We start from the raw sequence: 72089 nt of genomic DNA on the forward strand, positions 1-72089 counted from the left end.
TGACATCACTGATGACATCTCAAATGACATCACTGATGACATCACTGATGACATCTTCCACTGAATGTGGTTTAGTTTGAAATTTAAATATGTATGATATATATATATACCAATCTGTATTGAAGATTGAGTGGATATATAACTGTCTGGATGGAGGATTTAGTAGCTGTCTGACTGTCTTTTTAAGCGAGTAATTAAAAGTGTCTCACTTAATACATGGATTAGTAACTAAACTATGTGAATGTGTGCAGCACTGTCTCTGTTGTTGTATAACATGCTGCATCAGTTGGTCACTAACTACATGAGTGTGTATATTAGTTATTGATTAGTTGGGTGAGTATTTGTATGGGACACTGAGTTTGTGTGTGGTTGGATGGGGTGTGTGTAACTCTATGCATATATGTGCAAATGGTTGATTGACTAGGTGTATGGGTTTAAGAGTGCTTGTGGAAACAGTTGTTTGGGTGACTGAGTGTATTTATTTGTGTGTTGGTGAGCAAATATATGTTTTAGTTGTACATCGAAAAACAAAGTAAAAAAATAAAAGGCATTGTATGTTTGAGTTGGTGTATATAAATAAGTATGTGTAAGAGTCAGTGATTGTGAGAGTAACTATATGAATGAGTGTATAATTGTAATGGTGCTTTTTTAACATATTAACGATGAGTTACTATGTGTTTGAATAAATGAGGTGGTGTTGGATAATTGTGTAAGTGAGAACATTTAAGTGCGATACATTTTTTTCATGAGTGAGTAGGATGACTGCATAACCAACTAAGATGACTGCTGATGTGTCAATGTCTATATATGTGTATAAGTGCATTTGATAGTGTTCTATTAATTAATGACTGCATGTATAGATGATTCTGTTGTTGAATGGGTAGTTGTGTGTGTAGACTTAGGAATCAGTGAGTGGGTATGTAGTAACTGGTATTGGTGTGTCAATGGTTTCAAATATGGTACTCTGTATTTTACAGTGAGTGATGAAAGGTTATACTAGTGTATGATGAGGTGTATCAGATTGTCAAGTGGATGATGTCATCAGTGATGTCATTTGAGATGTCATCAGCGATGTCATCAGTGATGTCACTGACCATGTCATGAATGATGCAATATGTGACATCATCAGCAGTGCATTGCTGGCGCGTGAGTTATAGTTAGCAGAACTAACTATAACGGAGGAATTTCTATGGTTTTGTATGAGTGAAATGGGCAGCTAACTATAACACCCCTGAAACCTATGTTTTTTTTTGTGAATTTCTAAGGTTTTTTAAATGCTAATTTCTAACTATAACATCTCTGAAACCTATGTTTTTTTCAGTGAATTTCAAAGGTTTTTTAAATGCTAACTTTTAAGTGTGATAGTAGTTATATCTATTTTTTTGTACTGATTTTCTACAGTTTTTAACTGTTTATTTATAAACATTTTATTCATTAAATAACATTATATATTTTTCAGCAAAATGAAACAACATTTTTTTTTTAATTAAAACTGAAATATTGATACATTTTCTTGTTATCATTTTTTATTTTAATATGTTTATATTATTTTCTTTAAAAAAATCCAATTTTTTTCGGAGTCGCGCACTAACGGTGGGTTCGCGCATTCTAGCTGCCATTTCAGAAAAGTCATGAAGGATCCGCGTATGGTGTGCAACGGGTGCGTGTTTTTCAGTTACGTCATATACATTTAATATCACGTGATATGCGCGATTGGTATGCGACCAGTCTGCGACTCCTGCTCCCGCGCATTCGCGACACATGCACATTACGGTATGAGATGTTTGCGCGGTTGCGGGTCCCGCGTGACATCATATACGTGCTGGGGCGTGCTGGGTGCACAACTCCCGCAAAAAAAAATTATGTTCCAAAATGATATGTATGTGTCTTTAATATACATATTAAGGCAAGAGATTATATAAGATATTCATCAAAATAATATATTTGTACTTATAATAAACATATTATTTTTGAATATATTTTCGGAAAATCGGGTGCGTGCATCGTGAGTGGAGAAAACCAGGTCAGCAGAGCTGCTGTAGATCCAGAGAACCAGGTCAGCAGAGCTGCTCTATAGCCATAGATCCAGGTCAGCAGAGCTGCTTTAGAGCCAGAGAACCAGGTCAGTAGAGCTGCTCTAGAGCCTAGGAACCAGGTCAACAGAGCTGCTCTAGAGTCAGAGAGCCAGGTCTGCAGAGCTGCTGCAGAGCCAGAGAAACCAGGTCAGTAGAGCTGCTTTAGAGGGAGAGAACCAGGTCAGTAGAGCTGCTCTAGAGCCAGAGAACCATGTCAGCAGAACTGCTTCAGAGCCATAGAACTGGGTCAGCGGAGCTGCTTTAGAGCCAGAGAACCAGGTCAGCAGAGCTGTTGTAGAGCCAGAGAACTAGATCAGCAGAGCTGCTCTGGTGCATAAGAACTAGGTCAGTAGAGCTGCTCTAGAGCCAGAGAACCAGGTCAGCAGACCTGCTGTAGAGCCAGGGAAACCAGGTCAGCAGAGCTGCTTTAGAGAGAGAGAACCAGGTCAGCAGAGCTGCTTTAGAGCCAGAGAACCAGGTCAGCAGAGCTGCTCTAGCTGACACTGACTGACTGACACTGACTGACTGACACTGACTGATTGACACTGACTGACACAGATTGACTGACACTGACTGACACTTATTGACTGACACTGACTGACTGACACTGAATGACTGACTGACACTGACTGACACTGATTGACACTGACTGACACTGATTGACTGACACTGACTGACTGACACTGATTGACTGACACTGACTGACACTGATTGAGTGACACTGACTGACTGACTGACACTGACTGACACTGACTAACACTGACTGACTACTCTCTACTACTCTACTACGGACTCTCTACCACTCTCTACTACTCTCTCTCAACTACTCACTCTCTACTACTCACTCTCTACTACTCTTCACTACTCACTCTCTACTACTCTACTACTCTCTACTACTCACTCTCAACTACTCACTCTCTACTACTCTACTACTCACTCTCTACTACTCACTCACTACTACTCTCTACTACTCACTCTCTACTACTCACTCTCTACTACTCACGCTCTACTACTCTCTACTACTCACTGTCTACTACTCCTCTCTCTACTACTCACTCTCTACTACTCTCTACTATTCACTCTCTACTACTCACTCTCTACTACTCACTCTACTACTTTCTACTACTCTCTACCACTCACTCTCTACTACTCTACTACTCACTCTCTACTACTCTCTACTATTCACTCGCTACTACTCTCTACTACTCACTTTCTACTACACTCTCTACTACTCTCTCTCTCTACTACTCTCTACTACTACTCTCTACTATTCAATCTCTACTACTCACTCTCTACTACTCTCTACTACTCACTCTACTACTCTATGCTGCTCTCTACCACTCACTCTCTACTACTCTACTACTCTCTCTCTACTACTCACTCTCTACTACTCTCTCTCTAGTACTCCCTACTACTCAATCTCTACTACTCACTCTACTGCTCCCTACCACTCACTCTCTACTACTCTCTCTCTACTACTCACTCTCTACTATTCACTCTCTACTAATCACTCTCTACTACTCGCTCTCTACTACTCACTCTCCACTACTCACTCTCTACTACTCACTCTCTACTAATCTCTACTACTCACTCTCTGCTTCTCACTTTATACTACTCACTCTCTACTACTCTACTACTCTCTACTACTCGCTCTACTGTACACTCTCTACTATTCTCTACTACTCACTCTACTACTACTCTACTACTCACTCTCTACTATTCTCTCTCTACTACTCACTCTCTACTACTCACTCTACTACTCTCTACTACTCACTCTCTACTACTCTCTACTACTCACTCTGTACTACTCACTCTCTACTACTCACTCTTAACTACTCTCTACTTCTCACTCTCCACTTCTCATTCTCTACTACTCGCTCTCAACTACTCTCTACTACTCACTCTACTACTCACTCTCTACTACTCTACTACTCTCTCTTCTTCTCACTCTCTACTACTCTCTCTCTACTTCTCACTCTCTACTACTCTCTACTACTCACTCTCTACTACACAATCGCTACTACTTGCTTGCTGCTACTCGCTCTCTACTACTCTCTAATACTCACTCTACTACTCACTCTCTACTACTCTCTACTACTCACTCTCTACTACTCCACTACTCTCTACTACTCACTCTCTACTACTCACTCTATACTACTCTACTACTCTCTTTCTACTACTCTCTCTCTACTACTCACTCTCTACTACTCACTCTCTACTACTCCCTACTCCTCACTCTCTACTACCCTCTACTACTCACTCTCTACTACTCTCTCTCTGCTACTCTCTACTACTCACTCTCTACTACTCTCTACTACTCACTATCTACTACTCTCTCTCTACTACTCTCTACTACTCACTCTGCTACTCACTCTCTACTACTCTCTACTACTCTCTCTCTGCTACTCACTCTCTACTACTCTCTACTACTCACTCTCTACTACTCACTCTCTACTACTCTCTACTGCTTACTCTACTACTCACTCTCTACTACTCACTCTCTACTACTCACTTTCTAATTCTCACTCTCTACTATTCACTCTCTACTACTCACTCTACTACTCTCTGCTACTCACTCTCTGATACTTTCTCTACTGCTCTCTACTACTCTCTACTACTCACTCTCTACTCTCTATTACTCGCTCTCTACTCTCTACCTCTCTCTACCTCTCTCTCTACTACTCTCTACCTCCCTACCTCTACCTCTCTACCTCTACACCTCTACCTATACACGTCTACCTCTCTACCTCTCTGTACATGCACACATATGCACATATATATATGCATATATATGCATCTGCATTTATATATATATATGTGTATCTATATATATACATATATAAACATATAAATATAATCTGCATATCTATATAAATATAAATGCATGCATACATATACATATATGCATACATATGCATGGTATGTACATGAAAGTTTGAAAAACTCTAATACAAGCAAAGCTAAAAAGCCACCTAATTACAAACAGAATTGCTTTAACTTAAACGAGGGCGAGACCTATTGCATTTTCAATGCTTGTTTACTTTGATTCCATCAAGAAGGCATTCAGATGTGCCACACATTTTCCATAAATTCTGAATGGTAGCACTCTAGTTGCTCATTAGATCACTGTAGTAAAGCTACTGCTCACCAGGGAAGTCTGCTGCTGGTATTCAAAGTGCATGTTTCAGTCTACATGTCAGAATTTTTTAATGAAATGGAAGAGGATTTAAGAAGTCAAAATGTGCCCTAATCTTTCTTTCTGCAGCACTAATCATAATTTCTATGGCAAAATGAACCCCCTCATTTTGTTCCTTTGCAAATTAAATGTTTTAAGTGTTACCACTTTATTCCAATCAAGATGGTATCAGGTGTGCCATTCTTTTGCCATAAGTAAGACTGTTAGCACTCTAGTTGTTCTTTAAAACACTCTGGGACATTCTGTCATTGGGCTATACTTGGGCTACATCTCGGTGATATTTGTGATACATTTGGGCTCTTTTGTCTCTGGTGGCCATCTTGGGAGACATATTTGTTTTGAAGTTTCCTAATTTCCTCATTTACAACAGTCTCCTCAGTAGGAAATACTTTCAGGTTTTTTACTTTCATTCCATCGAGAAGGCATTCAGATGTGTCACACATTTGCCATAAATTCGGAATGTTAGCACTCTAGTTGCTTATTAGATCACTGTAGTAAAGCTACTGCTCACCAGGGAAGTCTGCTGCTGGTATTGAAAGTGCTACTCACTCTACTACTCTCTACTACTCTCTACCACTCACTCTCTACTACTCTACTACTCACTCTCTACTACTCTCTACTACTCACTCTCAACTACTCTCTACTACTCTCTCTTTACTACTCACTCTCTACTACTCACTCTACTACTCTCTACTACTCTCTCTCTACTACTCACTCTCTACTACTCACTCTCTACTACTCTACTACTCACTCTCCACCACTCACTCTCTACTACTCGCTTTCTACTACTCACTCTCTACTACTCTACTACTCTCTACTACTCTCTCTGCTACTCACTCTCTACTACTCTCTATTACTCACTCTCTACTACTCACTCTCTACTACTGTCTACTACTCTCTCTACTACTCACTCACTACTGCTCACTCTCTACTACTCTCTCTCTACTACAAACTCTCTACTACTTGCTCTCTACTACTCACTCTACTACTCACTCTACTACTCACTCTCTCCTATTCTCTACTACTGACTCTACTACTCTCTTCTACTCACTACCACTCACTCTCTACTACTCTACTACTCACTCTCTACTACTCTCTCTCTACTACTCACTCTCTACTACTCACTCTACTACTCTCTACTACTCACTCTCTACTACTCTCTACTACTCACTCTGTACTACTCACTCTCTACTACTCACTCTCTAATACTCGCTCTCTACTACTCTCTACTACTCACTCTACTACTCACTCTCTCCTATTCTCTACTACTGACTCTACTACTCTCTTCTACTCTCTACCACTCACACTCTACTACTCTACTACTCACTCTCTACTACTCTCTCTCTATTACTCACTCTCTACTACTCACTCTCTACTACTGTCTACTACTCTCTCTACTACTCACTCACTACTGCTCACTCTCTACTACTCTCTCTCTACTACAAACTCTCTACTACTTGCTCTCTACTACTGACTCTACTACTGACTCTACTACTCACTCTCTCCTATTCTCTACTACTGACTCTACTACTCTCTTCTACTCACTACCACTCACTCTCTTCTACTCTACTACTCACTCTCTACTACTCTCTCTCTACTACTCACTCTCTACTACTCACTCTACTACTCTCTACTACTCACTCTGTACTACTCTCTACTACTCACTCTGTACTACTCACTCTCTACTACTCACTCTCTAATACTCGCTCTCTACTACTCTCTACTACTCACTCTACTACTCACTCTCTCCTATTCTCTACTACTGACTCTACTACTCTCTTCTACTCTCTACCACTCACACTCTACTACTCTACTACTCACTCTCTACTACTCTCTCTCTACTACTCACTCTCTACTACTCACTCTACTACTCTCTACTACTCACTCTGTACTACTCCCTACTACTCACTCTGTACTACTCACTCTCTACTACTAACTCTCTACTACTCACTCTGTACTACTCTGTACTACTCACTCTGTACTACTCACTCTCCACTACTGATTCTCTACTACTCGTTCTCAACTACTCTCTACTACTCACTCTACTACTCACTCTCTACTACTCTACTACTCTCTCTACTTCTCACTCTCTACTACTCTCTCTACTACTCACTCTCTACTACTCACTCTCTACTACACACTCTCTACTACTTGCTCTCTGCTACTCGCTCTCTACTACTCTCTAGTACTCACTCTAATACTCACTCTCTACTACTCTCTACTACTCACTCTCTACTACTCCACTACTCTCTACTACTCACTCTCTACTACTCACGCTCTACTACTCTACTACTCTCTACTACTCACTCTGTACTGCTCACTCTGTACTACTCTCTACTACTCACTCTCTACTACTCTCTACTACTCACTCTCTACTACTCTCTCTACCACTCTCTACTACTCACTCTCTACTACTCTCTACTACTCACTCTCTACTACTCTCTCTCTACTACTCTCTACTACTCACTCTGCTACTCACTCTCTACTACTCTCTACTACTCAGTCTCTACTACTCACTCTCTACTACTCTCTACTACTCACTCTGCTACTCACTCTCTACTACTCTCTACTACTTACTCTCTACTACTCACTCTCTACTACTCTCTACTACTCACTCTCTACTACTCTATACTACTTTCTACTACTCACTCTGCTACTCACTCTCTACTACTCTCTACTACTCACTCTCTAATATTCACTCTCTACTACTCACTCTACTACTCTCTACTACTCACTCTCTGATACTTTCTCTACTACTCTCTACTACTCACTCTCTACTCTCTATTACTCTCTCTCTACTCTCTACCTCTCTACCTCTCTCTCTACTACTCTCCATGAAAGTTTGAAAAACTCTAATACAAGCAAAGCTAAAAAGCCACCTAATTACAAACAGAACTACTCTCTACTACTCACTCTCTACTACTCCACTACTCTCTACTACTCACTCTCTACTACTCACGCTCTACTACTCTACTACTCTCTACTACTCACTCTGTACTACTCACTCTCTACTACTCTCTACTACTCACTCTCTACTACTCTCTACTACTCACTCTCTACCACTCTCTCTACCACTCTCTACTACTCACTCTCTACTACTCTCTACTACTCACTCTCTACTACTCTCTCTCTACTACTCTCTACTACTCACTCTGCTACTCACTCTCTACTACTCTCTACTACTCACTCTCTACTACTCACTCTCTACTACTCTCTACTACTCACTCTCTACTACTCTATACTACTTTCTACTACTCACTCTGCTACTCACTCTCTACTACTCTCTACTACTCACTCTCTAATATTCACTCTCTACTACTCACTCTACTACTCTCTACTACTCACTCTCTGATACTTTCTCTACTACTCTCTACTACTCACTCTCTACTCTCTATTACTCGCTCTCTACTCTCTACCTCTCTACCTCTCTCTCTCCTACTCTCCATGAAAGTTTGAAAAACTTGAATACAAGCAAAGCTAAAAAGCCACCTAATTACAAACAGAATTGCTTTAACTTAAATGTGGGTGAGACCTATTGCATTTTCAATGCTTGTTTACTTTGATTCCATCAAGAAGGCATTCAGATGTGTCACACATTTCCATAAATTCTGAATGGTAGCACTCTAGTTGCTCAATAGATCACTGTAGTAAAGCTACTGCTCACCAGGGAAGACTGCTGCTGGTATTCAAAGTGCATGTTTCAGTCTGCATGTCAGAATTTTTTAATGAAATAGAAGAGGATTTGAGAAGTCACTCAAAATGTGCCCTAATTTTTCTTTTTTCCTCACTAATCATAATTTCTATGGCAAAATGAACCTCCTCATTGTGTTCCTTTTAAATTAAACTACTCACTCTCTACTACTCACTCGCTACTACTTTCTACTACTCACTCTCTACTAGTCACTTTCTACTACTCTCTACTACTCTACTACTACTCTCTACTACTCACTCTCTACTACTCACTCTCTACTAGTCTCTACTACTCTCTACCAATCACTCTATACTACTCTACTACTCACTCTCTACTATTCTCTACTACTCTCTCTCTACTACTCTCTCTCTACTACTCCCTCTCTACTACTCACTCTACTACTCTCTACTACTCACTCTCTACTACTCACTCTCTACTACTCTCTACTACTCACTCTACTACTCACTCTACCACTCACTCTCTACTACTCTCTCTCTCTCTCTACTACTCACTCCCTACTACTCACTCTACTACTCTCTACTACTCTCTCTGCTACTCACTCTCTACTACTCTCTACTACTCACTCTCTACTACTCACTCTCTACTACTCTACTACTCTCTACTACTCTCTCTACTACTCACTCTCTACTACTCACTCTCTACTACTCTCTACTACTCTCTCTACTACACACTCTCTACTACTTGCTCTCTACTACTCACTCTACTACTCACTCTACTACTCACGCTCTACTACTCCCTACTACTCACTCTACTACTCACTCTCTACTACTCTATACTACTCACTCTCTACTACTCTCTACTACTCACTCTCTACTACTCTCTCTACTACTCTCTACCACTCACTCTACTACTCATTCTCTACTACTCATTCTCTACTACTCTCTCTCTGCTACTCAGTCTCCACTACTCACTCTCTACTACTCTCTACTACTCACTCTCTACTATTCACTCTCTACTACTTCCTCTACTACTCACTCTCTACTACTCTCTACTACTCTCTACTTCTCACTCTCTACTACTCTCTACTACTCACTCTCTACTACTCACTCTACTATCTCTCCTACTCACTCTTTGCTACTCTCTCTACTACTCTTTACTACTCTCTCTCTACTCTCTACTCTCTATTACTCATCCTCTACTCTCTACCTCTCTCTACCTCTCTCTACACGCACACATATGCACATATATGCATATGCATTTATATATGTATGTGTATATATATATATATACATACATATATAAACATATATATAATCTGCATATCTATATAAATACAAATATAAATGCATGCATACATATACATATATGCATGTTATGTACATGAAATTTTGAAAAACACTAATAAAAGCAAAGCTAAAAAGCCACCTAATTACAAACAGAATTGCTTTAACTTAATTGAGGGCGAGACCTATTGCATTTTCAATGCTTGTTTACTTTGGTTCCATCAAGAAGGCATTCAGATGTGACACATTTGCCATAAATTCTGAATGGTAGCACTCTAGTTCCTCATTAGATCACTGTAGTAAAGCTACTGCTCACCAGGGAAGTCTGCTGCTGGTATTCAAAGTGCATGTTTCAGTCTGCATGTCAGAACTTTTTAATAAAATTGAAGAGGATTTGAGAAGTCAAAATATGCACTAATTTTTCTTTCTGCAGCACTAATCATAATTTCTATGGCAAAATGAACCCCCTCATTTTGTTCCTTTGCAAATTAAATGTTTTAAGTGTTACCACTTTATTCCAATCAAGATGGCTTCAGGTGTGCCATACTTTTGTCATAAGTAAGACTGTTAGCGCTCTAGTTGTTCTTTAAAACACTCTGGGATTTCTGTCATTGGGCTATACATGGGCTTCATCTCGGTGATATTTGTGCTACATTCGGGCTCTTTTGTCTCTGGTGGCCATCTTGGGAGACTTGTTATGAAGTTTCCTAATTTCCTCATTTACTACAGTCTCCTCAGTAGGCATACTGTCAGTATTTTACTTTGATTCAATGAAGAAGGCATTCAGATGTGTCACACATTTGCCATAAATTCAGAATGTTAGCACTCTAGTTGCTCATTAGATCACTGTAGTAAATCTACTGCTCACCACGGAAGTCTGCTGCTGGTATTGAAAGTGCAAGTTTCAGTCTGCATGTCAGAATTCTTTAATGAAATAGAAGAGGATTTGAGAAGTCACTCAAAATGTGCCCTAATTTTTCTTTCTGCAGCACTAATCATACATTCTATGGCAAAATGAACCCTCTCATTTTGTTCCTTTTTAAATTAAATGTTTTAAGAGTTACCACTTTATTCCAATCAAGATGGCTTCAGGTGTGCCATACGTTTATCATAAGTAGGAGTGGTAGCGCTCTAGTTGTTCTTTGGAACACTCTGGGAAGCTGCAGTAGAACACAAAGGAATCAACTGACAGTCTCTGCCCTTGTTGGATGTACATGTTTTACTGAGAATGTCAGACTTCATTCTCATATGACTGAGAAAGATAATGTGAATTTACAGAAAATATGCTCTCAGTTTAGCTTATAGATCACCTTCCAAACCTCTGTGGAAAAAGCATGTGAAAATAGTTTTCTCTCAAACATGATTCATGATATGCCAGCAGAAGGCTTTTTCACATGGTAAAATCACCTTAGAACATACAACAATTCCTAAAATGAGTATGGTACCATCAACAAATGATGTATAATGTAACTAAAGTCTTAAAACCTTCTATTAACTGCAATGCTTTTTAATGAGGTGCTATCATGTATATTGGTCCCAAGATGGCTGCCAACACTTCTTGGATGAAGTGCTGACAGCCAATCAGATCTCACAATGAGATGTGTGGTTAGGCTCCGCCCAGATATATATGTAATGTAATGTAATGTAATGTAAAAGAAACTTGTAAAGCGCGACGTTCACCATGCGGTTTCTTGGCGCTAGGGTAAGCAGCTACCTGGGGAGGAAGGGGTGGGAGAAAAAGAAGGGGGAGAAGTTAGTTATAAGCGAAACGGAAGAAGTGAGTCTTGAGAAGAGATCTAAAGTGGGGATAAGATGGGGCCAATCTTATATCCAAGGGGAGAATGTTCCAAAAAGACGGGGCGAGAAACGAAAATCTAAGACCGCCCCATTTCTTGCGCTTAATTCTGGGAACTTTGAGGAGGGCCAGATGGGCCGAGCGCAGATTGCGAGTAGGAACATAGGGGTGGATGAGAGAAGAAATAAACACAGGGCTGAGACCAGCCAAGGATTTGAAGATGAGGCACCCCAGCTTGAATTTGCAACGTTCTGAGACAGGGAGCCAATGCAAGGATTTTAACAAAGGGCGAGTGTGACAGTGCCTAGGTTGATGGAAAATGAGGCGGGCTGCCTGATTCTGGACGAGTTGCAAGCGCTTTTGCTGATAGTCAGGGATGCCTACATATAGGGAATTGGCGTAGTCGATTCTGGAAATCACTAGAGCTAAGAGGGCCAGAGTGAGGGCTTCCGTAGTAAGAAAGCGAGCAATTTTGCGGATTTTACGCAGCTGAAAAAAACAGGCAGAGACAGTGGCGTTAATCTGAGGTTTCATTGAGAGGTCATTACTGATGATGACTCCCAGACTTTTTGCCGAGGTGGAAGGACGGGGAGGCGAACCCAGACTGATGGGCCAGAAGTTAGAGTTCCAAGGATTGGAAGGGCCTCCGACAAGAACCAGTTCGGTCTTGTCGGGATTCAGTTTCAAATGGTTAGCCCCCATCCAGTTTCTGATGTGACAGAGGGTGGTTTGAAAATCGGTAATTGACTGGTCCGAGGAGTCGATATTGAAAACTAATTGAATGTCGTCTGCATAATTAAATGCAGATACATTTTTGTCTCGGAGAGAGCTGATCAGGGGAGTGAGGTAAAGATTGAAAAGTAGAGGGGACAAGGAGGATCCCTGAGGCACACCACAGGTCAAATCGACCTTGTCTGCGGAGAACTGTGACAGACGAACCGCTTGTTGGCGGCGGGAGAGAAACGAGCGAACCCAATCAAGGGCAGTACCCTCGATCCCGGCCTGTCTGACACGGTCGACCAAGATCGCATGGTCGACCGTGTCAAAGGCGGCCGACAAGTCCAGGAGAACCAGGGCCTGGCAGATGTTAGAGTCGGCTCCTCTTCGTAGTTCTTCCATAACGGAGAGTATGACCATCTCGGTGGAGTGAGCAGGCCTAAATCCGGCTTGTTGGGGGTCAAGAAAATGGGAACGCTCGACATGGGAGCTCAGAATGTTAGTGACGTGGGTCTCGAGAACCTTTCCAAGATAGGGGAGGAGGGAGATGGGGCGAAAATTACTCATAACTGTTGGGTCCGCAGTCGGTTTTTTCAAAATAGGTACCACTTCTGCTGTCTTGAAGATGCAGGGAACTTGGCCAGAGGTGAGGGAGGAATTCAGGAGAGCCAAAGGGGGAGCGGGGCAGGCCAAGAAGGCCTTGCATAAGATCTTGGGGGGGCAGCAGTCAGTGGGGGATCCAGAGGAGACTTTGCTGAGGAGGGCAGGAAACTCCAATTCCGTGATGACAGGGATCCGTGAAAGGTGCGGAGAAAGAGAGGGGTCTACACAGGGGGGAGCTGGAGACAGGCAGGGGAACGGGATGGGCGGTGCCTGGATACCGTTTTTAATTTTTGCAACCTTCTCAATGAAGAAGTGGTTGAGGGAATCGCAGAGCGTCTGGGAAGGGAAGGGTTTAATGGACACTCTGTCAGGATGGGATAGTTCCTCGACGATCGCAAAGATGTTTTTAGCTTTATTGGCTGACTCCATGATTTTATTGGAGAAGTGTGAAGTTTTTGCGGACGCAATGGCGGCTTTATAGCCTTTAAGAAGGGACAAGAACTCTGCCCTTGCTACGGGGGAGTAATTTTTACGCCACTGGCGCTCGGCTTGCCTAAGGCCGAGTTTTAGGGCTTTTAGGTCCTCAGAGAACCATTTTTGTGCGTCGTGGAGACGTCTAAGTTTGATCCGTTTGAGGGGAGCGACCACGTCACTGGCCGACTCGAGCCAGAGGTTTAGGTTCTGAGCATGGGTGTCCACAGAGTCGGATTCCAAGGGGATGGAGGTCCTAAGTAAATGAAAGAAGTGGTCGATGTCCGCTTTGTTCCAGTTACGGGCTGAGTGGTTAGAATCAAGGGAATTACTAGGGGGAGAAAGGATTTTGAGGGAAAAAACAATAGAGAAATGGTCGGACCAGGCACATGGCGAGATGAGAAGGGCCGATATCACAAGATTGGAGGACCAGACCTGGTCAAGGATATGTCCACTGGTATGAGTGGCAGCATTAACATGTTGGCAGCAATTAAGGCTGTGCAATAGCTCAGAGAAGGCTGCCGAACAGGCGCTTTCCTTCTCGTCCAGGGGCCAATAGTTGAAGTCCCCGAGGACAAGAATTTTGGAGTTATTAATAGTTATCTGGGAGAGAAGATCTCCAAACAGGGATGGAAAGTCTGGCATAGGTTGTGGGGGACGGTAAACTAAGACGCAAATGAGGGGGGGTGCAGAAGAATCTAGTCTAACGACAAGACAGTCAACCTGGGGGATGCAAGAGGTGGTAATGACAGAAAACCTGAGAGGATGTTTAATGATGGCAGCTACGCCACCTCCAGGTTTGCCGGAGGCCCGATTGCTTTGAATGATATAGTAGCCAAGAGGGATGGCGGCCAGAACGTCAGGGGAGGAGCCGTCATGCAACCAGGTTTCGGTGAGAAATAAAATGTCGGGGCTGTCGGTGTCGAGAAGGTGGAAAATTTCAATCTGATGCTTTGCTAATGAGCGAGTATTGAGGTAACATACTTTGAGTTCCAGATTACGAAGCGGACGCCGGGAGGGAGGGTGAGGAGAGATAGAAGGGACGATGGCGTGTGAACGAGCAGCTAACTCGGGAAAGGAGCGACGAGTACAAGCTAACCCCAAGAGGTTGAGCTGTGAACATGTAGCGGGGGCCAGCGGCCAGGCGGCGTGCAGTTTGAGAATATCCGCAGAGGAATATTGAGTTGCAAGGATAGGAAGGGCAGAGTGACTAGCCCCGAGCCCCAGTCGGACGCGGACGGGCGCAGACGGGCTTGCCTTAGGCGCGCCTTTGGCGCGCCATCGGCGCGCCCGCTGCGCTCGTCCGCTGCGCGTCCGCTGGAGGCACATTGTTTATAGGCAGAAGGAGGAAGGGAGAGGGCGTGCCCAGCGCTCGTGGGTGTGTCCTGGGGAGTTCCCGGGGAGTTCCAGGAAGTGATGTCAGGAGCGAATGCAGACCCGAGGCAGCGATGGAGACGCTGTGCGGGAACTGCAGGTAGGCCCAGAGGGGGAGAGAGGTTCAGGCAAGCTCGAAACAAACAAACAATTTTTAAAATGATTCTAGATAAAACTCCCGGCTTTCCGCCTCAGGAGGTTGCTGCTATATGTGATTTTACTTTTGATTTTCTCAGGAACTACTGAACGGATTTACACCATATATGCAAAAGGCACATGCCTGACCTGAGGACTACCGCTTTGCCAAATTTCAAGTAATTCTGTTCAGCCGTTCGGGCTGTACCTTCGACTAAAGGTCCTATGGGAAAATGCATGGGGAAAACGTGTTTTGGGACCCCCCTTTTTTCTCAGCCCCTGCTTGACGAATCACCCCGAGACTTTCAGGGTAGGAGCTGAGGGGAGCGCCCCATTAGTTTAGAAAATTTCACGAAGATAAGTCAACTGGCGCTAAAGTTATTCAAAATAGAATTTTCAGATTTCCTATGGGAACTCGGTCCTGACTATAACTATCTACTGGCGACCGCCAGTAGATAATATATATAGACAAACTTATTGACTGAAAAAAACACAGTTGGCTGACATTTCACTCGTACAAAACCAGAGATATTCAGCCGTTATAGTTAGCTGAGCTAACGGTAACTCCCGCCCCCGCAATGCACTGTTGATGACTTCACATATTACACACTTAAGACATTGTCAGTGACATCACTGATGACATCACTGATGACATCTCAAATGACATCACTGATGGCATCACCAATGACATCATCTACTTAATATCTGATGCATCTCCTCACACCCTCATATGACCTTTCATACACCCACTCTAAAATACAGACTATCACTATAATAAAGACTGTGTATTTACATATATATATCTTTTAAGGATAAATATGGAGTTGCGTAGCGGACACGAATCCCTGTACATTGCCGAGCATTACTTCCGGATCTGCATACGGGACGCGGCTCCAGCGTGATTTTTCACTTATATATCTTTCATATATATAGACAATAATAACATTAGGTTTAAGATGAGAAGTTTGTTAAGATAGTTACTAAACATGTATGTTGATGAATGAAAGTTATGAAAATATTTTTTCATAGTAATTTCAGGAATCGTGGTACGTCCACGTAGATCGCAACTTCCGGATTCGCATATGGTATGTGAATCTAACGTTTTAACAAAAATAAAATTAGATATAAATATAGATTTATTTTCTGTTATTTAAATGAGGAGGTACAGTTATTTGTAATCAAAACATTATAACACAACCAAATATTGTTGAAATGCAAAATAAAAAAAATAAAAAATAATTTAGTCCGGTATGCCGTGGCACCGCGTAGGAGTCGCATACCCCATGTGAGACAAAAAAAAGATATTTGATTTGTTAAAGATTCTGTCATCTTTATGTTTGCTATATCCCACCCTCTTTCTTCTTATTTTGGGTGTGGTTGTCAACAGCCATACTTTTTGAGGAACTTTCAATTTTGGAGCTTTTTAGGTGTTTTGGAGGTTTTACTTACAAATTGAAAATGGCCACTGCACAGGCTCTGCAGGAGGAAGAAGACATCCTTCAGGAGGAAGAAAACACACGCCACAAAAGAAAGTAGAGTGTGGTATACAAATTATTTTCCATACCTGAAGGACAAAAGAAGGTAAATGCTCAAAAAGTTACGTGCAACATCTGCAAATAGGTGCTATCCCGAGGATCAGACAAAAAATCCTCTTGTGGTACATCGTCAATGTACAAACATCTCTGAACAATGCATGAGAAGAGGTTTGCAAGAGCTGAACTTAGAAGAGCAAATGAAGGCAGCCAAGATCTTCAACATTCTACTTCTCAAGTTGGTGACAGGTTGCAGTCCATACCACTGACTCTTCCTGATTTTGCAAAGGCAGGACTTTTTTGAACAAAGAGCATTATTGTGCTGAGCATTGGGGATCAGGTTGTCCAAACAATGTTGGACACAAATAACAGCAATATTTCTTGAGGAGCTTTCAATTTTGGAGTTTTTTGGGTGTTTTGGAGGTTTTACTTACAAATTGAAAATGGCCACTGCACAGGCTCTGCAGGAGGAGGAAGAGATCCTTCAGGAGGAAGGAGACACACGCCACAAAAGAAAGTAGAGTGTGGTATAAGAATTATTTTCCATACCTGAAGGACAATGGAAGGTTAATGCACAAAAAGTTACGTGCAACATCTGCAAAAAGGTGCTGTCCCGAGGATCAGATAAAAAATACTCTTGTGGTACATCATCAATGTACAAACATCTCAGAACAATGCATGAGAAGAGGCTTGCAAGAGCTGAACTTACAAGAGCAAATGAAGGCATCCAACATCTTCAACATTCTACTTCTCAAGTTGGTGACAGGTTGCAGTCCATACCACTGACTCTTCCTTATTTTGCAGGACTTGTTTGAACACAGAGCATTACTGTGCTGAGCATTGGGGTTCAGGTTGCCCAAACAATGTTGGACACAAATAACAATCACTGTTGTTTATTACCCCCATTTATGCACGCTATGTCCTTGTTTTGTTTTTTTACATTTTTCTTGATGAAATCTTTAAAACACTAAAAAAACACAAAATTGTTAAAACATATATAAGTATATATTTATAAAATATTTTTTTTAAAGAAGAAGAAAATGGTTCATACGAAACCATCTATTCTGGTTTAAAAAAGAAAAGCTATATGTTGTATGCCTACATGAGTCAATGGCTAGTGTCTGTGTGATTGCATGAGAGCATATGTAGTTTCTCAGTGATTGGATGAGTAAATGAGTAGAGTTTCAGTGAATGGTTGAGTGCAAGAGTAGTGCCTGGGTGATTGCATGAATGCATGGGTAGTGCCTGAGTGATTGCATAAGTGCTGGGGTACTGCCTGGGTGATTGAATGAGTGCATTGGTAGTGCCTGGGTATATGGATGAGTGCATGGATAATGCCTAAGTGAATGGACGAGTGCATGGGTAGTGCCTGAGTTAATGGTTGAGTGCAAGAGTAGTGCCTGGGTGAATGGTTGAGTGCAAGAGTAGTATCTGAATGATTGCATAAGTACATGGGTAGTGCCTCAGTGATTGCATGAGTGCAGGGGTCATGCCTTGGCTATTGTATGAGTCCATGGAACTATCTGAGTGAAAGTATGAGTGCAAAACTAATGCCTGAGTCATTGGATGAGTGCATGGGTAGTCCTTGAGGGAATGTCTAAGTGCATGGGCAGTGCCTGTTTGAATGGCTGTGTGCAATTGTAGTGCCTGAGTGATTGCATGACTGCATGGGTAGTGCCTGGGTGATTGGATGAGTGCAGGGGTAGTGCCTAAGTGAATGGATGAGTACATGGATAGTGCCTGAGTGAATGGTTGAATGCAAGAGTAGTGCCTGAGTGATTGCATGAGTGCAGGGGTAGTGCCTAAGTTTATTGCATGAGTACATGGGAAGTTAATTGATGAAAATATGAGTGCAAAGCTAATGCCTGGGCCATTGGATGAGTGCAAGGGTAGTCCTTGAGGGAATGGATGAGTGCATGGGTAGTGCTTGAGTGAGTGGTTGAGTTTAAGACTAGTGCCTAATGTGAGAAGTTGGCCTGGTGTATGCTGTCCACTAATTAAAGTGGGCACCTTGCAGCAGTCCAAATTACCCTTATGATGTATGTGGTCAAAGATAATCTTTAGAAAGCTATCCTAGTGGTAGCTGTAGAGAGCAGCCTTCAGCCTTAATCTTGAAGGAATGTAAAGCAGGTTGTTTTACCAGAATATCACCTCCTGAATGACTAAATGAAGGAGAACCACACAGTAGTTATATAAAAAATATGTATTTATTAATATATCACTCTCTAGTATCCTCAACATGAGGATAGAACACAAGGCACACAATACGAGATCAATAAAATAGTTGTAAGTAGCACAATACACAGTGGGTCCTGGGGGAGACCAAACCATATACCAAAATAGTGGTATAACAGTCACATCTTGAGTCAAGACACAGTCTAGAACACGTAGAATCGCTGGGAACCCAAGGAACCACCCAAGGGACCTCTCTAGGGACTCCACGGAGAAAGGTGCAGTGTGCTAACATGACCGCGGGCTCCGTACAATTCTATGGGAAAGTCGCGGTTACAGTTTTAAAGGTTAAGGACCTTTCTAGGAGGACTTCGAGCAAACCCTTTGGAACTTAAGAGGCTGGAGAGCAACCCCACTGGTGGATATGGTAGTACCCGAGTTATGTATCCCAAAGGTGCTGGGTGCAAAGGTCTGGAGTGGTGTTGGAAACCGCCATCATTCTCAATGGAGGGTTGTGAAGAAGTACTGCTGCCGTGAAGGTGAAGAAGGTCCAGAGGAATCCAAGCCTGGATTCTAGAAGGAAGCAGCCTGAAAGCAGAGGGGACAGAGTCTGGGTCACTTCAGAGTGACCAGGGGCTCGGTACACGAATGCCCACCAATGTCAGGTGCTTCTGGTGCTGACAAGGGTTGCTTCACGCTGCAGCCATGAGGACCAGGAGATGTTGAGGATGACCAGGAGCTGGAGGGTAGCTGTCCCACAAAGGATTTCGAGTGCTGAGGGGGTCGGTATCCAGCGGGAACACCAACAAGCCTTGGCAAAAGCAACCCACGAACGAAGGTCAAGCAGGTTACAGTGTGGACCAGCAAGGTCCAGGAGACGCACTAAACAGTAGGGAGTCAGGGCATGTCTGTAGAAATCAGGAAAGCCCAACAGAAATCAAGATGGCCCTCAGAGGGACCCACAGGCCAGAGGACCAGGAGTCATGAGGGGACCTCGAGGAAGATTGCAAAGTACCAGCCCATGGAGCACTCGGTAGGAGGAGGTCAGAGTTCTTAGGTGCAAATACTGCTCTGGGTCAGGACTACGTGGAGTTCAATGCCCAAGCTCTGGAATTGTCAACAAGCATATGCACTTGGAAATGGATGTGGTGCACAGGGGTTCGGGTTCTGCTGTCCCCACGAGGGATATTGTCCTCAAACTTGGTGAGAGGACAGATCAACCTCAGGGACCCTCGGAAACCCACCTCCTATGTTGCTGAGTCCACAGGAGCCCAGGAGCAGGAGACCAGTCAGTTGTGTTGCGGTGCCTGCAGTTGCAGGGAAGTGACTCCTTCACTCCAAGGGAGATTCTTCAGTTTTCCTTAGTGCACCCCAGGTCCTGCACAGAGCCTGTATGGAGCACAGGCACAGACAAAGCTTGGGACGGAGAGGGAGATGAAGTGGGGTCCTGAGAAGTCCAGAGTGTCCGGACGGTCGAAGGTCAGTGGTTTCTTCTTGTAGAATCTTGTCCACGGAAAATGTAAAGTCTTACAGACATGCAGTCATTTTTGAGATAGCATTTACCGCGAGGTTATAATGCACCTCTACCTATATGTCCGGCTGAGTCACAGATAACCCGGGAGAATGGTCTCTGAAGAATGCAGAGGGGCTCTGCTCATGCAGAGGCACCCTCTCACTAAAAGCTCAGCACCTTGCCTTCAGGATTGATAAGGCCTGCTATAGGAGTGACTTATAAGTTTTAAGTGTAGTGACCTATAGATATTGTCGGAGAGTAGGATCTGCTTCACAGGCTTACCCCCACTTTTTGCTGGTGTTTCACTATTTTTCAACTTTAGTTTGGCTGGGACCCTGCTAATTAGGGCCCCAGCCTAGCTGCTTCCTCTCTAAAATGATTCCATGTACTTTAGGTACATTACAGATTGGATCTGAGGTGCCCTTATAAGTCCCTAGTAAATGGTATACTATGTACCCGGGCATAGGTACCCCAGAGGCCTACCAGGGGCTGAAGCATGTATTATGCCACCCCTGGAAAGCCACCCAAAATGCCACCACAGGTCTGCTACTGCAGCCTGGGTAAGGTGGTGCATGCACCCCTTACTGAGATATAGGTTCACTATATCTCACCATACATACACACATATAAACCTATAAGTCACTCCTATTGCAGACCTTATCCATCCTGAAGGCAGAGTGCTTGGTTATTATGTGAGAGGGTGCCCCTGCATGAGCATAGCCCCTCTGCAGCATTCGGAGACCCTTCTCTGATGCTGTTTGTAGTGCAGCCTGACCATATACTCTTAAGTGCATTATAACCAAACGGTAAATGCTAATTTTGGACTGGCTGCACAGAAACATGTTGTGTTTGGTGTCAAACACCTTGGAATCATAGCCCCACTCCAGTAACTAGTGTGGGAGTATGATCCCACCCTTCTAGAGGGAGAGACATGACAGCACTGGTATACCCGGTGGAAACTTAATAGAGCCCTGGCATCACAAAATGGATGCTGCAGCCACAGACATGGGTCTGGCCTCCTGCTGCTGACCGAAACTCCGGCAGGGGAGGCCTGGACAATAGGTTTCCTGTCACAGAGAGGTGTAACCACCTCCCAGACAGGCTTATGTGTATTGGGGCTGGGTGGGAGCACTCTCTGAGTGCTTTGAAGTCTGGCACTGGGGGCTCATTTGGTGCCCCTGTGCATAGTCCAGCTCAAACCAGTTCAGGGGCTTCCAGCCCCTGCTCTGTCACAAAACTGGACAAAGGAAATGGGAGTACCCACCCCTCTTTCCAAACCCTCCCATAGGTGGGTCCCCAGAGTATGTCCAACCCCTTACCTTAGTATAAGTATGGGACCCCTGTCCTTAGGACCTTAGATCACCCTGGACAAAACTCTTATGCTGAATCCTGGACATTCGACACTCTGCTCAAGACCATAGGACTGAAGAAATCTCCCTTGCGGTCAAGGAGTGACTCCCCTGCTTGGCAGGCACCAACAAAGCAATTTGCCAGTCTGCATCATCGAAGCTCCCGCCAGACTCCAAAGTATTTGCAGCACAGGAAGAGGATTTCCAGACCTCTCAGAGGCCGACCCGAGTCCCCAGCAAAGCTGAGACCCGCAGCCCTCATGAGTAGCGTGGAACCAGAACTGGTGACCGTATATTTCTGCAAGTGCATTGACTTTTCGATGTTTCTTGAAGTTGTGCTTGGGCTGACTTGTAGCCCCCACCTCAAGCACTGAATCCACCGAAGATTGTTGGCCTGGTCATTCCAAGTGACCCGTGGGCCGCCATTTTGTGTTTCATCTTGAGGTCCCTTCGTAATTCCCAGGTCCGTTGACTGGTGGGTCCCTGAGGGGGTAACTTTGCATTTCCTTGGGCTTTCCTGGTTGCTCCAGACGAGCCCTGACTCCCAACCAAGTGGTGAGTCCCACAGACTTTGCTGGTCTGCACCGAAGCATCTTTCTCGTTTCTGCTTGGGTTGCTGTTGCCAAGGCTTGTTGTGTCCAATCCGGGCACCGACGCTGCAACACTCGACATTCTTTCTGGGACAGATCGAATCCAGCTCCTGTTTGTCCTCGGCGCCTCCTGGTCCTCGTGGCTGAATAGTCAAGCTTCACCTCCTTCACCTGAAATCACCCAACATCGGTGGGCATCTGCTCATCGCCTTCCTGTTCACTGGCAAGTGACCCAGACTCTGTCCCCTCTGCTTTCAGGTTCTTCTCATCTTCGATCCAGGCTTGGATCTCTTCGGACACTTCGCATCTTCACGGCAGCTGCATTTCTTCGCCAGCTCCCATTGAAATTGACGACGCGACCCAACACCAAAGGACACCTATGCACCCGGCTTGCCTGGGTGAGGTAACACGAGTACTCCAGGGCTCCCATGGGTGCTAGCCCTAGAACTTCCTAAGTCTAAAAGGGTTTGGTCCTGACTCATTTCTATGTGTCCCTAATCTTTAAAAATTTAACCACGACTTTCACCATAGAAGCTAACGGGAGCTCGCGGCTGTGTTCACACACTGCACACGGCCCCAGTGGGTCCCCTGTGTCACTACCTTGGGTGGTTCTTTGGGGTCCCAGCGATTCTACAGGCTCTAGGCCTTGTGTCTAGTTAAGTCGTGGTTCTTATACCACTATTTTAGTATATGGTTTGGCTCGCCCCTAGAGCCTGACGTGTATTTGTGCTAATGTACTGTGATTATTGAAGTGTAACTTATGTGTTTTGACCTCTAGTCACATAAAGAGACTAGGAGGGTGTGTTTAGTAATAAATACATATATTTTATATATATACCTGGTGTGGATATCTTTCATTTGGTGACTCAAGAGATTATAGACTGGTAAAACAAGCTGCTTTACATTCCTTCAAGAATTAGCCTGAAGGTTGCTCTCCATAGCTACCACTAGGATAGCTTTCAATAAAGGTTGTCTTTAGCCTATAACCAATAAGGGGTTGTTTGGACTGATACAAGGTGCCCACTAGAACTAGTGGACAGCATATATCAGGCCAACTTCTCACAGATATAGTGAATCTATATCTAAATAAGTGGTGCAAGCACCAACTTACACAGGTTGCAGTTGCAGACCTGTAGTACCATTTTGCATGGCCTCTCATGGGTGGCATAACATATGCTTCAGCCCATGTGAGGCCTCTGGGGTACCTATGCCCTGGGTACATGGGTACCGTATACTATGGGCTTATAAGGGTGCCCCAGTATACAAATCTGGAGTGTACCAAATTACATGCATGACAATTCAAGGGAGAAAGCAGAAATACTGGGGTTCTGGTTAGCAGGATCCCAGCCAGACTAGTCAAAAACAGTGAGACAGTGGGAGTAACCATAAGAAGCAGATCCCACTTTCCCACACCTAAGTGATTGCATGAGTGTATTGGTAGTGTCTGGGTGATTGCATGAGTGCAGGGGTAGTGCCTGGCTGATAGGATGAGTGTATGGGTAGTGCCTCAGTGGAAGGATGGGTGCAAGAGTATTGCCTAGGTCCTTGGATGAGTGCATAGGTACTGTCTGAGTGAATGGATGAATGCATGGGTAGTGCCTGAGTGAATAGTTGAGTACCAGAGTAGTGCCTGAATGATTGCTTGAGTACATCAGTAGTGCTGGGTGATTGCATGAGTGCACGGCTAATGCCTGAGTCATTGGATGAGTGCATGGGTTGTCCTTTAGGAAATTGCTGAGTGCAGAGGCAGTGCCTGAGTGAACAGGTGAGTACATAATTAGTGCCTGAGTGATTGCATGACTGCATGGGTAGTGCCTGTGTGCTTGTATGAGTGCCTGGGTGATTGCATGTGTGCAGCAGTTGTGCCTGCTTGATTGGATGAGTGTATGGGTAGTGCTTCAGTGGAAGCATAGGTCCAAAGGTAATGCCAGGGTCAATGATTGAGTGCATACGTAGTGCCAGAGTGAATGGATGAGTGCACGAGTAGTGCCTGAGTGAATGCTTGAGTGAAAGAATAGTGCCTGAGTGATTGCATAACTGCAGGGGTACTGCCTGGGTACTTTGATCAGTGCTTAGGTAGTGCCTGAGTAATAGAATGACTGCAAGAGTAATGCTTAAGTCATTAGATGAATGCATGGGTTGTCCTTGAGGGAATTTCTGAGTGCACGGGTAGTGCCTGAGTGAATGGTTAAGTGCAAGAATAGTGCCTGAGTGATTGCATGAGTGCATGTGCAATGCCTGGGTGATTACATAAGTGCAGGGGTACTGTCTGGGTGATTGGATGAGTGCATGGGTAGTGCCTGAGTGCAAGGGTGATGAATGGGTGCTTAGATCAGTGCAAGGGTAGTGTCTGAGTAAAATAATGACTGCAAGAGTAATCCCTGGGTCATTGGATGACTGCATGGGTAGTGCCTGAGTGATTGCATACATGTAGGGGTAGTGCCTGGGTGATTGCGTGAATGCATGGGTAGTGCCTAGGTGAATGCATGAGTGCAGCGGTAGTGCCTGCATGATTGGATGAGTGTATGGGTAGTGCTTCAGTGGAAGCATGGGTCCAAAGGTAATGCCTGGGTCATTGGATGAGTGCATAGGTAGTGCCTGAGTGAATAGATGAGTGAATGCTTTACTGCAACAGTAGTGCCTGAGTGATTGCATGAGTGCATGCACAGTGAAAGGGTGATTGGATAAGTGCAAGGGGTACTGACTGGGTGATTGGATGAGTGCATATGTAGTGCCTGAGTGACTTTATGAGTGCAATGGTAATGACTGGGTGCTTAGATCCATGCATGGGTAGTGCCTGAGTAAAAGGGTGACTGCAAGAGTAATGCCTGGTTCATTGGATAAGTGCTGGGGAAGTGCCTGCGTCATTGGATGAGTGCATGGGTAGTCCTTGAGGGAGTGGGTGAGTGCACAGGTAGTACCTGAGCGAATGGTTGAGTGCAAGAGTAGTGCCTAAGTGATTGTATGAGTGAATGTGCAGTGCCTGGGTGATTACATAAGTGCAAGGGGTACTGGCTGCATGATTGGATAAGTGCATGGGTAGTGCCTGAGTGACTTCATGAGTGCAAGAGTAATGTCTGGGTGCTTAGATCAGTGCATGGGTAATGCCTGAGTAAAAGGATGACTGCAAGAGTAATGCGTGGGTCATTGGATGAGTGCATGGGTAGTACCTGAGAGAATGTATGAGTGCATGGGTAGTACCTGAGTGAATGGTTGAGTGCAAGAGTAGTGCCTGAGTGATCGTATGAGTACATGGGTAGTGCATGGGTTATTGCATGAGCGCAGGGGTAGTGCCTTAGTGATTGCATGAGTACATAGCTTGTGCCTGTGTGAAAGGAAAAATGCAAGGATAATGCCTGAGTTATCCTATTTGTGGAAGAGTTGTGCTAGAAAGAATAGATGAGACCATGGGTAGTGTTTGAGAGAAAGGATGACTGCCTAGCTGATTACATCAGCAACATGATGATAGTTTTCAAATAGTGTAAGGGATCAACATTATTTATATTGGAAAGAAATAACATTTAAATAAACTTTAAACTTTTTTTATGTTATCATGCATATTATATTATGTTTTCTTACCTTTCAAGTAATTTAGATACATTACTCAGCAGACGTATTTTAGAGTAGTAGTGTCCTAAACAGTATTAAAACTCTTTTCAAACTTCACCAGTAGCTACTATCAAGAAGAAGAAAAACTGTTATATAATATAATATAGTACAGAAATTATAATATTATATTTTTAAGAACACAACATGAATTTAGAATTATATAACATTTTCAGTTTCTCTTTTTTGCTGTCCTCAGATTCCACTTAACTTCACCATACACCGTGATTTTAATGTAGTATCATCATTGAACAGAGGGGTAAAAAACAATCAACTTGATTGTAGAAAAAAAAAATCAGCGTAGAGCATCATTTTCAATAAGTGTAGCTATCTGTTTTCGTATCTACATTTTGTTAATTACTTCCTTCATCTACATTAACTCTATTATTTATCTCAAATACATATGCCAATATGTAGACTCTCATTTACATCTGGTACAATATAGACAACAAATATATAAACTATTTCCTTGAAACACAATTTTCCAAATGCAATATCAATTAGCGCAAATAATATTCAAAACACTAATTATGAATACTAATAGTTTGCACCCCTGTCTACATTCTGTTCACATCTTCCCAATAGACTGAATGATAAACTCAAAACTTTGGCTGCAGAAATAGCAAATATGAATTCGGTAATCATAAGGCAATCCATGTTTGAATTCCAAGTGGGCATCATTGCAATGAGTCCATCATTTATTACACTTTAAATGCACAGTATAGTGTGCAGATGTTGTAGTATGTCCACATTGGAAAATAATAGCCACTGCTATAAAAGTTCTACCTGAAATAGATATTTGACTTGTAATAGCATTTTTAATTTTGGTTTCCAATCTTCTTCCATTTGCTCTACTGCATTGTAGCATTGAAATCAGGTATTTTCCAAATCTTTCCATATGTAATGTAGGCAACATCACTGATCTACAATTCAAACATTTCTTATCCTGATTGGCTATTTTTACCAATTTGTTAAAATGTACTGATTTGCAGTCTTGTATCGTCAAGTATATGAATCGTTCTGTTTGTATTTCAGAAGTAGAATTAAATGAACACTCTTCACATTTATGATCCCATCTGTAGCTTAGTCCAAATACATTTTCAATCTGTATTCCTTCATGTTCTAATACTCCAAGCATAAGGATTAGAAATTATTGTGCATCTTCTTGTATATTAAAAGTAAATGTCATAGAACCAGTACATATATCCAAAAGATGCCGAATGCCAGAAGCAGTACGGATTTTACTTCTGTCAGTTCCCAACTGTTGAAATACATGAGGTAATAAAGAACTAAATCGTTTTTCATGATTTCCCATGATTTCATGATGAAGCTCTTCTAGATAAAAGAAGACATTCAAAATCACATTAGCATAACAATTGATTTCTGAACTATTTTCTAACCGGTATCCTACAATCTCATCAACGGGTTCAATTTTCTTTTTCTTTACACCTTCCAGTTTCTCTCCATTTGTTTTCTCTTTTTGAACCTCAATTGAATGTTTGACATATTTCTGTTTTGGACACACTAAACGTTTCTCATATATGGGATATTCACCTAAATGAGGAGAATAAAGTCTTCTTAAACGATTATACTCTTTTACACAATTTGTATCAGCACTAAACTTTTTCTCATCAAAATCAATCAAATACAAACCAGATAATGTTCTTACTCAAGACAATGCAATGCATGCTATTCCCTCTTTGAACACTGTACTTCCAATATTTACCAAAGCACTATCTACTTTGATTTTTAGATTTATGAATAGTTACTGCATATGCTACAGACAAAGGAAACTGTTTTCTGCGAACATACAAGTCTTTACTAGCAAAAAACGTACAACATAATGCCCAATCTGTCTTACCTCTTTAATATGATCAAATTTTATTTCAAAAATTCTATTCCATCTCTGTTCTGAAAATTTACAAAATCAACACCTTTTCCCATTGCTCCAAATACTAACCTTCTTCTACATTCAGATTACATCGTACATATACCCAACAGTTTCTACATACATTTTCAGTTTTTTCTAGGTCTGCAGTCTTAGATACAGACTTTTCAAAAGAATCCAATTTTGACTGTAGTTTGTCTGAGAGAAGAATAGTCACTCCTTGATGTTCAATTTTATTAATAGCTTCAATTTCCACTAATTGTGTTGTTTACAGTTGTAGAAGTTCTTCATTAAATGTAGAACACTCTTGCAGTGTAGGCATTAGGCAAACTATAGATTTATTTTCTTCAAGGTTATTGTAAATTGTTTCAGCCGCTGTATTTCCAGTTGTAAATAAGTTCCTTATCAGCCAACTTTCTAAAGCTTGTTTACCATGTTTTGGCTATACACCAATTCTTATATATTGAAGAATATTTCCATAATGCTCATCACTTGCTTGTCGTATATTGTTAATAAGTTCTTTAAATTCAAAATGTGACCAAAGGTTCACATTTCCAAAACTTCTCAAAGATTTTCCAGTATCTTCATGGACAAGTGTTTTTAAAACAGGTTGCCCTTTTACAGGAGTAAGTTGTAGTAGATCACCGAATACAATGACATGTTTTCCCCCAAATAGAACATCGTAATCTGTTTTTAAAATCTGCTGCATTCTCAAGTGTACAAAGGCAAGCATTAAGTTTGAGACCATGCTCACCTCATCAATGATGAGAAGTTTCACTTAACAAGCTTCTCCAGATAGCTTGTGATATTCCAATTTATTTTCATGTTCAACTGGTAGCATAAGTAATCGATGTAAAGTAATCCCTTTAATGCTGTGTGATTGTGTAGTTTTGTATAGGTACTTGTCAAAACTTTAATTAGGAAACTTTTTCCTGTTCCAGCTTGGCCACTGATGTACATTAAAAGAGGTTTAAATGATGAACATTGGCATTCTTTTTTTGTGCAGCCAACCTTGTTGTATCTATTGTGTCACTTGTTGATATATTTATTTTTGTTTGATGTTTAGTTGTTCTTCTAAATTTTTGAACTGAATAATATCGTGTTGTGCTTGTTGCATTGCAGTTTCTACTTCATTCATGGCAATTGTTGCTTCTTTTTTGATAATTTGTTGTCCTAGTGGATCTTGGCTTAGTGCAGCCGAACTTTGACTATCTTGATTATTGTCTCTGGCTGTTTCACCTGCAATAAACATTTCTTGTTCAATCTCATCATTTCACATTTGTTGATAAATTGGGAAAATTGTGCATTGAATGCTATCTTTACACGTATGAAAGAATCTTCATAGCAGTCAAAATCTCCAAGTAATTCTGTTTCACTATGCCAAGGCTTAAACAGTTTCACAAGTGCTAAATAGAAAAATTCCCTCATATCTGGGCTTTCACAACTGAATTTTCTGTGGTTAATAAGATTTCCTTTGCCATGTTTTACCAAACATCTGTGGCATCCAATTACTGCATATTTTTATATTTTCTGTAACATTTCTTTTAAAGCTGGAATGTTGAAGTATTTCATAGAGACATAGGTTTTCCAGATGTGGACCTTTTGGGATAGTACGTATCCAACATATTAGTTTTGACAATATCTGTACTTTCTGGATCATTCAATACTAAGTATTAAATTTCTTGTAGAGATTACAATACTTTATTTCTCGTGGCAGCAAGACCTAGAATTACCCAAATGATTCCTCTTGACTTTGAATATAAAGTGGCAGAGGTCACCTGAACCGAACATTTATACGATCCAATCTCTCGGTGGGAAAGCATTTTCAAGCTAAAGCTGTACAACTTCTTGCTAAGACTCTTTTCCTATGAAATTCTTACCCACATTTCTTTCAACTCTGTCTTTTCAGATTTGGTTGTATATGACGTAACATAGTGCGCAACAGCAATTGAATTATCAGCAATATATTGAATATCCATGTTTGAATTCCACATTGTCGAAATCACTGTATTGTAGTCATTATTATACTGTGAATCTTTTTTTTTAAGTTGTATGTATTCTTCGGAGAATTCCGAGTTATTTTATGCTTTACTGCTGGCATAAAACAATTTACTTTTCCTTTAGAAATTATTGGACATGGAAATCCAAAACGACGTTTTGTATAAAACTTTTCCTTTTGACAATATTTTACACATCGATGACTTTGAAACCGTAAAACTTGTTGTCTCAAGCTGTTTTCTCCTCCTTCTTTTGGAATGGCACAGGTAACATACTCTTTGATGAAAGACAAAGCACTTTCATCAGTATCAGTTCCACATTTTCGTGCATTCTTGATCCATAATAGCATGTGTATATGAGGAGCACCTCTGGCTTGGCACTCCTTTCTCCAAAAGGAATCAGTAACTTCTTCAAGAGGTGGTTTATTTTTATTGCAGATAAAAGATATCATAGCTTGAAACCTATGATTAAAATTTCTGCACACATTTACAGGATCCCAGGAACAGTCCTCCAGCTGTCTTCAATTCAATATTTTTTACATTTGAATTTACTTCTCGTAGAAATTCAAGTAAATTGTCCCATGAATAGTCAGCACAGCTAAGTGTTACAAACTATGTAGGGGTACCTACATTTTTTAACATACATTTAAGTTCTCTATGATGATGATACCAATACTCATTGGTACCACGTTGACACACCATCAAATTAATTAACTGAATTTCTAAATGATCATCTCTTTGTTGAACTATGTCCATGAATTCTTTTGCAGAAACATGTGTAAGATGAACTCCTGTTTTTAATATATGGTTCACTGCATATGGAATTGCAGACAAGTCACTTTCAAACAGAAGATTAAATATATATGGAATGCACTGTCAAAATCTAGGATCTACTGAGTACAATCTTGTAGTGCGGTATTCTGAAGCTGAAATCTGTACTGCTCATTCATCATATCATCCTCCTTCTCCAGTGGGGAACAGCTGTGGAAAACAACAAGTTTCTAAACTTTTTTCCTATACACTCATGGGAGTTCCCTTTGCTTTCTTCATTTGAAATAATTCAATACTGTTTCCTATCACTTCTTTTGAATGTAGGGGATGTATACTGTAATGTTCATAAATCTCTTCACTCCTGGACTTGTCCACTTTTTCAATTTGTCCACTTTGAATTTCTGTTTCATCTTCTAAACATAATTCCTGTTCGTCCACTTTTACAGTACTATAATAAATATTGTTCTGTACAAGATATAATGTAGCCTTTTGAAGTTTGGTAACATCTACCGACTCTTGCCATATTTTTCGAATCTTTGTTAGTACACCATTAACTAGAATAACTACAGGCTCACGTTCCTCTCTCTCTATACCAACAGTTTCAATATTTTTTCTAAAATCTAAAGAGAAGTACACAGCTCTGCCTTTCAGACCTCTTTGTAAATCTGTTGGAGGAAGCTTACCTGTTTTGGGCTCCATACGAATAATGGCCTTAAACGGGTGCACAGATTGAATAAGAATAGACTCATATACATATAAATCTGCCAGTCCCGGAGGTATAGCTACCAACTCTAAGTTGTTATGTACAGCTGTAGCTGGCATTTTTTCTCTTCTAACTTGTAGTAACAATATTTAAAATTATGTTGATCAATACCCAACTCAAAATGACCTTCGCCAACAAATAAGCACCAAATTGCTGCCACATATCATTGTTTTCCTTTTCACTTTTTAAATATACATCAACATTCCTAGTTTGACTTCTATAGTGAGTACGTCGACAACAAACACAAACATAGTTTAGTTTTTCAGATGAAACTATCTTAAACTTTGTAATTTCTTCTGCAAACGTGTCAGTACTCATATCTCCCACCTGTTCTTCAACACCTACACTTATCAAGCTGTCACTTTCTATAAACTCTTCCTGTGAACCAAAGAAACGAAACTCCATATTATCACAAACTTTTTTTACATCCAATACTGACCCATGCAAAAGAGCTGCCTTCATTTCTCTTAAACATAATGCAGGACTTTTTACATAGTACAATCTCCTTACTAACTTCCGCATTTCTGAGTGGTGTACTGCTAACATTCTTAAATGATGAAATGTACTTTGCCACGCTTTTCTAGAAAGACAAGCCAGAGAATGACCCTGAAACTTAGGGTCTTTAATTACATGGATCTAGTCCTTGCAACATCTTAATCTTCTGTTTGACAGTTTTTTTTGGCATATTCTCGTAAGAACACTTGTAGTATATCAATGGATTCCTGTTGAATACTAGAAATACTACTACAATCCCACTTATACACTGGAGGTTGTGTATGGCTTAATTTGAACTTCTTCAGCTATTACTTCATCCACATTTCTTGGAGCCATCTTTTCCTTTTGCAATTGGACAACCATTTTTCCTTTCATTACATCGACCACTGCTATCAAATGCATGAACTAATGTATTTTGTTGAAAATAGCTTTCTTCATTAAAAAAGGGCTCAGTACTAGAAGTGTGCTTCCATTCACTAGAAAAAGTTTTGCAAAAGTTACTCTGTTAACTAGTCTTTTTCTTTTTTCTCCTTCATAAAGTGCATTGTTTTATTCAATGTTTTCATACTCTTCTATACCAATATAAATATTTTTTCTTTCAATTCAAAAGCAGTATCTACTACACTTTCAATCTGTTGCTTCTTCTTATATGCTGCTGATCATTTTTTATACTTTTTACAATAATTTAATACATTTTGAATTACTCTGTTACGAAACATACTTACTTTGAATTATTTCCTTCTTCGTGTGTCATGTGTTTTCCATTGTATCTCTTTATTTGCTTGTGCTTTGTTGTAAAAGTGCTTTTTCCCTTGATTATGATTTTGTTTGATTAATCTCTCCACAACTTTTTAAATACATTGTTTAGTTCTCTTACCAGAAGGCACATTATCCTCAGCAACCATTTGGTGTTTTTCTACTCCACTCTTTTTTAGTTTATATTAAGTACTTCTGTTTCCTTTGCTCTCTTCTCTTTTGATGTTTTCTTGCCATCTTTTATTTATAATCCAATCAAAATATCTTTCTAAAAACAAATGATAGTTTGATTAGTTTGTTACATCAATTTAAATTTTAAAATTATTAACATTTCAATTTTGAAAATAAGAACCAAGCACAAAATTACAATGAAATTCCTATTGCATTTGTAACACATTAAAAGAGGAAAGTGTAAAAACAAGTAAAAGAACTGCAAAAACAGAAGAAGAGGTGGTTAACTAGCAAAAAGAGAAAGGAAAAAAAGAAAGATGTAGAAACAGCAAAATGAAATACTCAAAGTTCACAGCTCATGAAAAATGTAAGAAATGCAGAAAGAATCAACAGATGTGCTGAAAGAGGCAAGAGAGGTGAAGAAAGAGGTAAAAGAAGTGCAAAAAGGGGAAGAAAGGTGTCAAAAGATGAAAGTAAGGTACAGGAACGTGTACAAGGGGTATAGAAAGAGGCAAGAGGAGTTGAAAGAGAAGTAAGAGAGATACAGAAAGAAGGAAGAGAAGTGCAAACAGAAGCAACAGATATACTGAAAGAGAGAAGTGCAAAAGGAGAGAAGAGGAATCCAGAAAGAGTAAAGAAAAGTACAGAAAGAAGCAACAGAAGTACGGAAAGGAGTAACAGAGGTACAGAAAGACACAAGCGAAGTTCAAAAAGATGCAAGACTGTGTTTTAATGATTGCATGAGTGCAAGGCTAATGCTTGGGTCATTGAAAGAGTGCATAGGTAGTGTGCGAGTGAATTGTTGAGTTTAAGAATACTGCCTGAGTGATTACATGAATACATGGTTAGTCCCTGAGTGAATGTATGTTTGGAGAAGTACTGTTTAGGTGATTAGATGAGTGCATTACGTACTATCTGACTGAGTTTATGACTTGAAGAGTAATGTCTACATGATTATATCAGTGCATAGGTAGTACCTGAGTAAAACCATCACAGTAAGAATAATGCCTGGGTAATTGGATGACTTCATAGGTACTCCTTAAGAGAATAGTTTAGAGCAACAGTAGTGCTTGAGTTATTGTATTAGTCAATGGGTAGTATGTCAGTGATTTAATGAATACAGGAGTAGTGTATTGGTGATTCCATGAATGCAGGGGTACTAACTGGATGAGTGGGTAGGTGCATTGATAGTGCATATGTGAATTCATGAGTGCAAGAGTAATATCTGTCTCCTTAGTTCATTCCATAGCTAGTACTTGAATAAAAGGATGACTCAAAAAGTAATCTGTAGTTCATTGTATGAGTTCGAAACTAGTACCTGAGGAAATGGACGTGTGCATAGATATTGTTTGAGTAAATCTTTGAGTGCAAAAGTAGCGCCTGGTTGATCGCAAAATTGCATAGGTAATACCTGATTTATTGAATGTAAGTATAGGTAGTTTCTCCTTAAGTGTATGACTGCATGGGTAGTACCTGAGTAAAAGGATGAATGTAAGAGTAATGGTAGGGTCATTGGATGAGTGCATATGTTGTGCCTGACAGAATGGATGAAATGATGGCTACTGCCTGAGTGAATCGTTCAGTGCTAGAGTAGTGCCTGGATGATTGAATGAGTGCAGCAATACTGCCTGGGTGATTAGATCAGTGCATAGAAAATACCTGAGAGAAACTATGAGTGCAAGGCTAAAGAATGGTTTATTGCATGAGTGTATGGTTAGAGCTTGAGATAATGGATTAGTGAACGGTTGCTGCCTGTGATTCTCTCACTGCAGAGGTAGTAACTGGATAATTGTATGAGTGAATGGGAAATACCTAAGGGAAAGTATGAGTGTTAGGGTAATGCTAGGACCATTGCATGAGTGCATCAGTAGTGTCTGAGTGAATACATGAGTGTATAGGTACTGCCTGTGTGAATGTTTGAGTAGAATCAACGTGTATTGGTGATTATATGAATGTATGGTTAATGGAGTGATCAGAAGTGTATATAGGTAGTGCTTCCCTGATTGCATAACTGTATAATTCATGAGTCCAAGAGTAATTTGTGCCTCTTTTCATCAGTGCACACCTAGTGCTTGAGTATAGAGATGTAATTCTCACTATATTCCTGAAAGCAAGCATGCATGAGTCTGTACTTTTTCCTAGTGGCATCATATGTAAAAGAAATATACAAATACATGTATACTAGTGTTTTATACCGCTTCCATCTTTATAGGTATAACACGTGAGAATACATGTGGAAACGGGCACATACTTGAGTCATAAGTCTACAAAGCCCCACAACCTTGACAGACTGCACTTTCCATTTCAAAGAGACACCTAAAATGATACGCTGTATTTGAAGTTTACATTTCTATAGACCAATACAAGCTAACCAAATTACTTATCATTCTACCAACAAGTCTTAAACCTGAATTTTGTGCAACAGCTTCACTATTCAGCAACCAGTGAGAGTGTTGGGCCTAGCAAAATGCAAAGCAGAAAGTTTTTCAAAGTGTTTGCTCAAAGTCTCACTATACTCCTAAAACAAAGCATGCATGTATATATACCTTTTCCTAGTGGCATCATATGTAAAAGAAACAGACAAATACATGTATACCAGAGTTGTATACCTCTACCATCTTTATAGGTATAACACATGCGAAAATACATGTGCATGCTGACACATACTTGATTCATAAGACTACAAAGTCCCTTAACCTTGACAGACTGCACTTTCCAATTCAAAGAGACACCTAAAGTTTTACAGCGTATTTGAAGTGTACATTTCTACAGACCAATACAAGCTAATCGTATCATTAATCCTTCTACCAACAAGTCTTAAACCTCACTGTTGTGCTGCAGCTTCACTATTCAGAAACCAGTGAGAGTGTTGGGCCTAGCCAAATGCAAAGCAGCACGTTTTTCAAAGTGTCAGGTAAAAGTCTCACTATACTCCTAAAACCATGCATGCATGTGTCTGTACCTTTTCTTAGTGGCATTAAATGTAAAAGAAACATACAAATACATGTATACCAGTGTTTTATACCTCTACCATCTTTATAGGTATAACACGTGTGAAAATACATGTGCAAGCACACACATACTTGAATCATAAGACTACAAAGTCCCTTAACCTTGACAGATTGCACTTTCCAATTCAAAGAGACACCTAAAATTATACAGCGTATTTGAAGTGTACATTTCTACAGACCAATACAAGCTAATTGGATCATTAATCCTTCTACCAACAAGTCTTAAACCTCACTTTTGTGCTGCAGCTTCACTATTCAGAAACCAGTGAGAGTGTTGGGCCCAGCTAAATGCAAAGCCGCAAGATTTTCAAAGTGTGTATTAGAAGTCTTACTATACTCCTAAAACCATGCATACATGTGTCTATACCTTTTCCTAGTGGCATTATATGTAACAGTAACATACAAATACATGCATACCAGTGTCTCATACCTCTACCATCGTTATATCTATAACACATGTGAGAATACATGTACAAGCAAATACATTCTTTAGTCATAAGACTACAAAGTCCCTTAACCTTGACAGACTGCACTTTCTATTTCATAGAGACACCTAAAATTATGCGGCGTATTTGAAGTGTACATTTCCATAGATAATACGAGCTAACCTAATCACTAATCCTTCTACCAACAAGTCTTAAACCTCACGTTTGTGCGGCAGCTTCACTATTCAGCAACCAGTGAGAGTGTTGGGCATAGCCAAATGCAAAGCAGCACGTTTTTCAAAGTGTCTGTTAAAAGTTTTACTATACTCCTAAAACCATGCATGCATTTGTCTGTACCTTTTCCTAGCGGCATCATGTGTAAAAGAAACATACAAATACATGTATACCAGTGTTTTATACCTCTACCATATTTATTGGTATAACACATGTGAGAATACATGTGCAAGCAGACACATACTTGAATCATAAGACTACAAAGTCCTTAACCATGACAGACTGCACTTTTCCAATTTAATGAGATACCTAAAATTATGCAGCGTATTTGAAGTGTATATTTCCATAGACCAATACTAGCTGCACATGTGAAAATTCAAGTGCAAGTACAAATATACCTCAGTCACCATAATGCACTTTCAAATATGCGGCATAATACATCTGCATCTTTCCACACACTCATACAAACTACCATAATCACTAGTCCATCTGCCAATCTACACATGTTACTGTGCACAAACTATTTCAAATATAATTTCATTACAATAAAACAAACTACAATAGACATCTGTACATATTTCAAAACATTACACTACAAAGAGAGAAGCACTGCCTCATAATACATAACACATCTTATAAATGTCTTACTCACCTTTGAAATAGTTTTGCAGAATATCAAGTATTTATTTATTTTATTTATATGTACTTGTAGAGCGCAACATTCATCCCAAGGGACATCATGGCGCTGAGACATAGAAGAGTGCAAGCAGATGTAAGGTTCCAATTATCAGATTAGTAACTGGGGAATAGATGTTTTTTTAGCTTTTTTCTAAACATTAGGTAATCTTCAGTCAGGCGTAGTTCCGGAGGGAGTTTGTTCCAGAGGACCGCTGCTGATTTTGAGAAAGATCGGTCACCCATCCTGGCTTTAGTCGTACGCTTGACTGTTGCCAGTGCCTGATGGCGGGATCTCAGATTGCGCAATGGTACATGACATTTTAATTTACCATGTAGGATTTGTGGGTCTATTTTATATAGTGTTCTATGTGCATAGAACATGAGCTTAAAGTTGGCTCTTTGGCGTACAGGTAGCCAGTGTAATTCCTTCATAAAGAAGGAGGCTGAACTGTGTCTACTCTTGTTGCATATCAGTTTTGCAGCGGCGGTTTGGACCACTTGCAGTCTGGTAAAAAGATAATCAGCCATGCCAACATACAGTGCATTGCCATGGTCTAGCTTACTCACAAGAAGTGCTTGTGTCACCCTTTTCCTACAGATTAAAGGGATCTATGGAGAAAGTCTTCTAAAAAGTTTAAATGTAGCAAAACTTTTCCCGCACAGTAGTCGTACTTGATTCTGCATGGACAGGGCATCATCAAAGATGAAGCCCAAGTTCTTGAAACCAACAATCTACTGGATCTTTCACAAACTCGATTTAGGGCTAATAACAGCACCGAGGCTACCCTGCTAGCTGTGTCAAATAATATTAGGTCACTAGTTGACCAAGGCAAAGCTGTAGTGCTGATCCTTTTGGACCTCACTGCGGCTTTCGACTCTGTATCCCACAGCAAACTACTACAAATCATGTACGAAAAAGGACTTTGTTAAAAACCTCTAGCATGGTTTGCGTCTTTCCTTAATAACCGAACTCAGATAATTCAAATGGGTCCTTACTCCTCCACTGCAAAAATAATTGATTATGGAGTGCTGCAGGGAGCAGATGTAAGGTTCCAATTATCAGATTAGTAACTGGGGAATAGATGACGCCCAAGTTCTTGGCAGCCTGCCTCGGTTCAGGAGCAGTGCCCAATGCTTGGGGCCACCAACTATTATCCAAAATTGCATGAGCGCCTCCGAAAAGTAAGATCTCTGATTTTCCCGCATTAAATTTTAAACAATGTGCAGACATCCAACTTGCAATTTCTGTAAGACAGTGGATGAGATTATCTTTAGTATCTACATTTGTCAACCTATCAAACAGGGGAATTATCAATTGTGGGTCATCAGCATAGGAACATTTGTCAAAGCCCCATTTCCTGCTGATATCTGCTAGGGAAGAAACATATATATTAAAAAGAGTAGGGCTCAGAGTAACTCCCTGCAGCACTCCATAATCAATTATTTTTGCAGTGGAGGAGTAAGGACCCATTTGAATTATCTGAGTTCGGTTATTAAGGAAAGACGCAAACCATGCTAGAGATTTTTAACAAAGTCCTTTTTCGTACATGATTTGTAGTAGTTTGCTGTGGGATACAGAGTCGAAAGCCGCAGTGAGGTCCAAAAGGATCAGCACTACAGCTTTGCCTTGGTCAACTAGTGACCTAATATTATTTGACACAGCTAGCAGGGTAGCCTCGGTGCTGTTATTAGCCCTAAATCGAGTTTGTGAAAGATCCAGTAGATTGTTGGTTTCAATAAAAGTTGTGAGTTGTTTATTAACCAATTTCTCTAAAACTTTAGACAGGTGTGGTAGTTAGGAGATTGGTCTATAGTTGGCTGGATCGTAAATTTCGAGACCTGGCTTCTTTGAAAGGGGGAAAACAACAGTTTCTTTCCAGATATCTGGGAAGGAAGCAAGCTTTAACCATTGGTAAAGGGCTTTGGTGACCTGGGGACATAGATCTGACACTAAACTGGAGAAAATGAAGTGTGGACATGGGTCTAATGGAGATCCTGCCTTAACTTCTATCATGGCTTTAGCCACTTGTTTTTCAGAGAAAGGTGACAGACTACCTAAATGTGTGTGAGCTGCAGGGTGAGGAGCTAAATTTTCCAAACCGTATTGTCTTCATTGTTAGAGGGAATAAAAGTTGCATAGATATTTGTCACTTTATCTATAAAAAAGTTGTTGAGTTGTTGAGTAACTCACAGGGCTTTCGGTATATGAACCTGACACCACGCCTCTTCGCTTTCCTAGTTCCTGAAATCTCTCCTTCCTCGTCTGCTTCCTGTTCCCCAGACTTTAGCTGTGTTTATGTGCTTTGGACGAACTTCGTTACCTTTGAAACTCCCGGTTGGAGTGTATTTTCATAGAAGTCTCTGCCGCGTCCTGTCCTTTGTTCGAGAAAGCGGTGATGGGGTGTCAGAGGTAATCCTCCTGATGTGATCTATGCCATGCACTGGATTGATCTGACTGTGCAGCCTCAAATCCTGTTCAGCGGTCCTTCACCAAAGGGATAACTGGACTCCTGGAACCCTCGTTGGCTACAGCCTCCTGCTGCTGGTGATTTTCAACTTTCAAAAAAGTGACTACGTCTGAACATAGAAATCTTCCCTGCGTCTTCATATATCGGCTCCCCGACGACAACGCTCCCTCCTTGGACACCACCTCCTGACTTGACCCGCTGAACTTTGCCTCCTTAGAACTCTCTCCACAGAATGTCTTCTAAGTATGAAGTTGTTCTGTAGTCCCGCACTTCGCCTTCTTGCCCAAGGAGCAGGTTTTTATCTACATATACATATACGAGGTCTCTTTCGGAACAGTGGAAGACCTCTACTGTAACCGTGACTAACACCTGCTCTCAAAGCGTGGAAACTCTCCTTTGGTTCTTCCCTGTTGCTACTCCTCGCCGGACCCGCTTCGCGGGTCCCGCTTCGTCGCCTTGGACCCCCGGACTTTTGCTGGACCCTTGAAGCTGCTGTTGGGCTGTCCACTGTGCCTCCCTTAGACTGTGCTGGGCTGCTGGCGTGGTTGCGCGCGCTTGTACAGGACCGCGGGGCTGCGAGCAGACCCGCAGGGACTCAGTGTTCCAGGAGTCCCTGCGTGAGGTTCTGACCCGTAACACCTGGGTCGCTCTCCCTGCCTGTCCCGCCCACGTATCAGTCATTAAGAAGGGCTGTGTCAGAGGAAATCTTTGGGACTAACACCTGCTCTCAAAGCGTGGAAACTCTCCTTTGGTTCTTCCCTGTTGCTACTCCTCGCCGGACCCGCTTCGCGGGTCCCGCTTCGTCGCCTTGGACCCCCGGACTTTTGCTGGACCCTTGAAGCTGCTGTTGGGCTGTCCACTGTGCCTCCCTTAGACTGTGCTGGGCTGCTGGCGTGGTTGCGCGCGCTTGTACAGGACCGCGGGGCTGCGAGCAGACCCGCAGGGACTCAGTGTTCCAGGAGTCCCTGCGTGAGGTTCTGACCCGTAACACCTGGGTCGCTCTCCCTGCCTGTCCCGCCCACGTATCAGTCATTAAGAAGGGCTGTGTCAGAGGAAATCTTTGGGACTAACACCTGCTCTCAAAGCGTGGAAACTCTCCTTTGGTTCTTCCCTGTTGCTACTCCTCGCCGGACCCGCTTCGCGGGTCCCGCTTCGTCGCCTTGGACCCCCGGACTTTTGCTGGACCCTTGAAGCTGCTGTTGGGCTGTCCACTGTGCCTCCCTTAGACTGTGCTGGGCTGCTGGCGTGGTTGCGCGCGCTTGTACAGGACCGCGGGGCTGCGAGCAGACCCGCAGGGACTCAGTGTTCCAGGAGTCCCTGCGTGAGGTTCTGACCCGTAACACCTGGGTCGCTCTCCCTGCCTGTCCCGCCCACGTATCAGTCATTAAGAAGGGCTGTGTCAGAGGAAATCTTTCGGACTAACACCCGCTCTCAAAGCGTGGAAACTCTCCTTTGGTTCTTCCCTGTTGCTACTCCTCGCCGGACCCGCTTCGCGGGTCCCGCTTCGTCGCCTTGGATCCCCGGACTTTTGCTGGACCCTTGAAGCTGCTGTTGGGCTGTCCACTGTGCCTCCCTTAGACTGTGCTGGGCTGCTGGCGTGGTTGCGCGCGCTTGTACAGGACCGCGGGGCTGCGAGCAGACCCGCAGGGACTCAGTGTTCCAGGAGTCCCTGCGTGAGGTTCTGACCCGTAACACCTGGGTCGCTCTCCCTGCCTGTCCCGCCCACGTATCAGTCATTAAGAAGGGCTGTGTCAGAGGAAATCTTTGGGACTAACACCCGCTCTCAAAGCGTGGAAACTCTCCTTTGGTTCTTCCCTGTTGCTACTCCTCGCCGGACCCGCTTCGCGGGTCCCGCTTCGTCGCCTTGGATCCCCGGACTTTTGCTGGACCCTTGAAGCTGCTGTTGGGCTGTCCACTGTGCCTCCCTTAGACTGTGCTGGGCTGCTGGCGTGGTTGCGCGCGCTTGTACAGGACCGCGGGGCTGCGAGCAGACCCGCAGGGACTCAGTGTTCCAGGAGTCCCTGCGTGAGGTTCTGACCCGTAACACCTGGGTCGCTCTCCCTGCCTGTCCCGCCCACGTATCAGTCATTAAGAAGGGCTGTGTCAGAGGAAATCTTTGGGACTAACACCCGCTCTCAAAGCGTGGAAACTCTCCTTTGGTTCTTCCCTGTTGCTACTCCTCGCCGGACCCGCTTCGCGGGTCCCGCTTCGTCGCCTTGGATCCCCGGACTTTTGCTGGACCCTTGAAGCTGCTGTTGGGCTGTCCACTGTGCCTCCCTTAGACTGTGCTGGGCTGCTGGCGTGGTTGCGCGCGCTTGTACAGGACCGCGGGGCTGCGAGCAGACCCGCAGGGACTCAGTGTTCCAGGAGTCCCTGCGTGAGGTTCTGACCCGTAACACCTGGGTCGCTCTCCCTGCCTGTCCCGCCCACGTACTAGCTCATAGCCAGTCACTGTCCCCGCTGCGCGGGAGCGCGCGGGAGCGCCCGGGGCTAAGCCCGGGCAAAGGGCGGGCCGTCTGTGGCCGTCAGGGGCTGGCAGCGGCTGGGCTGGGCCACCTCCCTAACATTTTAAAACATGTCGCCCAAACTACACATGGTCCTTTTTCATTGTTGACGTAAATGTTCATATTTTTATCTTTGCATTTAACCATCGTTAGGCGTGTGTTTCCATTGTTAGCATAATAGCTTAGATCTATTACTGATTACCATATACACGTTTTATTGAGTTATTGACTTGGTTATTTGTTGATTTAAAGATGACCCTAAGATCTGGAAAAAAGAGGCAGATCCAGGTCTCTACTTCTAATGGCATTTATACGGGTACAATTGACCAATTTTTTAAACGCTCTACAGCTATACTGGAGAAAGAAATTGCTATAGTTGAAAAACGCCTTTCATTAGATATAATTACAGGCAAGCGATCTTCTCTTGGGAAAATTAGTGAGGTAGCTTCCCCTATTTCGCTCTCCCTTATAGATTCTGATACCAATGCTGCTAATTCTGATCCTGTGCCTATAACTGTTCCTGAGACCCAAATAGGGGAAATGGCGGAGGTGGGTCAAGATAGTTTACTTATCACTGTCCACGATAACATGCTTAACGGTGGAACTACCATTTTGCTAGATCAGTCTAGAGGGAATTCAGGTCTCTCGGACTCACCTAATTTAAATCTTAGTAAGGAGCATGTGATCTCCCCCCCCATTTTACAGCTTTCTCCCCTACAGAATCGTGGGAAACGCAAAAGGCTAGACTTTCCCTTCATAGTTCAACATAATGAGAGAGTGGGAAGCACTATTGATTCTTCTACGCGGCTGCGTAACACTAACGTGGTGGGTCAACCCGAAGATCATAATACCACTGTTAGTATTGTAGAAGGTATACTCCTGGCAAAGATAGAGTTATTAATGAAGTCCTTGCTTATACCGCTATTAGAAAGGACAAGATTACTGAATGAAAAAATGGACTCTTTGGATAGGCTGTTTAAAGAGAATATAGCACCATTAAACAAAAAGTTAGACAGTCCTATCCCTAAAGGTGTGACTACCATCGTTCCGCCACCACCGAAATCTCCACCGAAATCCAAACCGATAAATAGAAAAAAAGCAGGGACGTCAAGTATAAAGGCGGGATCTCATATGTTAAAATCCCCGAAACCAACCTCAGTATCGGCCGTTAAGACGACAGTTAGCTCTGGCGTTACACCTAGACAGAAGGCCACAAAGCTACCCCAGCCTAAGAAAACACCTAGCAGTCATGGAGATAATCCTCGGCCATTTTTTAAACCTATCCCGAGGAAACATTGTGTTAATCTCCCCCCGGAGTCACAGCCCTATACCATCATTTTAACCGGGGTGGCTCCATTAGTTGAAGGCAAAAGAGAAACACACATGGACCTCCACAATAAGGTAACATTTTGGCTTAACAAAAATCGCCCGCTCCCACCCAATACGTATTCTGAAATTCTTAATGTTAGAAGGGTGGATTGGATAGGTTATGGTAAGAAAGATCTTGAAGGGGACTGTGTGGTGATTAATTTTAGAGAATCATGGGTGGCTAATTTTATTGGCAGAGAACCTAGATTTGGTAGAGTTGGGGATGTGCAAACTTTATTGCTGAATTATTTTTATCCCGCTTTTTGCACAAGTGATCCCCACACCCCACCCCAATATTCTAGAAGAGACAGGTCAAGAGGGAGATTTCACTTAGACACTCCAGTTTATCCTTTGTTTTATCCACAACTCACAAACCGGTTTGCTCCGCTGACCGGCTTGGAAGATGTGGATTGACTTGATAATCCAATGCTGAATCCAGTGCGGAGTGAAGTTGTACCGAGTTCCCCTAACCCTGTTCCATCTCTTAGGGCTGAGATGGCAACAGGGTTGAGTGGTAATTCCAAAGGGGAGGAAGATGGGGTAAAACCATTGAATCCCATATATAGTCCTCTAGCACTGGAGGAGACTATTAACCTACCCAACAACCTGCTGAAAGACACAAATAATATTCTTACAGTCCTGTCATGGAACATAGCGGGATTGTCGGGGAAAATGTCCGAACCTGACTGGGGCTCTTTTGTGGATTCTTTTGATGTTATTATGTTTCAGGAAAGTTGGTCAACTGTTGCCATTTTTCGGGTTGGTTATCTCAATTATTATAAACCAGCCTGTAAAGGACCAAAAGGCCGTCCCTCAGGTGGTTTGGTTATTTGGATCAGGCAATCTCTAGCCCTTATAATTGAAGAAATTCCTACTTTAAGTAGTGATATTCTCGCCCTGAAACTGTCGGGTAAAAATAAAGAGGTTTTTTCTCTGATTAATATATATGCAAGAGGGCTACCTGGTGGGAAGCCTGCGAGAGCAGTCAGTGATCTAGACTGCTTATTAAACACAATTTCTTGCGATAATTGTATAATGGTGGCTGGTGATTTTAATTGTTCTTTTGAACCCTTTCCTAATCTTGATAATGAAGGATATGGGGAATCTGATCAAATCTGGAATATCCCACCATTATCTATCCCCCCCATCAAAAAGGTTACCGAGGCAGCAATGCAGTGGCTAGGCCTTTGTCTTGAATGGGATTTGCGTGCAGCTAACGGTAGAACTAAATCAGATCCAATGGGAAAGGTCACTTTTGACAATTCCAAGTATTCGAGTCGTATTGACTACTTCTTAATAAAGATAAAATTCTGGAAAATCCTAGAGGATATGGAAGTAGTCCAAAGACCTGAAAGCGACCATAACCCTCTGGTAATTAAACTAATACTGAATGAGGGTTTCAGATTGGATTCTGTGTCTACTACTGTTACAGCTGAGGCTGTTCTCACGAATGACTGTAGAAGAGTATGTTGGACTAGGCTTATAGACAACCCTAGCGTGTTAGAAAGGATTGCGGTGGAGGTCTCAGTAGCCACTAATCTGATGGTACCGATACTTAATGAAGGTACCTCCCCGGAAGAAATAGGGATGATCCATGAGACATTGTTTAATAAGATAAAAACTTTTTTTAACGAACCCACAAAAGGAAGGAAAAATAGTCTAGTACCAGTTAGGACCAAATGGTACGATAAATCTTGTCGGTTAGCACATAGCACCTTAATAGATGCTATTAAATTGAAGTCAGCCATAGATATTAGGCTAGCTAGGGTTAACTATAAAAAAACACTTAAAGTGGCAAAAACCAACTGGGATGAACAGCGTTGGTTAGATTTATATCAAGCATGCACCTCATCTAACCAACAAAAATTCTGGGAGGTTGTGAAGTGGGGTGGGACTGGGGACTCGAAAACACCTGTTAACCACGTGTCTGCAGAACAATGGGTCAAACATTATGCGACGCAGTTTAGTGACACGGTACGGATCTCCCAACATTGGGAAGATGCCAGTGTTCAGACTGCGGCGCCTTTACTTGACCACGTTGTTTTTACAGATTTGGATACTGTAGCCGCACTTAAACAGGTTAAGAACGGTAAGGCTCCTGGTATGGACTGTGTCCCCGCGGACCTTTTTAAGTATGATCAGGTGCACTGGGTTCCGTATATAACCACCCTAGCAAATGCGATAGCCAGAGGGTTGGAGATTCCAAATTCATGGAAAGGGGCAGAGATCCTTCCCGTGTATAAAAAAGGAGACAAAACTAATGCAGGTAATTACCGTCCAATTAGTCTTATCGATGCCCTTCAAAAAATTGTGGCTAGAATGCTTTTAGGAAAAATTGACACTTGGATGGTCGAAGTTGACATTCTTTCCCCACTACAAGCTGGTTTTAGGGCTTATATTAGCACAGTTGACCAGATCTTAAGATTCGTTATGATCTATTGGAAAACTGTGTTTCTGCAAGGCGGCAGGATTTACGCTGCATTTGTGGACCTCAAATCAGCGTTTGATTTGGTCCCTAGAGGAAAGATGTGGGCTGCACTGAGAAAGATGGGTGTTCCTCCTGCGCTCTTAGAACTTACCATCAGGATGCATGAGGGAAACTTTGCTAGAGTAAGGTGGGGTCGTCAGGGCCAGGTTACTGAAACCTTCCCGGTGACTCGTGGAGTGAGACAGGGCTGCGTCCTGGCCCCTACCCTTTTTATACTCTTTATTAATCAAGTGGTTAAATTTCTCTCAGATATTCCTACAGACGCCCCATCGTTGGGGGGGAGTAAATTCCCCCTTTTAATATTTGCGGATGATACACTCATACTGGCCAAAACTCAGAAGGGTTTGCAGGTTGCTATAGATAAATTTGTGGATTTCTGCAAAGAGAACGATTTAGAAATTAACATTAATAAAACCAAATTTATGGTCTTTACAAAGAAAAAAGCACAGAGGGGCAATGTCATTATGAACGGGTCAACCTTGGAACAGGTTGAAGTTATGACCTATCTCGGTGTCACAATGGATTATAGATTACGCTGGAAAGAGCAAATAACAGCGCTTAGCTTGAAACTAATGCGCTTATCCGGTTGTTTGGTGAAGGAGCAGCGGAGCTCTATGACCAAAAGGGTGCTGCCCGCCCTCAAAATATATAGTGCAAAAATTAGTTCTGCCATATTATATGGGGCGGATATATGGGGCTGTGTAGACCTGGATGTCCTTGATAGGATACAAAACAAATTTCTCCGAAATTTAGTTAGTCTCCCGCCATCAACACCAACTCTGCCATTATTGATGGACATGGGGCTTTATTCATTCAAACATCAAGCCCAGTATAGGTTGGTGGCGCTATGGAGACGAATATGGTCCACACCGGAACTTGCCATGTTCGCCCAAGAACTTCAGGATGTTAGATCACAGCAGGGGGCTGGTGATATCCCCTGGTTCAAGTCTATTAGAAACACTCTTTTTGGAATGGGCCTCCCACTGTTGTGGTCTGAACCGGGCTCCCATTTCTTTCCTTCTAAGAAAGATTTTAAATCCCTCTTTTGGTCTATGGTCAAGGATGAATACGTTGCTCTTTCGGAGAAACCGAACTTGACTGGTTTGTTTCTGCTATATAAAATAGTCCCCCATACAGAGTGTTTCTGGGATATAATAGTTAAAACCACTGATAGGAAACTTTACTTCCAGTTCCGTCTTGGTACATTGCCTTTACGGTCCTTTACCAGTGGTTGGCAGAAGCCGGTGACTCCATTTTGTCCATGTTGTATAATCCATAAAGAAACAATAGGTCACTTTTTGTTCGTTTGTAATGCTTATCGTGAACCACGACATAAGTGGCTAAAACCTATTTGCCATAGACTAAAGACCAGGTCGAGCAGAGAAGCCCTATTCATCTTAAGAACTAATACTTCTGAATGTTTCTCAATCGGAATGGCTAAATTCCTTGGATGGGCTTGGTTATTAAGATCAAAGATAGTTTGTAACATTTTGTTATGAACATCTTATATATTTTGTTACTTTGCTAGATTCTGTCTCTGACCAGTATTGATGTTGTATCTTTTAATTGTATTTCTATAATAATAATTTTCCTTCTCCGTCTTTATGTACACATCTAATTTAATTGAGGTCTTAAGTGTTTTTATATTGTATATAATGTTATTGATCATGTAATATTGTTATTAATTGTATGTTTGTAAATATTTTGTCTTTTATGAAGAATATTCGAAATAAAGACGTTAAAAACTGAAACTGAAACTGAACTCACAGTTCTCAAACAAGGGTGCCATAGATTGTGCCAACGAGGTGGGCTTACAAAGTTCCCGAATTACTTTGTAAAGTTCTTTAGATGAGCTACCCGTTTCTTCAATCCTTTCTGTGAGGTATTTAGCTTTAGCCTCTTTTAAAGACCCATGGTAAGTTTTTTGTTTGGCTAAATAAATACATCTATCTGTACTAGTCTTTAAAAGTCTCCATTTGTGTTCCTTGATTCTGCACTCCCTTTTCATAAGTTTTAATTTCGGTGTATACCACTTTTATGATTGAGTTTTAGTGGCTAATTTCCGAGTAAGTTGAGGGGCACACTGATCAAGTGTTTTTTCGATATCTTGTTGTAGCTGTGTAGTTAGTGTGTTTATAGGGTTTTGATACAAAGGCATAGAAATACAGGGGAAGAAGGCACTAAATGATTCCTCCGTGATTTGATTCCTGGCCATAGTCTTTGACTGATAAATTATCTCAGTCTTAAGTGTATTGTTGGGTAAGCTAAAATAAAAAGAAATTAGGAAGTGATCCGTCCAGAATCGAGGTTTAATTTCATGAATGTATATGGATTCTATGTTAGAGAACAATAAATCAAGGATGTGGCCAGCCACATGAGTTGGTTTAGTGATCCTTTGGAGTAACTGCATTATAGCCATGTCATCCTCCTCCAGGTGTTTAACTCCTTTTCATAGGCTTTTCATAGTGAAGATTAAAATCTCCTACAACTAAAAACTGATTTTGTTTGAAGCAGAGAGGGAGAAGTTGTGTTAATAGACTAGTACTTAATCCGGGCAGGTGACCTTTCGGGTTGTAAATGACCGCCCCTCCAAATAGTTTACAGTCATCCACAGACACTGATAACGCTAGAATCTCATGTGTGCCTGCTTCAGTGACCATAATGGGAATGCAGGTGAAGTGATCTTTATATAAAATTGCTAGCCCTCCTCCTCTCTTACCGCCTTTCCTGTTTTGTTGTAATATTTCATATCCTAAGGGTAAGGCAGTGACAAACTCATTAAAGATTTTCTTTTGCACACAATAAATGTCATGCAGCACTCACAGCAAGGTGAAACCAGTAATGGCAAACATTTCATCTCTTTCTGCACACAAATAAATGAAAGTAGCAAATCACATTGCTTCGTACATTATTTCAAATTATGAAACACATTTCTATTGGCTAGACATATTAACACACTAGTTCTACACATACAAATGACTTAGAAAACCTCAATTTAGTAACATATCACTTATATTTAAAGTTTCTATTTCACATTTTAAATTCACTGTAAAGTTTCAACCCTTTCCAATTCTGCTGAATTCCAGTTTCCATAGTAACACTTTCTGCAACATTCAACTGTACTGGCAGGTCACAAGTTCACCATATTTTCAAGTTCAGCACACAAGCTTACAAATGCAAACAGCAGGTATGGTTGGCTTTGACAAAATATGACCTTATCCTATCTACTGTACCTTTCAAACATTTTTTAATAACCAATCAGAAGCATCCTTCTATAGCAAAGTAACATGCTTGCTATTTTTCAGTGTACAATGTTCATGAACAGCCAATCAGTTCTCTGCTTTTTCAAAAACAGCATCTTCTCCAATATTTTAGATACCTCTCTTTCTACCAACTGACTACCTCAGCTTCAGACATCTTTTCATTACTTCCCAATATATCTTCAAGATGTTTCCAGTAGGATTGTAGAGCACAGCTGCGTTTTCTGGTGCAAAAGGTATGCTGAACACAGAGTTATTGACAAAGACCTAGGTTTGCAAAATGTGGATATTAAATGGATTTCACAGAGAGGATTAAAGTTGCACCAATTGATGCCTTTAGCTAAAACCTTTTTGCATCTCCAACCCCCTGACCTCATGATTGTGCATTGTGGTGGCAATGACCTAGTCACATTGACTGGGGTAGGTCTGGGAATGCTAATTAAGGATACCTTTGCACAATTGATGTTGTTTTTTTTCCTCAAATTGTCTTTGTATACTCTAATATATGCCAAAGACTGAAATGGAAGTGGTCAAATCAATTCTGTCCACAGTTTGAGAAAACTAGGAAGAATGTCGATAAAGCTGTTTTTGCGTACTTCAGTGACCATAGGATGGGTTTCATCTGTAACAACAATCTATATTTTGATATGGATGACATCTACAGAAGTGATGGAGTACACTTCACAGATCAAGGGAACAGAGACTTTCTCAGTAACCTGACGCTGTGCATTCCCACTTACATGTAGCTACAACAAACTCATAATGAAAACAAGGGCTCAGTCTTTTTAAAGCCACCCTATAATAGTGAATGTTATTTTTTTGAAACATACATAATCTTTTTTAATTTTTTGTGGATTCGCAAACACGCAAAAGCACAAATTCAATGTACTACAACACAACAAACTTTTCAGATTTAAATTTAAATTTTAAATTTTATATATTTTTACAAACTCTATCAAATGTAATCTTACTATTAACTCTCACTAACTCTATAAAGCAAGTTCATAAATGCAACACTACCTTCTAAATTATATAGTATTAAATTATTTATTTGAGGTGGGTCAGCGAATCCTATGCAACATTAAACAGGGGGCCATGCTGAGAGCCGGGATGGGGTCCCGACTCCAAACATGAGAAAAAAAAATATCCCCCAGTCTTATTACTCAAAGTGTTCCCGGCAACCCCATCCCCCAGGTATAGCCATTTTTTTTAACCAGCTTGCCTCCTCCCCCCGGGCATTTTTTACCCCGTGAACCGCATTACCCATGGCATGCCCTCATGTTGGAGACCAGGGGGGGAGCCCCATTGCCCCTATGGTCCCTGCCAGCTCACCCCTCCTGCGGAAGCCAGCATTGCTTTTGGACAGGGGAGCTGCAAACACACAGCTCCCCTTGTCCAAAAGCAATTTGCTTTGCTTCATGGAAGTGAGAGCAGGTTTTCTGCTCTCGCTTCCATGAAGTGAAGCAGAAGTTTGCAATGGCCCGAGGTGGGCACCCCGGGACATTGCTGTGGCCAGCCCTGGGGTTCCCACCCACTTTAAAGAGGTGGCAAACCCTGGGCTTTAGGGGGCCTGCGAGGCCCTCTTGCCCAAAATATCTCAATGATGGTCCCCGGGGCAATGTGGGGGGGGAGTGGGAGCACCCTCAGGCATTTTATTCAAAAGGGCCTGGGAGGTGGCGGTCTCCATGGCTGTGGGGGCCTGTGCAACCCCCACATATATTAACCACATCGCCCCGGGACTTGGTCCTCCCAGGGGCTTCTAGACAATACATTTTCGATGGGATATGCAGACCTTACGCGAATCCCACGGAAATCTTTTTTTTTAAAAAGCGTTGTTTGGCCCTTGGGATCCCTGTGGGACCTCCTGATCAGGCCTAAGGGATCAGGGTGTTTCTAGCCTGCCCCCTTTTTATGTTTTCTGTCCTTGTTTCTTGTGACTCAGTTTGACTGAGTCACAAGATGGCTGCCAATACTTCCTGGTTTGAAATGTTTTCAGCCAATCAGAGACAAGCTAGTGATCGGGTGGGTTCGCAGATCCACCGCGGTCACCATATATATATATTATTTATTTTTTTATTTTTCAGGAACTACTGAACAGATGTACATTATTTAAAGCAAAGAGTGTACTCTGGACAAAGAGCTACCTCTCTGCCAAATTTGGATCAATTCTGTTCTGCAGTTCGGGCTATAGCTGCAACAAAAGTTTCCTATGGAAATGAACATGGAGAAAATGCGTTTTGGTACCCCCCTTTTTTCTCGGCCCCCGCACGACAAATCACCCCAAAACTTTCAAGACAGGAGCTGACCGGAGTGCCCCATTAGTGTGAAATTTTCGTGAAGATTTGTCCAAAGAAAAAACGCTTTTCCTATGGAAACTAGGTCCAAACTATAACTATCTACTGGCGATTGCCCCTAGGTTATATATATATATATATATATATATATATATATATATATATATATATATATATATATATATATATATATATACTGAAAAAATCATAAGTTTCAGGGACGTTATAGGTAGAAATTAGCATTTTAAAAAACCTTAGAAATTCACTGAATTATAGTGGACCCCCACCTCAGGCCAATTATGGCCCCAGGAAACCCATCCCCTGGGCCGGCCTTTCAGGTTTTAGATTTTTTTCAATTTTAACTAATTGGGAGGGGGCCCATGTAGCCCCCCTCCCAGGCCACTTCTGGCCCCCTGGGACCCCACCCCCGGTCCCAACCTGCTTCCCCCCTCCTCTGGGAGCTGGCATTGCTTTTGCACAAGGGGAGCTGCTGACTTGCAGCTCCCCTTGTGCAAAAGCAATATGCTTTGGTTTTTGGAAGTGAGAGCAGGTTTCTTACTCTCGCGCCCAAAAACCAATGGCAGAGTTTGCTATTACAGGGCTGGAGCCTTGCTCCTACCCTGACATAGAAAACAGCAATGTCCTGGGGGTGGGCACCCCAGGGCATTGCAAGAGCCGGCCCTGAGGGGTGGCGGTCCCCAGGGCCATCAAGGGCTCCTCCCTTCATTTGTAAACCCCTGGGACGTGGTGGTCCCCGGGCAGTGTCTGGGGGCTTGAGCCCCCCCACACACATTATTTATTTTAGAACCGGGGAGATGGCGGTCCCCAGGGCTCGGGGGGTCCGTGAGGCCGATCGTATTTTAATAAATCCCCAGGGAGGTGGTGGTCCCCGGGGCTTGGGGGGCCTGCAAGGCCCCCCACATTAATATAACACAGCCTTGGGGAGGCGGCAGTCCCCGGGGCTGTGGGGAGGCCACGTGCTCCCCGGTGCTCAAATTATAAAGCCCCGGTGAGGTGGCAGTCCCCGGGCCTGATGGGTTGAGGATTGCCCCCAGGACCTGGCCCACCCTGGGGCTTTAAGAAACGAAGCACGCGAGCCTGAGCTTTGTTTTTTTTTCATTTTCGACAGGGTTCGCGTTTTTTATGTGCCTGGGGCTCAGGGTGTTCCTACCCTGCCCCCTTTTTTTGTTTTTTTATGTTTCTGTCACCTTTTTCCCTCTCCCTCGTTCCGAGGCACAAGTTGGCTGCCAACACTTCCTGCTTTCAAGTGTTGGCAGCCAATCACAGGCAACCTCGTGCTCAGGAGAGCTCACACAATCAGATCTCATAATTCTCAAATATCGATATATATAAATCTTTAAATATCTCAAAAACTACTAAACGGATTTACTCATTTAATAAAAGAGTGCTTTCTGTACCAAGAGCTATCTCTCTGCCAAATTTGGTGTAATTCCGTTCAGCAGTTCAGGCTGTAGCCGTGTCTAAAGGTTCCTATGCAAATTAACATGGCGAAAAAACATTTTTGCCCCCCCCCCTTTTTTCTCGGCCCCCCCTTGATGAATCACCCTGAAACTTCCAATACAGGAGCTGACCTGAGTGAACAATTAGTTTAAACATTTTTGTGAAGATTCATCAAACTGCGCCAAAGTTATTAGCAAATCAAAAAATGCTTTTCCTATGGAAACTACGTTCTAACTATAACTACCTACTGGTGACTAGAGAGAGAGAGAGAGAGAGAGAGAATGAGAGAGACAGAGAGATATGTATATATGCCAGACAGACAGACAGACAGACAGACAGACAGACAGACAGATAGATAGACAGACAGACAGACAGACAGACAGACAGATAGATAAATAGATAGATAGATAGATAGATAGATAGATAGATAGATAGATAGATAGATAGATAGATAGATAGATAGATAGATAGATAGATAGATAGATAGATAGATAGATAGATAGATAGATAGATAGATAGATAGATAGATAGATAGATAGATAGATAGATAGATAGATAGATAGATAGATAGATAGATAGATAGATAGATAGATAGATAGATAGAAAGATAGATGGATGGATGGATAGATAGATAGATAGATAGATAGATAGATAGATAGATAGATAGATAGATAGATAGATAGATAGATAGATAGATAGATAGATAGATAGATAGATAGATAGATAGATAGATAGATAGATAGATAGATAGATAGACAGATAGATAGACAGACAGACAGACAGACAGACAGACAGACAGACAGACAGACAGACAGACAGACAGACAGACAGACAGACACACAGACACACAGACAGACAGTCAGACAGACAGACAGACAGACAGATAGATAGATAGACAGACCGATAGATAGATAGATAGATAGATAGATAGATAGATAGATAGATAGATAGATAGATAGATAGATAGATAGATAGATAGATAGATAGATAGATAGATAGATAGATAGATAGATAGATAGATAGATAGATAGATAGATAGATAGATAGATAGATAGATAGATAGATAGATAGATAGATAGATAGATAGATAGATAGATAGATAGATAGATACTGAAAATCAAGAAAACTTGTCTACTATCTAAGACCCTAACCCAGAATGCAGCGAAACACAGAACACAGCCAACTGTATGGAAAAGCACATGCCTATCTTTTATGTTTCAAAACATAGCCATTAGGCAATCGCATACTGTCTTCTCATCCGCAGTTACCGAGGTACACAATGCAAGTTTATTGCTGTATACTGTGGCACAATATTTAACTATTTTAACTTATACCTTTAACAACACTTATAATATTCACGCATACTACATGACACTTTTATTTACACCTCATGCTATTACATTGTACACCACTCAGTTCTACATCACTCTTCTGTATTTCACTCCACCCAACCCTATCTCACTGAGCGCTACTCCACTGTCTGACAATTCCCTTCACGCCACTCTGCCCTATGCTATTCCAGTATAGGCCAATCCACTCTATGTCACTACAATGTGCGCAAGTGCATTCAACGTTATTCTGTTGTCCGAGTGCGGGGCTCGTCTGGTCACCAACTCTGTCTGAATGCACCCTGGCGGGAGCCTAAGCCCAGGGTGTAACATTTGGCATCAGGCTTTTCATTCCGCTCTAGTTACCTGGGCTGCCATCCACCCGGGTGGCACTACAAGCCCCAGGGTGCAACGTGAATCATTGCTGCCGCATTTCTGATGCCACAGGTGAGGGTGAGGTACTTCCATCGCACTACAAAGCGCTGTGTCTCCCCTGCGGTGCGGGACTTTGTGTGCGGGGCTCGGCTGGTCACCAACTCTAGGCTGAATACACCTTGGCAGGGGCCTAAGCCCAGGGTGTAACACCTGACATCTCGCTTTTCATTCCACTCTACTTACCTGGGCTGCCATCTACCCTGGTCAGACTACAAGTCTCAGGGGGCAACGCGAAGCATTCCTGCTGCATTTCCGCTGCCACAGGTGAGGGGGAGGCACTTCCATCACGCTACAAAGCGCTGCCTCTCCCCCCATGGCGCGGGACGTTATCTGTGTGTAGGGCTCGGCTGGTCACCAACTATGGTTAAATACACCCTGGCGGGAGCCTAAGCCCAGGGTGTAGCACTTGACATCCCGCTTTTCATTCTCCTCTAGTTACCTGGGCTGCCATCCACCCTGGTGGGACTACAAGTCCCAGGGTGCAATGCGAAGCATTCCCACTGCATTTCCGCTGACACAGGTGAGAGGAAGGTGCTTTCATCGTGCTACAAAGCACTGCCTCTCCCTCTGCGGTGTGGGACGTTATCTGTGTGCGGGGCTCAGCTGGTCACCAACTCTGGCTGAATCCACCCTGGTGGGACCCTAAGCCAAGAGTGCAACACCTGACATCCCGCTTTTCATTCCACTCTAGTTACCCGGGCTGCCATCCACCATGGTGGGACTACAAGTCCCAGGGTGCAAAGCGAAGCATTCCCGCTGCATTTCCTCTGTCACAAGTGAGGGGGAGGCGCTTCCATTGCACTACAAAGCACTGCCTCTCCACCTGTGGCGCGGGACATTGTATGTATGTGGGGCTCGGCTGGTCACCAAATCTGGCTAAATACACTCTGGCGGGAGCCTAAGCCCAGGGTGTAACACCTGACATCCCGCTTTTCATTCCGCTCTAGTTACCTGGGCTGCCATCCACCCTGGTGGGACTACAAGTCCGATGGGGCAATGCGACGCATTCCCGCCACATTTCTGCTGCCACAGGGGGAGGTGCTTCCATCGTGCTACAAAGCGCTGCCTCTCCCCCGCGGTGCGGGGCATGCCTGGGCCAAAGGCAGGTGCATCATTGACAGGAAGAGGCAGGGCAGGGCCACCCCTCTTTCACCTGACGTTTGGACTTGGACTATTGCATGGACCCCCTACGGACATAGAGGTACGAAGTGAAAATATTTCTCTTGTACTAAACTAAGAGCCCGAGATAGAAAGATAAAAACTGGTCCTTGAATTCCATATCATCGGACATTGCCTCCATCTTCTAAGGTCCTTTTACAGGTTGAACGAAATATCCACTTTACAGGTTTTGATGTAGCTTACATGAGAGAGCTCATGAAGATATCCCAGGGCTGTCCCTATTTGTATTCACAAGAATGGGGAAAAGGAAGACCATGGAAGGAAGTGGGGGCGGGGGACGAGGTGGCGGTATTTGGGAGAAGTAGTAAAGGGAAAAAGGCAAGGAAGATAAGTAAACATGCAGGTAGTAATTGCCTTTTAGATCGCATGGATACTCTCATTGGTGAATGTGAGGAGATACAAGTAGTTTAGCCAAATGTGCAAATAGATAGGGCTAAGTCACCCCCTAGATCCACTCAATCCGCTGACGAAAGTCCAAACCGCCAGTCTGCCATCCCCGCCATGTTTCTAAAAGCAAAGAAAAAACTGAGAAAAAGCAGGGCCTAGTGAGGGCAAGTGACCCGCTTATTAGCCCCCCTAGGCCAGGTGGTAATAAGCCCCAACCCATCGACCCCATAATCACATGTACAAACAGATTCTCTGCCCTATTGAATATCGAGGGGGTAGTGGCCCCAACCATCCAAACCATCGCCAGCAAGTTCTACAGGAGTAGAAGTAACACATAATACAGACTCCCAGGATATGATCTATCATGTCCACACGCTTAGGTCTGAAGTAGGGGCCATGAGAACAATGATTGAGGACGTTACCGCTATGGTGGGGCTTTTATCACAAAGGGGGTCTTCATGTATAGTATGTGCTAATAAAATAGCGAGTGATCCTTCCTGACCTAGGCAAGCTACCGTAACAGCCTTCACTAGGGGCGTTAACCATAAAGGCAATATTCCGCCCCCAGAAGCGGTGAATTCCAAAATTCCCAAAACACCTACTCCGCTATCATCTAGCTCTAAGCTTGTGCCCTATTCTAAGCTAGACAATTCTAACCATCGCAGTGTAGAAACCCCAAGGGAGCAGGTAAAACAAGGTACACATTCTCATCCTTAACAGATACATCACCCATAGTATAATATTTTAAGTGTGCGGGGGGGACAGAATGCTATCCAGCTTAGGCGGCCGCACCCGAGTAGCTATCCTAGATAGCTTGCTGGACAGTTGCCTATTGGAGGGTCAGGATGCTCTGAGCTGGAGAGTAAAGATTGACTCAGAAGAGCTACCAGAACACATTCGGGATTAACTGAAGTCCCTATATTCAATGGGATGTCCTCCTACTACTATTCTCCCAAGCCCTGTCGTTGGTGGGCTCATAAGGTCCCTAACCATGCCTCTACCTCGGATAGAGACACAGTGTGAGAGGACCCTGTACAACAAATAACAATCCCAAAAAGCTATTATCAACTTGTCATACATCCGAAAGTGTAACCATATTGTCGTGGAATATCACAGGGACGAGTGCTAAAATATCATCCCCAGAGTGGAATGCCTTCGTAAACTGCTATGATATTTGCCTCTTTCAGGAAACATGGCTAGTGGCACCACATCACTGTGTATGTTATGTAAACTTTCATATTCCAGCCCTGAGAAGGGCAAAAGGCCCCCCCTCAGGAGGGTTGACAATTTGGGTTCGCCAAGAATTAGGCATTATTATCGAGGAGCTCTCGACAGAGAATAATTATATCCAGGCCATAAGACTGAAAATGGGCCCACAAGGGAACGCAGGTATCTATAACATATACACGAGGGGAACTAGAGGAAGGAAGCCGGAAGTTTTAGCGGCTCTTGACAACCTCCTTGACCTATACTCAGCAGATACCAACGTACCAACGTTATAATTGTGGGGAATTTCAACTCTACTTCTGAACCACTTGCTAATGAGGAGTGGCATTTAACAGAAGAGGAAGATACACAGTGGGGCGTCCCAAAACTCAAGCTTGCACCCATAAAAAAATGGACCGACATAGCCATACAAATTAACTCCATCTGCCTGGAAAAGGGTCTGCAGGCAATAAATGGAAGGTCCACATCAGATAGATTTGGGGCAACCACATTTAATAATGGATCCAGTGCCAGTCACATAGACTATATATTAATTATCCTTAAATTGTGGCACACCCTTGGTGATATGGTGGCGAGAGAATGGATTGAGAGCGACCACAATCCCCTGTGTGAGACTTTGGGATTTTAGTGGCAAATGGCATCTACACAAAGTGGGAGCGAACTGCTCTCTTGTGATGTTGTTCCTACTAATGACATGAGGCGTCTAAAATGGGTAAAGATAGTAGAAAAACCTGAATCTATAACTAGTATTTCTAGGGAAATTGACCATGCTCTAATTAAACTAGAGACTAATACAGCTGCTATTGAAATACCAGAGTTTATTACTCTGACCCACAACAAACTCTTTGCCCTACTGCGCACCTATTTTGTAAAGCAATGCAAGCCTAATAAAAGAATGAATCAGAAAGGCTGCCGCTGGTTTAATAAGGAATGTAGACAGGCAAGGGAATCACTTGGGAAAGCTATTAAAGCAGGTGAGGGAATCACTTGGGAAAGCTATTAAAGCAGGTGAGGCCGCCGCAGTGTGAGTGGCTAGACAAATACAAAGGAATAGCCAGAAAATGGCCAAGAAAAAGTGGGATGAGAAAAGATGGCAGGATTTGAAAGAGGCGTGTGCCTCGAGTGACAGCAAACATTTTGGAATATAGTAAGGTGGGATAGAGGAGGGCAACCCGAACAACCACATAATTATGTAATGCAGGAAGATTGGGTCAATCATTTTAAACCCCAATATGATTGTAGCCCCCTTGAGATAAATTGGGCTGAACCCGCTCAAGTGCTGTATACAGATGAGGCTCTTTGCAGTGCTGACGTTAATATAGCACATGGATCTGTAGCAGGCAGTAGAGCACCTGGCCCTGATAGTGAACCCTGCACATATATTCCTTAATGACAAAATAAGATGGTGTAGGTACATCTCCTTACTGGCTAATGCAGTTGCCAAGGGCGCGCCAGTACCAGACTCATGGAAAGGGGCAGAAATTATCCCTGTTTATAAAAAGGGGGACGCATCTCACCCAGGTAACTATAGGGCATCAGTTTAATAGATTCTCTGCAATAGATAATGGGGAGGCAAATTCTTAATAAGATCCAGGAGCGGATAGAGGAGCACAGAAATTTTATTCCCCCTGCAGGCTGTCTTTCGGTCATATACTAACACCATAGACCAGGCGTTTCGCTTTATTTTGGTTCACTGGAAAACGGTGGTCTTGGGCAAAGGCAGATTTATGCTGCCTTTGTCACTCTAAAATCAGCATTTGATCTTGTTCCCCGCTTTAAACTATGGGTGATCCTGCAGGAATTGGGGATGCCACCCAAACTGCTAACACTCATTGTCAGAATGCATGAGGGTAACTATGCTAAAATCCGATGGGTCTCCCATGGAATGCTTACTGATGTTGTTCCAGTAGAGAGAGGTGTGCGTCAGGGATGTCTAATGGCACCCACACTATTCTCCTTGCTTATCAATGGAATAGTAAACTGCATGGAATCTACTACCACCGACGCTATGACACTAGCAGGTGAAAAAATTCCCATTTTAATGTTCGCGGACGACACATTGATTATCTCAAAGACCCCTAGTGGCCTCCAGCGGGCACTGCTAATTTTTTAAGAGTTTTGTGCTGAGCGTGGTCTGGAAGTTAATGTGTCAAAAACGAACTGTATGTCTTTTAACCCGCACAGATCTTTTAAAGGTAGTATTTTAGTGAACAATCGCCCACTGGAGCAAGTTAAAGAGTTTACCTATCTGGGGGTTAATATATAGAGTGATCTAAAATGGAATCAACAAATAGACCCGCTCAACTGTATAACATGCAACTCCACTCCAGAACACTATACTCTCTCTGTTACACCACTACACTGTACTCTGCTCAGTGTAGAATTCAGTGTGTACTCTACTCAACAGTACTGTATGATTATTCCACTCTACGCTATGCCATTCAAATCTACTGTACACCAGTTTACCCCAATCTATGCCAGTGAGCAACATTCCAACGCATGTCACTTCAATCTACGCCTCTTTACTCTACTCCATAAAATTGCACTCTACAGCACTCTCCTACAGTCTATGCCACTGTACGACACTGTACCAAACGGTAGGCCCCTACCCTCCATTGTATAGCACTCTACTCCACTCTATGCCACTGTATGACACTCCACTGAACTCTATGCCATTCTATGATGCTCTACTCCACTGTAAGACACCCTACCCAGCTATCTCTGTGCCACTCCACCACACTAAACTCCAAAGTACTTTTTAACACTGTACTCCATTACTCATCTGCATGCCACTCCACTGTGTGCGACTCAATGCCACTCCATTTTGCAACACTCTATACCACTACACTCTACCACATTCCATGACACTGTACTGTACATCAATGCACTGTACAACACTCTTCTTCTCTGTATGCAATTTGATGGTACTCTACTGTACGACACTTTCCAACTCTAAATGACACAGCACTCCACTGTACTACATAGCACTCCACTCTATCAAACTTTACTGTGCTGTATGATACAGTAGGCCACTCTACTTCACTATACCTCACACTACTGTCCAACAAAATAATCCACTGTGTTACAGTTTACTACACTGTACTCTACGCGACTTCACTGAATTCAACTCCACTCCACTATACAATACTTTAACCAACTCAATGCTAATGTTTGGCACTCCGCTCTACACTGATCCACTGTACGACACCCTACTGTACTCTGTACCCATCCACTGTGCACCACTCAACTACACTGTATGACATTGTATCACAAGCCACTCCACTCCTTGCTATGACATGCCACTCCACTCCACTATGTGACACATCACTCCACTCTATGACACTTTCCTACACTGTACGACACTGTAGCACCGTCCACAGTATGAAACACCACTGTACAACACTCCAGTGTATGACACTACACTGTACGATACTCCCTGACACTCTACTGGACGCCTCTCTACTTCACAACACTATATTGTATCACACCTTACTGTGCTGCACTATGCCACTATATTGTTTGTACAGCTCTCTTCTCCACTCTATGCCACTGTACGGCACTGTACTCGACAAGCTTCAACTCAACAAAACTCAACTCCTCAACACTGTAGTTGACGAGACTCAACAATGTGACAACTGTACAACTGTACTTTATTCCAAGCCACTCTACTGTACAGCACTTCACTCTACGATACTTCTCTCCACTATACAACACACTACGGGGCATATTATCAAGACAGGAGATAAAATTATCGCCGCTTCAGCGGTAGAAAACTGCCACTAAAACGGCGATAATGGGCTTGATAATATGCTCTATGGAATTCCAATTGAAGTCCATGTTAGATGTGAAGGACATCTAACCTGGGCTTCAATTGGAATTCCATAGAGCATATTATCAAGCCCATTATGGCAGTTTTCTGCCGCTACAGCGGCAATAATTTTATCGCCTGTCTTGATAATATGCCCCTACGCCACTCCAACTGGTGATGCGTCAATTATAATGTTAAGTTGGAGCTCTAAATTTAGGATTTTTAAGGTTTGTATAGTTTAAGTTGGGCTTGTATAGACAGAAAAAAATATGTTTTCGTAGCTATAACTTGTATTTAACCTTTTTTTTATTAAACAACTATATATATATATATATATATATATATATATATATATATATATATATATATATATATATAGAGAGAGAGAGAGAGAGAGAGAGAGAGAGAGAGAGAGAGAGAGAAAGTTGTTGCTTTAGGTAGTGCATTACATGATAAATTGATCTCAGAATAAAATGAATTATAAATATCTACTACATCTCGCGTTTGCAACACTGACACATATACCAGAAGGTCGCTTGTACTCATTCAGAAGATTTGAATTAGCCTCGGTTGAAAAATAGTTCATGTTTGCTGGTAAGTATCCAACCGTGTCTAGAAATATATTTACCTTCGTGAAAACCTCTATTACCTCGGGCAGTAATAATTATAGGAAGTGCTAGCTTTGTAATCTCACCATCAATCAAAAATTTGAACCGGCTAGAAAATACACTTACCTTCCTAACATATGTTGATGTTCTCTGGACATTGAAACCGTACTTTAAGTAATTGTAAATTGCTACCGCAGTTTCCCATTCTATTACATGTACAGAAGATTAATTTGAATTCGTGTTTCTGTAAAATTGCAGTTGTTTTCACAACTTGTGCATGCAAACTTAGTAAATTGGGTTGAAATTGCTATTCATCGTGTACACAGACTCTTACTTGGAATTCAGAGATATTTATAATACGTAAAAGCAGCACATGATGCGTACACTCCATAAGGCTGTTTTGAATTGCATAGGCTACAGTAGTAAGCAATGTTACTCTTGACAAAGTCAAAAAATAAAATACAACGCAGATTTGTATCTTTTCTGAACACTGGAAAACATTGGTGTTACTATTTCTCGATGCAAGGACGCTCAAACTTAAAAGGCTAAAAAGCTGAGTTGGCCTGACAGGTTGTGAACTTGTGACCTGCACATTACCCAACATTTTCAATAGAAGCTCTAAATATCTAAGTGACCTTTTTAGGCTGGCAAATATTACATTAAAAAAGTTAGATCATTCTTAGGAATATCACTGTCTTGACAATATACTAAGGGGCATAGTCTCAAGGACTTATCGCCGAGTTAGCAGCACTTTATCTCAGCCAAAGTGGTGATAAATGTATTGCCCTATTCACAAGCTGGTGCTAACAGCCGATGTCACCAGTTTTCCTGCGATAGCAGCCACAAAAAACATCGCAACAGATGACACTGGCAACTAACTCTAATGATATGCAGAGTAGGCGTTCCCGAGCAAAAAGCCGCGACAACTCAACATTCTCAATGACCAGCCAGATCGACAATAAGATCACAAAACATGCGAGAGGGCATGTTAGCAGCATGGATTTTATACCTGCTCTTACCTGGTGTTAAGTCGGACGACAACCTGCACCATAAAAGGGAGCCCAGGCCAGAGCCACACCTGAAGAACAACAGATGACATGGAGCTACTGATCATGCAGTTCGGGGCCCCAAGATGGCCACAACACCCACCGCCACCACCCCCAGGCCCGCCACCCCCCGGACCCTCCCCCTGACTACCACAGAAGCAGCGCAGACAAAGAAAGCGGACCTTCAGAAAACGCAAAAGCCTCACAGACTTAACACCAGAGGATGTCATTGCCCACTACACGCTCAAAAGGACAACCATCCTCCGCATCCTTACCATCATTGCCTACAGGCTGACGGTACCAACACAGCCAGATCAGCGATAATATCCCAAAACAGGCGATAAGGCACGTTAGCCACAGGGATTTAACAACTGCTCTTACCTGGTGTTAAATCGGACGACAACCTGCACCATAAAAGGGAGCACAGCCCAGAGCCACACCTGAAGAACAACAGATGCCATGGAGCTACTGATCATGCAGCTCGGAGGCCCAAGAGGGCCACAACACCCACCGCCACCACCCCCAAAATGGTCACCCCCCACCCAGACTACCACAGAGGCAGCACAGACAAAAACAGAGAACCTTCAGAAAACGCACCAGCCAGACTTAACACCAGAGGATGTCATTGTCCACTAAAGGCTCAAAAGGGCAACCATCCTCCGCATTCTGACCCTCATTGCCCACAGGCTGATGGTACCAACACAGCGGACAACCAACATCCCTCCGCAGACAAAGCTGCTGGCTGTGCTGCACCTGCTGGCATCTGGTACCTTCCAACCAACAACCTCCAGAGTCAGAGGAATCTCACAGCCAGCCCTATCAAAGTTCCTCACACCTGTCTTGGATGCCATCATCAGCTTGGTACCCCAGCACCTTCACTTCCCCCACACTGCGCAGGAACAGCTGGAAATCAAGTAAAGCTTCTACGCCATAGCTGGCTTCCCGCACGTGTTGGGGGCAATCGACTGCACACATATACTCCTCTTGCCCCCTGCCGTCACTGCACAAAATTACCGCAACAGAAAGCACACGCATTCCATCAATGTGCAGGCAATAGTGGACCACCTGGGACTCTTCATCAATGTCGTCGCCAACTACCCAGGCAGTGTGCATGATTCCTTCATCTTCCGACAGTCCATCATCTACCAGTGCTTTGCGGCTGGCACCTATGCAAATGCATTGCTCGTTGGTAAGTACCAAATCAACACACCACACACCTCAGCTCCACAATCATGCAACTCACACCTCTGGGAATGCACACGTTACAAACTCACATCATCATGCCAGACAACATGCCCACCTACCAGCCACAACAGCACAACTTACTGTGGTAACCCGGGCTGGCCATGTACACAAGCCATCAACGGCATGACACCTCAGCCACACAATAGCAGAATGTGGCGATAGGTGGGAACCAGGCATGTGCAAAGGAGGCAAAGTGACCCATGAATGAGAATGTACACAATGCCAAGTGTGGCGTGGATATGCTGGCCAGACTGCAGCATGCAGAACACAGACATGTCCATGTCGACATACATTGCTGGTTTTTGGAGTGAGCTGGACAGTGGATGCAACCATGTTAGCTCAGCCAGTGGGGAAGAGTGCGGAAATGTAACTTGTTACGTCCCCCCCCTGCAAGCGTGAGGGGATTGTGGGCTGGCCCGGCGTACCCCAGGCTAGCATAGGGGTGTGAATAAAAAGCACGTTGCTCTGGGCGTGGTTCTCTTCTGGAATGGCCAATGTGTCTGCTAGGGTGGTGCCTCTCCCCCGCCACGAGGTCGACGCCATGAGCTGTGGTGCCAGAGATCCTGTGCGCCTGCTGCACCGTAGGCCGCTGGTCCCCAGACCCGTCTTGGCTGCCTCTGCAAACCCAGACCTCACTGCTCACCTGCCAACACCGGCCTGTGTCAAAGAGGGCCCAATACGTGCCGGTGCAAGCTCCAAGCCCGAGGCCCGCGACCTTGACAGCCTTCTCAGACCATCGCTAGCCACCGCGAGACAGACCCACAGCACTCCTTTCTCATTGACGTACTCCACCGCCACCTCCGGCCTACACTGCGGTCTAGTAGGTCACACATTTGGAAATGAGTCTTGATATCATGATGGCCGAGTTCATATGTCAATCGGACGTTTGATATCACTGTACTCCCATCGATGTGGTGCCGGCAACTCTGTGCACAGCATTCCAACGACACGTGTCCGTTGTCCCTTGCTGACTACTGCCTTCAGCCTACACTGCGGTCAAGTAGGTCACACATTTGGAACTGAGTCATGATTTATTTATGGCAGAGTTTATATCATTGCACGAAGGAGAGGGTAAGAGGAAGACGCGGATCAGTCCGGAGGAAAAAATGATGCTCTTTATAGAGGTGATCGAACACTACCAAAAACTGCTCTGGTGCCACTAACTGTGCATCACAAGCCAATGACACGTGACTGTGGGCCCCTGCTGACCACTGCCTCCGGCCTACACTGCGGTCAAGTAGGTCACAAACTTGGAACTGAGCCTTGATTTATTTATTGCAGAGTTTATATCATTGCACAGGCCTCATCGCAGACTGTATCCCCTTTCAGCTCTGGTGTCACTAACTCTGTTCCCCGAAATTCATGGACACTCTCAGGTTGAACTTTGGTGGCATCTGAGTATATGGTCTCGGTGTTGTCTTCAACATCATGTAGCTGGCTTGATGTTAAGTCTGTAGGATTCATCTCCTCCATATTGCCTGTTTCTGCTTGGTTCTGCCCTCTGCATCACGCCCTGGAAGAACAGCTTCCACTGTCCCCCGAAATACTCCGCGACATTCACCTCCGACATCGACGAGGACCCGCTTTGCTCTCATGGCCCTACTTCAGTGCACCGCAAGTCACCGTCCCGTGGTGGTGTGCCAGTGCCGGCCGCAGTGCATCCGGGGCCACTAACTCTGTGCAGCTCAAGTCATGGACCCTTGCTGTTTGAACTTTGAACTTCTGAATGTCTGATCACTGTTGTAGTTGTTGCTAGCACCAACCACTCCCTGAGGGCTGGCATACACTCACCCCACACCCATCCAGCACAGGCGTCACTGGACATGTGACCCTGGCAATAAAAGGGGCCAGGCGCACGTGCCCATAGCCAGTTCCAATAACTATCTAAGTGTGTCCGTGTGGTCATTATGTATGCATGAGGGCCCCGGGCCCTACCACATAACATTGTGCGGTGTACAGCGGACGCAACCATGTCACCTCAGGCAGTGGGATAGCCCTGGGACATGTAGCTGTATCGTACCCCCTGTAAGTGCAAGTGGAGTGGACTGACGAACGACAGTCCAACGTAGGGGTGTCGTTAATCCACCCAGGGCACTGGGCGTGGTTAATTTGTGGCCTTGTCAAGGAAGTAACTAATGCGTGTTGCAATGTAGCATGCCCCCGGAGTGCGGGCTCGGCAGAAGGGGAAAATGAGGGAGCGCAAACCCGCTAGGGGTCCAGGATCATACATGCCAACTGTTGTGTGTGTCGCTTTTACCGCAGCATAGGCCAAAGGTCTACCCTCAACCTCACGGTGAGTTCAGCCATCCATGAACTCTACATCTGTGTCCGCCATCTCCTTACCATAGGCCTACATACACGTGGCCACCCACCTTCAGCGCACAACATCACAGTGTTGTTGTCAGGCTTGTGGACATGCGCAGCCAGGGATGACAATGGTGTGCCGTTAGAGTGCAAGTTATGCAACTGCCTTGTGCACATCAGTAAATAGGCTCGGGGAGGGAGGAGCAGCAGTGAGGCTACGTAATACACATTGAAGCCGCTCATTTGCTGCAAGTAGTACATGTCAAACAGGAATCACTAAGTCACACATATCACACAACAAAGAACCTGTGAGCCTGGCAACACATCATGCAGAACTGACTGTTTCCTCATGTCTCTCTGCACTGTCACAGGTGACCAAGGATATGAATTCTGCCCTTGGATGATGACACCCCTCCGAGCCCCGAACACACAGACCCAGAGGCAGTACAATGCGGCACACAAACGCACAAGGGTCATCGTGGAACGCACATTTGGTGTGTTGAAGTCACGTTTCAGGTGCCTGGACATCACAGGTGGAAGGCTCCTGTACAGCTCAGACATCATGTGCAAGATAATCGTTGCATGTTGTGTGTTGCACAACATATGTCTACCCACCAATGCCCCATGACTATAAGTGCCCGATGCACTGGACGATGATGAGGAAGATGACGCAGGTGGACCACACCCCACTGCAGCTGCAGCAGGAATAGCCCATAGGAACACCATCATTGACAATTTCTTCACATGAGCAAATCACTTTGTCACAGTCCTTAGCAATCATGGGACAGTACAAAATGATCACAGGCACAGCATGTGCAAATAAATTCATTCCAATACACATTCCCTGAGTGCATGTCACTCCTCTGTACAAGCACATCACTCTGACAAGTGTAAGTGCAACATGTAGTGCTAACAATCTCAAAAATTGGAAATAGATGGTGGGTGTGTCAACTCTGTACAGAGAGGCTGTTTGGGGTGTCACGTATTCGAAATGCCATTTCTGTGTGTCAAAGATAGTACGGAATCCCACTCATCAGCGTCTCACATGTGTCCCAATTCATTACATATAGGTTGTCATTTGTGACCTACAATTGACAACAGGGCTTCTTTTGGGGTCAGATATGTACCACCATGATGCAGGGATGCACCCTGTGGCTCAAGTCCCACAACATGTGCAACATGGACGTAAGGGGGAATCACTGCCCCTACATTCGTTCATGCTTTCATACTTGATTAATCATGGACATGACACATCTGTGTGTATTGGAATGTATTATTCACGTTCAGTGGAGTGTTGAAGCTGTCTTTGTACTGGGCCATGCAGACAACACTTTACAATGTTGCCCCGTGGAGGGCCAGCCAGAGTCCTTTAGGGATTGACAAGTTACTCAGAAGGGAAAGAGTCTAGTCCGCAGGCTGATTGCTGTGTCATTGTTTTGCAAACAATATATGGTAGTCCATGTAGAGGTGCAAGGTTAGTGTCGCTGAGTGTATCGGGGAACAGTGGAAGGTGTTATTCCAGGGCATGATGCAGAGGGAAGAACCAAGCAGAAAGAAGTCATATGGCGTAGATTAATGCTACCGCTTCCTACTTACCACTAAGGCAGATTCATACTCATCTTCGGCCTCTGATGTTTCATGTGCCTCACATGTGGGTGGTGATGTTTGGTCTGCAGCACTGTGTGATACTGACACATCAGGAGCCAGAGATGTGGATGTAGAAGTAGCAGCAGCATTCAGCTGTGCGATGTCTTGTGGCATCACTGGCATGGAAGTTCCCTTCTTTAGCTTTCTCGTGTGCTTCCGTGGTAGCCATTCTTTGTTCCTGCATCCGCTCCATGTTCTCCATGACCCTCCTCATGTTTCCCAAATCATGGATGACATCGCTGTAGCCAGTCTGACTGGACAGTTGTTGTTGTCTCCGAGTCATGACTCCAGCGACGCCAGCCATGGATTGTTGGAGGGCATGGGGCAGACTGTGGGTGTCCTTTAGGGAGTGTAAGTGGTCCCTGATGGAACTTAGAAACCCATGTATGGCATCTAGTTTGGCTGCCATGAGTTTGAACCCCACCCGCACCTGTTCAGCCAGGTCCTTTTGGCAGTCTAACACATGGCGTTGGAACACCATGTGTTCTTCGGTGAGGTGCTGGGAACCAGACATGGTGGTGGGTGCTTCCTGCTGTGTGGTCTGTGCAGGGGGTGGGCTCACCTCAATGGTGCTGGGCTGACCTGCTACTGGAGGTGGGGTGCGGAGGGTGTCCATGAACCGTTGAAGTTTGTCTAGGCCGATGACCTGGGGGTTGTCTCCATCACCACTAACTGGTGATGGAGGAGGTGTTGATTGTCCCTCTGCAATGTAAAGGGAAGACGCTTTTTCACAGTGTGTTCCATGTATGTTGATGCATTGGCGAAGTATACATACAGACTGCATGACAATGTACATTGTGAATGTTTGTGGGGAGATGCCTATTTGATGCGGGACAGTGGACATTTGTACTACATCAGGGATGTGAGGTTGTCCTCGTACCTTGTCATCTCACAATTTCCTGCTATTCCAGATGTGATTGACCATTTTGGACACACATGCGGCACCAGTTGTGTCCTGTGTTCTGTTGTGGAAGTGTTGCAGTTTGTACCACATTGTTGTCAATGTTGAGGTGCTCTTATTCTTATGTGTGTGTGCTGCTTTGTGGGTGAGTCGCCCCTGCAGCTCTGATTTTGCGGCCCCTAATCCCTTTCAGGCGGTGTGTCTTTGACTTCTGTGCTTCTACAGTGCTATGATGTTGCGGACTGGGGTGAATTGGACTTTTTGGTCAAGTTGTGACGCTTGGGCATGGTTTGTCCGCAGATGTGTTGTTGACGTTAGGGGTTGTTTGTGCACGTGGATGTGTCAGAGTGTGACCTGCTCCTTTCCGGATGTGGTCCACACTCAGCCACCTCAGTGTCGTGGCGTGCACAATGTCATGACGATTGGACTGCAGCCATGCTAATCGTCATGTAGTGTCACTTGCATTGTCAGTGTGGCTCACAAATGCGCATGTTTGCTGGGTTTCGCACGTGTGCATGTGTTGGTGGGGAGATTAGTGATGTGTGGTGTGGGACCCCTTTGGGGACATGGGGTATGGGGGACTACTTGGTGTTTGTATGTGTGCTGCAGTGTGCCACGGGAATCAGGGACATGATCCAGAGTCATTGTGTGTGTGCAGTGTGCTCTACTTAATTGTGCATGTGTGCCATTGTGCCCATCTCCCCCCATCCCCCCAGTCCCTGGTCGGTACTCACCTTGTTGCTGATGTGTCAGGTCATGTTGAGCAGTGTCCGGATCCCCAACTCCTGGCACCGTATCCCGATTGATAACTGTGGCCACCATTTTTTCCATGTCATCCAGGTCCTGGTGTGTCGCTGGACACCAACCTCCAATAAGCGTTGCTGCTTTCATGTTGGCATTGAGTTTCTTCTTGGTTTTGTCCTTCACATCATTCCAGCGCCTCTTGACCTCTTCCATTGTCCTCCTCAACGCTACAACTGTATTCGCATGATCCAAGATTGTCTGCCATATTTGCTTCTTTGTTGCCAATGACACGTTGGAGGTGCCGAACAGTTGTTGGTAGTGTTCTGTCACCTCAGTAACGATGATCCTGTTTTCCTGCGGACTGAACTGCATCTTCCTCTTCTCCTTGGCCTTCCCCGACCCCGAGGTTCCTTGCTGGTCATCTGTTGGGCTTGTGGGATTCACGTTGTCCTCTGTACTCGGTCGGGGTGCATCCATGGTGCTACGCGGTTTATTTATTTTTGCCTTTTTTTTTGTTCTGCTTTTATAGTGCATTTCCCTGCATGACGCATGGGAATTGCAGGCCTGCCGCTGGTTATCGCTGATTTTTGTATCGCGATTGGCCACTTCACAATTTTTTTCCCGTTTGTGTTTTGCGTTTTTTCGGCGTTGCGTTAGTTTTAACGCGGTTATTGTGAGACTATCGCATGGTGCCTCCGGGTTGAGAATAAAATGTTAACACAGTGTTATTTTCCCGCGATAGACTGCGATGTGCAAAGTTGCGTTAAGCTATTTTTGCGATAACTATCACACGTTCTTGAGAATATCTCCCTCAATGTGTTGCATCATGAATTCATATAATATAATTTTTCAAATACTTTATGTTAATCTACCACATTGAACATTACATTTAGGGCCAGATTTATCAAGGCTTCGCCCAAGGTAGTGCCACAAGACAATTTGCCGCATTGTACTGGGTAAAAGGGAAAGGGCAGGACCGTGCCATATTTGACAATATACAGTGCACGCCTGCTCTCTGCCTCCACTGGCGTACAATCTGCTGACTAAAGACAATGCAGGCACACATGCGCCATGGTGCAAGGGTTCCTGCGTTACGGGCAGGATTGATTCTGTGCAGGAAAGGGCACCTTCCTACACAATAACAAACCTCTGAGAGTCTGTCCTCTTACGGAGTGCGCTTCAGAATCCAGCACACTTAGAACAAGGAAACAGTAAGGAGAAATAGACATATTTCTTCTTGTTGCACCTCCCCTGGAAAGACGTACCATTTTGTCACATTCCCAGATTTACGAGAGTTGGTAAATCTGTAAATGCACCAAAATGCATGTGAGGATGCTTGGAAACATCCACACTTCACCCATGGAACACCTTCCCAGGGCAGAGTAAAGCAACGCAGCTACTTGCGCCAACTTGCATTACTCCAGATTTACCAAGCAACGCAGTGCACACAAGGAGGTCTATCGTTGCTTGGAAAATCTTACATAGGGATTGTGTTGCCTTTGCCACATCCTGTGTGATGCAAGGGAAATGTAAATCCTTGGCAAATCTGGCCCTTAGTGTTCTGTTGAAAATAAGCAAGGAGAAAGCTGTTTACTCTTTCATTACAGGTTTTTCAGAAATGTACATGTAATTATAGACAGGTAGCTGTCAACTGCAGGCTCTCATCTACTAAAGATATCCAAGTGACAAAATCTACAAACGTTTTTCTAGTTCACTGAAGTTGTAAGGGCCACCAAGGATGTCAAAGATGAGGTTTCCATGCACTTCCCACTTACCACAAGCAGTGTACATGACCATAGATGTAAAGCTGACTTCCAGAGTCTCCTCACCTTTATGTGTAGTTTAAACAAGCAATGAAAGACAAGCACAATGCCAGTGATGTGAAGATATATAGAACTGATTAAGTATAGCAGTAATAGAAATCACAATAAATATGGAATGTTCACATAAAGATTTGTTTGTGTACTTGCAACGTTTTAAGAACAGCTTCCAATGTACATAGACACTGAAAAGTAGTAGCACAAAATATAAATCATAGTACGATAAACAGACAACCTTTTAATCAGTTCCACAATATTATATTTGGTACCCAAGTCTCAGTCAAAATTTAATATTAGCAATTTTTCAATATCAGT

This window comes from Triturus cristatus, chromosome 5_1, assembly GCF_964204655.1.
Source record: "Triturus cristatus chromosome 5_1, aTriCri1.1, whole genome shotgun sequence".
NCBI lineage: Eukaryota > Metazoa > Chordata > Amphibia > Caudata > Salamandridae > Triturus > Triturus cristatus.